Source organism: Stegastes partitus, unplaced genomic scaffold (genome assembly GCF_000690725.1).
Source record: "Stegastes partitus isolate 25-593 unplaced genomic scaffold, Stegastes_partitus-1.0.2 Scaffold535, whole genome shotgun sequence".
In the NCBI taxonomy this organism is placed as follows: domain Eukaryota; kingdom Metazoa; phylum Chordata; class Actinopteri; family Pomacentridae; genus Stegastes; species Stegastes partitus.
Genome location: NW_007578266.1, coordinates 6,191 through 66,659, shown reverse-complemented (window position 1 = coordinate 66,659; position 60,469 = coordinate 6,191). Strand labels below are relative to the sequence as shown.

The following is a 60,469-nucleotide window of genomic DNA, read 5'->3' as shown; positions in this document are numbered from 1 at the left end:
GACTGGTGACCTGTCCAGGGTGTCCCCTGCGTTCACTCTAAGATGGCTGAGATAGACTCCAGCCCCCCCGCGACCCTAATGAGGATTAAGTGGTGTATAGATAATGGATGGATTTATATAAGTCCCTGAACACCACAAAATTTCATTCGTGTTACCAATATTATAGCTTTTGTGCTCTTGCAGTCATCCATCCATCCATTATCTATACACCGCTTCATCCTGCAAACTCCACGCAGAAAGATCCTCGCGAACCGGCGACCTTCTTGCTGCGAGACAACAGTGCAAACTGTGCCGCCTTGCAGCCCTCTCTTGCAATTAATATTAATATTATTATTGTTATTATAATTATTAATTGTAATGTATTTAACATATTAGGTACAGTTTACCTATTTTCTTAGAGTCTTATAGTTATTAAATTTAGATATTTTTACTTAAAACATGGAGTGAAATCTACTCAAACACCCTGAGTGCAAAATGTTGCACCAATCATTGCTACAGATTTGTTTTAACAATGTTTTTATTGATCTCATTGGTTTCAACATTCTCTCTTTTGTGTTACACATCCGATTAGGTGCTGATGTAAAAGTTTGTCATGTCCAAGAAGTTCTGTTAAGTTTAGTTTTTGTCTTGTGTCAATGTGTCACGGTTTCCTGTTTTATTTGGACATTTAACTCTCCTCTCGTTTCAGGTAACTTGTTCCTTCCCCTTGTGTGTTTCCCACTGGTCTGATTGTTTCCCCCTGTTCCCCATTACCATGTGTGGGTATATAGTCTGCGTCTCCCTTTGTCCTGTGCCAGTTTGTCTTGTCTTTTGAAAGTCAGAGAACCTACGCCAGTCCAGTCCACGTTGTCTTATCAGAGTCAGGTTTTGTGTGCTTTTGATACTTTGCTTTGTGTTAACCACAGTCTTGCCTTTTGTTATTTTGGTACTCTGTAAGAGCGATTTTCATTTGAAACTTTGTCATTAAAAGATTATTTATTTGAACTTTGTCTCCTGAGTCGTGCATTTGGATTCACGTACTAGTTCGGTTGTGACATTAGGCTGCTAACAATGTTACTAATTAAATTATTATTGGAATTATTTCAGGGTTTTGTTTTGTTTTTTTGTTTTTTTTCCCACAATCTTCACTGATTGAAATATTAGTTGAACTGAGCATTTGGCAGCTCCCTTTGCCACTTGAGTCATCGTAGGTCCAATGAAGCCTGCAGCGAGATGTGGTGTTTTAGCTAATAAGCCAATTAAGAAAAAGTGGGCTTAATTATAGGGGTATTGCCTGCACTCATTGCTATGAGACACTTTACTAGCCACTCATTATACATATGATTTAGCTCTAAACTTCTTTTTTTTTTTTTTTTATTACCTCCACAGGTCATTAGATCTACACGACGCCATTCTTTGCTCATGCAAATGAGGTATCGCATTCAAGAAACTCCCCTGTTGAATAATTTCGTCCGTGCGGGTCTTTCAAGCTGAGATGAAACGCGTGAGTCAGTGGTGGATGCCATCCACAAGCTAATAACAGATTCATGAAAACACACTGGAATCTGTCATCCTTGTTTATGAGCCCGGCGGATTGTTTCTGCCCTTGAATGTGGTATTTATCTAAAAAATAAAAGTAGCTGCACAACTCACTGCGAGACCTCAGCTGTCACTTTATAAGCCTTAACCTCAGTCCAAACAATAACGCAGTAAATATTAAAAATACCTGTGTGTGTGTGTGTGTGTGTGTGTGTGTGTGTGTGTCTTGCAGCGTACACGTGTGTTGGTCCGGGCTCTTCAGTCACATTTTACACTCTTACATGTGCCTCTGACAGCCAGCCTCAGCAGATTTTTGTGTGTCTATGCAGCTGGGACTGAAGTCTGTCACTTCACTACGTGTGTGTGTGTGTGTGTGTGCGTTCATATTGAGACACACACACACACACACACACACACACACACACACACACACAATGAACATTTCATCACGGCAGGTTTCCATTAGAGCGCTCCGCATTTAACTCTGTTATCTGTCATCTGGAGTGACGCTGCTTTGACCTTGAGGATCTTACTAAGAATACAGTTCTCTACTGATCCTCTCGTCTCCTCCTCTCCATCCTTCCTTTTTTTTTTTTTAAACTCCCTGTCAATGAATTTTCCTTGTCCCTTCTTCCAGCTCAAAGGATGCAGCTTCAATAGGCTGATATTCTTACCCCTTTGCTAACTATGAATTTATTTCTCCTTTCGCCGTGGAGATGTCCTGATGTTTGGCCTGAAATAACCTGAGCTTTCAAAGGACTGTCACATTTAATCTAGAACAACAGCAGCTTCACATCCGGTCCTATGGCTTTTTTTTTTTTTTTTCTTTGACTGCGGCTCTTTGATATCAGCGGCAACTACTGAGCCAGTTTTGAATGATTTGGGAAAGACGACTCATTGGAGGATGATCCAATGTGAGTCAGCTGGTGCAGATGGTCTGAAGATAAAATCATAAAGTGTGCGATAAGTTCAGACTCCAGTCTTCCGATCCACGTGCTGCATGGAGCTGTTATGTTTGATATGTACAACTGGAAACCCAAAACGATGCTGTTATTTGTGCGTTGGCTGAGATAGAACTGTGTCCTCTCACCTCTAGTTCTATCTGTAGGCTCTACAGTCATATATGCCTCCCTGTTGAGGATCTCGGCCAAACTTTGACCTTTTTTGCCCCTTTTGGATTCTGGTGGAATTTGCAGGATCTTGTATTGCCAGAACTTCTATCTTAAAATGCCACAAATGTGTATATGTGCTTACACTGTAGTAAGGATGCTTTAATTAATCTAATATTAATCTCCGTCACGAATTTGGCTTCCCGCAATTAAATGAACATGATGGGCTGCAATACCGATGTTTAAAATGTCTCTCGTATTAAAATGCACCCCTGCAGTGACAGCTTGAGTTAAAAAAAAAAATTAAATCTGGATGTTGTGGCTACAGTCCAGAGGAGAAGGCTGAAATACAACAGAGCAGATGGACAACATGAAGAACAGATCTGTGGAGCAGGAGGTGAAGAGCTGGTCCTCTTGAAATAGGTCACCATCCACCATCATACGCAAGTTACGTGACGACTTGTGTCACAAACTGATTTGTTCAATCACCTGAAAAACACAAATTGCAGTAAAATAAAAAAAAAAAAACATATTAAATTCATTGAATAATTGTGATTTCAGTATTGATCATTGTGGCCATCATCATGCAGTCCTAGCTTGCATTACATATTGTTGTGATACATTTTAGCTTTGAGCTTCTCCATCACTTTTGCACCACTGATGCATTAGTTTGACTGTAAAATATTCTGCTCTGAGTTTTTTAGGCTTTAACTGATTTGGCCCCCGTAGGAGTTTTGTAAATACATTTGGGCGCATTTGTGCGTTCCCGTGTTAAAGACTAACTCCCACTTTGCATCTTGTGTGTATTAGTGCACACGCGCGTCTCTCAGTGTGCGTTTAGAAACACCAACATGCCGCCACATCACAGGCAGTCCCCCTTTTGTTGTGCTGAGATGCATCAAAGCATCTGCAGAATCACTTCAGGCTGTCTGTTGGCAATGCTCCCCTCGATCCAACATCACAACATTGGATTACGGGGGTATCTGTGTGTGTGTGTGTGTGTGTGTGTGTGTGTGTGTGTGTGTGTGTGTGTGTGTGTGTGAGTGCAAACACCTGTGTGTACCCCTAATCTCACACTTAAGGCTTATATGCTTGAGGTGAAGCTATGCATGTTAGAGAAACTGGGAAAACGGGGCAGTTTGTTTGGGATGTGAGAACATCTGTCAGAAATGTTTCCAGAAGAGGACACAGTGGTTTTGATGTGAAAACACGAGCTGCTCAGTTACAATGATGTCTTAAAATACAGCCTAACACCACTTTTCCTTAAGTGCATGTCAAGACAGGTGATTAAGCCACAGATTGTAATTACAGTGAATTAAATGTCATGAACTGAAGTGGGAAGAGAAAAACTACGAGAAGTGCGTTAACACCAATCAGCCAAAACATTAAAACCACTCGCCTGATCTTTTGTAGCTTCCCATCATGCTGCCAAAACAGCTCTGAATCATCTGAGCATTGACACAGGACTTCTGGAGTTGTCCTGTGGTGTCCAGGACAGGAACACTGGATCATTTGAGACCTGAAGGCTGCAGGTTGGGGACTCCGTGGATCGGGCTACTTCTGGTGAATCCCATGGATGTTCATTTGGAATGGAATCTGGGGGGTTTGTAGGTACGGTCAACTTCTTAAGCTGTTCCTGAACACTTTTCACACTCTTGTCCTGCTGCAGGAAAGCTGTCGTGATATGTTTGGTCTGCAACTAATATTTAGATAGGGTTTTTTATGTCAAAGTGAATCCACATGAATGCCAACACCATCATGAACATGTTTTGTTCATGGAGTTTTATTTTGTTTTGGGCTTTGTTCCTGTCGCTTACCCTCAAACCTATAAACAGTGTACAGGGTATCATCACAGTATGAAGCAAAAATTGTGGGCACGATTTTGAATGAAGGGCTGCAGGGTGGTGCAGTTGGTAGCACTGTTGCCTCGCAGCAAGAAGGTTGCCGTTTCGCGTCCCGGTGGGGGCACCGGAATCTTTCTGCGTGGAGTTTGCATGTTCTCCCCGTGCAGCGTGGGTTCTCTGCGGGTTCTCCGGCTTCCTCCCACACAGTCCAAAAACATGTTGAGGTTAATTGGTGATGCTAAATTGTCCGTAGGTGTGAATGTGAGTGTGCTTGGTTGTCTGTCTCTAAGTGTGGCCCTGTGATAGACTGGCGACCTGTCCAGGGTGTCCCCTGCCTTCGCCCTAAGTCAGCTGGGATAGGCTCCAGCCCCCCGCGACCCTAATGAGGATTAAGCGGTGTATAGATGATGGATGGATGAATTTTGAATGACTTTTATCTGATTAGGTCGAATGCACATGCAGGCAGTCCTGGCAGGTGTTGGCTCTTAACCAACACCTGCCCAAAATGTTCAAGTTGTCATCGTCACGCCAACATGCAGGTCAAACTGACAGAAAAACTCTTTTTATGGATTATATGGTTACAACTGACCATATAATGATTTACCCCTCAAACATAGCAAGGATATACACCGTTTTTATTGCTGTGGCTGATTGATGTGTAGTTGTTTGAATAGGATACTTTGTGATGATCATGATTACTTTTGCGTTTTGTGAATAACCACAGGAGCTAGCATGAAGCTACGTCAGTGCTTCCAGAAGGCTGATTAAATAAAAGACGGAAAAAGAAGCATGACGCTGGACAACAGGCATCACATTATGGGCTTCAGTAGAAGGCTGTTAGCATCTAAAGCGTTATCAGCCAATCATGTGCCTTCCTCACATGTACCCGGTGAGTCATCTCAAATGTATGCATGTTTCATATGTGGAAACCCTCTTCAGAGCCGCATCTGTGAAGTCGTCTAGTTTTTGCTATCTTTTTGCAGCGCTACACACCTGTGTCACCCTCCTGTTCAAAGCACATTTTAACCATGTATATGTGTGTGTGACGGCAGCTTGTGCATGTGTGTTTGGCTCTGTAGAGACGACGTGGATTGTTTTCTCTCATGTAGCCTGACAGCATTGTGAGCTTCTGTATCTGCAATTTCATTGTTCTTTAAAGATAATCAGCAACATGTGAGAGTAAGCACATGCTGTTATCTTCAATGTCATTAGCTTTTTCTAATATCACAAGCGGAAACAGAGAAACAGAAGCCAATCAAACAAAGACCTTTGTTCTGGTTTTCTTAAATCAAAGCTTCTGCTGTTGCTGTCTGACAGATCCAAAATGTCTGTGCATGATTATCCGGACATATAAACTCCTGACTACTAGACAGCCATGTGGTAATGTTCATCAAACATACTGTAAGTTTTCTAATCAGAGAATGAAAAAGAACTAAAAATGACTTTTCACAATACACATAGTTGTATTGTTGCATCACGTAAAACTACACAACATCGACGCTTTGTTGGGTTACTATGTATATGTCAGGGAATGGTGATTTTTGGCCCCTGTGTTTTTGTTCTCCCCAGCCCGAGTCCGGCTTCCAGAGGGATCCCGCATCCGCCGTCACCGGGCTCCAGTCCGGCCTCCGGAGGGATCCCGGAGCCCGGAGATGAAGGAGGCTGTTTGTTTTCCTCTTTCCTGACCCTCCTCCAGGCCCCTTCCACCCACCCGGCTCGTTTTGGACTTTTTTTTTTTGGATGCTTCGGACTTTGCTTCATCTAGGTCGCCAGGTGGCGGCCGTTGAGGAGGGGGTGATGTCAGGGAATGGTGATTTTTGGCCCCTGTGCTTTTGTTCTCCTCCAGGCGTCCACCAGAGGCCGTCCTGGAGGAACTCTCCATTGACTGATTCCCTGCAGGTGTGTGAGCTACACACCTGCGATTCATTTGGGTCGTCACCACATGTATAAGAGGAGCTTTCACCACTCACTCTTTGCCTGAGTGTTGCCCTACATGGCAACTTCTAGCCACCACCCGAGTGTTCCCTTCGTGTTCCTCCGAGCCTCCCTTCGTACATCCCTTCATGCATCCCTTCGTGCCTTTTTCCGAGTGTCAGCGAGACCGTCTTTCCTTCGTTAAGGATTCTTCCAGTGTTCCCGCTTCCCGTCTGTGTTTCCACCTGCACCAAACCCGAGTCTTCTCCGTGGCTTCCTGGACCACTACTCCCACCGGTAACACCCCCGCCTCGTTTTCTTTCTCATCTTTACTGTATCAATTTCTACAATAAACCTTATTTTTTAATTCCATCTCTCCTGACTGTCATTTCTGCATTTCTGTCAGCCAGCCTAGTTATCCTGTGACAGTATAGGCTTCGAATGTACAATATAAATTATTCTGCGTTGTCTTTTGGGCAAATTTGTACAAACATACTTATTTCTCTGCAGCCCATTAACTTACTGTCATCGTCCAAAACATGCAAATAACAAATAGTTTCCACTGTGTAGCTCAAGGTCTTTATTTGAAGAACGGGGCGGATAACACAACACAATTTGGTTGCTATTTAAAAATAAGTTATTCCAGGGCCAGACCCATATACAATGATGGATACTTTTAATATTAAAAGTAGCTAAAGTAGCTTTATGTACGGGAGAGCAGCATGTTATGAATTATGAGGCCAATGCGTCATTATTAAAAAAACTTGTGAATACTTTTTCACTGCCACTGAGTGATGAAGTGTTTCTCAGCTTTTTTTTTTTTCTTGACTGTTAATTATTCAAACATGGATGCAAAAAGCAATAAAGTTTTTACAAGTAAACAACTGTTTTGTGTGAATAAAACTTACAGTGTGATTGTAATGAGCTTGCACAAAGCAGCAGCAGGGAAGAAAAGTGTCTCAGGAGAGTTTTCAGGTGCCTATGAAGACAAAGAAATAGTTACAAAGGTTTGCTTGTGACTTTTCGCAAAGTTTCTGTAATACACAAATTTTTAAACCAGAACATGTGATCTTAACTGTTTAAAGAAAAGAAAAGTTTAAAGACACCTGTATCTGAGGGTCTTATCACGGATCTGTTGAAGCCACCACAAAGACATTTCATTATTACATTTCATAGTAAAGTTAAATTCATCACTAAGAAACAGAAGGAATATGGCACATGTATAAATCTGCAGCCAGTCCTCAAAAACTGAGTGGTTGTGCAAAATGAGACGAGTAAGAGAGGCCACCAAGAACCTATGACTCCTCTGAAGGAGCTACAAGCTTCAGCAGCAGAGATGGCAAACACTGTGCATACAACAGTTGATGTTCAACTTCTTCACCAGTCAAAGCTTTAAGGGAGAGTGGTCAGAAGAAAACCACTCGACTGGAGTTCTCCAGAAGGCATATGGGACATGTTAAGGTCAAGATTCTTTGGTCTGATGAGACCAAAATTGAGCTTTTTGGCCACCAGATGGTTGGTGGACACCAAACACTGCACATCACCACAAACACACCATCCCAGCTGTTAGGCATGGAGATGGCAGCATCATCATGTAGGGATATTTTTCAGCAGCAGGCCATGAAAGTGACGTGTCAGATTATTACTTTTTGCTTTTTTTTCTGATGAGCTTTGGGCATCAACACACCAAAAAGTTTCAGGTGAAAAAGATGCTGTTCCATCCACATTTATTACACTATCGTAATAAACAAAACATGTACAAGCATGGCTACCTTTCATTTCTTAATAAATACTCTTTTTAGAAAAAGAAATACTTACATTTTAGGTACAAAAAAAGTTTGCACATGACTTTTCCTAAAGTTTCTGCAGTCATTTACATGAGGTTGCTCAACACACATAATTTTACCAGAATATGTGAACGTAAAAGTTTACAATGTTTAGCCCAGAATTATCCTGCAATAACACAAGAGTAATAGTTTCAGTTTGATCCTTAGAGCAGCCAGAGTGTGTGAGCAAAGTCAGAAAGTCAACAATATTGCACTGTACAAACAATAAAACTTGAAGTAACAACTATTCCCCAGAGTGAACCACATAAATGAAACATAGCTGCAAAGGTTTGCAGTTGTAGCACTTAAAATGTCATTACGTTCTCACATTATGAGATTTTTAGTAACACCTGCAAATGGCTGACAAAATACAGCTCGATAATCTAAATGTAAAACCTTCTTTTATGTTGCATAGCAAGGTTGTCGGGTTGTCAAGAGGGAGGTCAAGATACAAGGAGGGCTTGATGCTTGAAGGGTAATTTACTGTTAATATTTACTGTTGATAGTTGTTATAATAACAAGTGTGTTGTTAGAACACTACACATCGCTGGATTTCACGCCTAAGTGACTGGTGCGCTTGTGCACGTTCCGGCCAGTTCCACCCTGTCGGAGCGCTCCGACGGGGTGGAAGTGGCCGGAATGCACATGACAGTTTAGAATAGCACTCACAGTTCTGTTTCCACCATCAGTGGCAGCGGTGGAGGTGGAGGAATGGCAGATATGCTCCATCGTTACCATCCGGTGGAAAGTCACCGGCAGCGAACACATCGTTGTGTCCTCTTCTATGCATGTGAGACACTTTTGGGCCACATGAAGTTCACACAGGAGATCACATACAAGTCGTATTTAATTGGAAATGTGAACGAACTCGCAAAAAATCGGATTTCACAAAAAAATCGGAAATGAGCATGAAGTCCTGCAGTGTGAACGTAGCCAATCTGTCGGATTGTTAAATCAGATAATACGCTGTCCATTTGTGACATAAAATGTCATGTCAGAGTCGGAATCCAAGGCTGTCAGTAGGTTAAAGCTATTTTCTAGGGGTTCCGTTCGTTTTTCCTAAAAATAGCAAGGTTTTCAGATTGTTAGGGGTCGGGTTATCGAGTCACGACTGTATATGATGATAAATTAAACAGATGTTTTTGTAGCAACGTGAAGGCTCCAAGGTTTTCTCAACACACTTCGGGACGGAATAAGTCAGTGTACATAAATCTGTATTACAATGCAAATATAGCAAAAACTCTACAAACAAATGTGTCTTATGATGAGTCTAAACGTTTATATTACAGCACTATAAAAACTCAAAGACGCAAAGCACTTGAATACAATTTCTTCTGGCGTAAGTACTGATACAGTACAGGACAGCCAAAAAACCAACAAAAATAATTTCAAAGTCCTTAAGAGGAAGGAATTTCATCCAACTGAATCATTTTTCAGGGATCCATAAAGCTGCAGGAGTTTCTCCTTTTTTTATATTACATGTGTGTTTATCTGTTAGAACAAATGCAGCGAAAAGTGGAGTGAAATTACAGAATGGCAAGTGTCAAAAATGACCACCAAAAAGTTTTTATAATGTAATTGTGAGTAGAGATGGAGAATTTACATGAAGCTGTGCAGCTCATGTAGTTAACATTCTGAAGACTGAATACCAAACCATTCACACACAAAACATACAAAAAGTAAAGACTTTCACAGTGTACATACTATAAATTAGAATCAAGTCCATTAAAAAAATAAATAAAACAACCCTTGGCTTCCCATAATATATTGAAAATGCCAAATTTTGACATCGTTTTTTGTGTTTTCTTTTAAATTGTGGCAAAGTCAACAGGACATATTAAAGCATTAAAAACTGACGAGTTGTTTATACTTCACACTTCTTCAGAAGAACTTTGGTTATGAATTAAATCATCAAGGATAATATTTAAATCAATAATTTTCTTCCTTAAATCATATCTTCATGAATCAAGCTTATTAACAAGCTTTCACATATTCAATCACAGTTTTAATATGTACCTCACATTTAGGATCACAACTATCTTTCTGCAAGAGAAAGCTGTTCAATATTTGTTTCTTGCAACTGTCTGGAAAGTTATTCCTTCCATTAAGTTAATGCCAGAGGAAGTTTTGTGCGCTGATGTTTTCCATACGTCCCTCAGGGTGATGTAACGTTACTGCACTGCAAGATCAAGGTTGCAGAAAAAAATCCCGATGCAACCTTTAAAATGATCATAATTTGCACACTATCAGCAAATACTTTGATTTGATGAATCATATTTTGGGTTCAAATTCACTTTGCACTTGATTTTTAATTAGCAGCACAAAGTAAATAAAGCAAATTCAAACATTTCATGCGTCTTGTTTTGGAGTTGTTTTCCAAATACCATCATGAAACTTTAAAAATGAGCACTATGCATAGCCCTTTTTCTCTGGAGTGAATCTACATTAGTTCCATAGTTTGCACACTTTATGCATGTAATGCCAGTTTCATTCATGTAGTAACACTTTCATGGCTATATAACCTGTGCAATAACCGCATATGTCTAGTAAACATGGAACTACATACACAGCAGCTGTCAACATTCAACATTAACCACCTCCAATTACACTTTTAACATTATAATCACGTAGCATCTCTGTTACGCCCTACAAACTATTATGTTTCAGGAAATCGTTGTCTTTCACCTTAACTTTGGTTATTGATTACCGATGCCCTTTTCATGTTGTGGTAAAATATTGATTACCTTCACTACAAAAGGCAGCTAAGAAGGTGTTTGCATCCTAATGAGAAAAACGTCAAATAAGGCCGTTGTTAGTTTCTGCGTTTGTACAAAAGAAAAGAAAGGCAAGAAGAGAGAAAGACACCAGCTAAAACCGCAAAAGTCCGCACGTCTCAACAAAATGTTCGCTTAAGAAGCAAGAACAGATATAGGACCTGCCTAATAAGTGCACAGAAATCAATATAGCAGTGTGTAACTAAAACAAACAAAGGTCAAAGTGCTTGAAGACTCGATATAGCAGTGCGTGAGAAGATACAGAGTGCTGTAATGAAATACCTCAGCAATCAATTTATGTCAGTGTGCATGCAGCTCCATGTTGGATATTAGTTTTCAGACTGCTATGGGCTATAGGCAGGAGTCCCAGTGTATGTGTGGGTCATAACTATCCAAGAAGTCTGTGGAAAAGACACTAGGGGGTGTTTGGGGTCCCAGAGGGGCCAGTGTGGGAGTTTCCTCCTCCTTCTGTCCTCCCACGGTAAGATCCAACCAGTCCATGTTGTCCAGCCCCTGCTCCGCCTCCGCCGTCACACTGAACGTATCCATGGGCGACGGCAGATGGTCCAGGATGCTGGATGTGCACAGCATTTGACTGTGGAGGTCATCGATCAAAGTGAGCAGCCCACCAGGCTCCACCCCCAGGAGAGGCTTTCCCGTGGTGCTTTCCAAGAAGTCCTCCAGACGTCCGTCCCTGGCTTGGACGAGACGTTGCTTCTCTGCCGTGGCGTCGGCCGGCAGCTCGGGCAGCGCGGAGGAGGCGGGTTGAGGAGTGTCATAGCTGGGGGGAGACAGCAACAGGTGGAGAGGTGAGGGAGGAGGGGAGAAGTCGAGACTGAGGTGGTCCAGAGAGGGGTCTGGTGCAGGGGTGAAGGTGGAGTGCATGTCTGAAAGCACAAAAAAGATCACTTTAAAAACACACACACACAAAGTAATCCTTGTGATTGAGACTTTGGAAAATCATTAAATTGCTGTTTAACAAGTGTTATCATAGAACAGAAAGTGAATCTCACCTCCTGTCTGCAAAATGATGTCAACGAAATCATCTTCATGCTCTGAATCCTGATGACAGAAAACAACACATCATCTTTCAAAACTGTAGGAGAGTTGATATATTTGCCCCTTGAACTTGTTTTTTTTTTTTTTTTGCTACCGTCACATTTTAACTCAACTTGGCCTCACTCTTCACGGCAATATAAAGTTCTGCAACTCTATGGAAACAGCACAACTACGACTACAAGTACAGAGAATTAAAACATAACTTTTGTACAGAGTTACACTGTTACACACCACTAAAAAACTGAAAAAACAAGTTGAAGTTCTTTATTTATTGTTCAGCATTTGTGACCACAGTACCAGGAAAACACTACCTGCAGTTCAGCCCAGCAGAGCCCAAAGATTCCTGACTTTTTTGCCACTTGTTGATTGCAGCTGAGTCCCTAACAGCTTATCAGTTGTGTGTTTTCTACTGAATCTGATTTGTGCATACATTTATTTTTCTTGGAAATTTTAGGCGAGACAGAATGAAGTGCTTTTAAATAAAACATCACATGTAGCTTATATTTGACCAAACTGTACATCACAAATGATTAGCTCAAGGACTTCAAGAATGCTAAAAAGCCTATTTTTTTTTTTTACAGTTTGCAGCTTTGATGAATGTTGTAAATTTGGTGATTTAAAAAAATCAAATAAAATAGCGTCCCTTTCAAATGAAAAGGGTTAACATAGGCTACTATATTAAAACCTAGGAAACAAACTCTTTTGGCTGTAAAAGAGATTGGATTATGAACATTTCATTTTTCTGCAGCTTCATGAAATAGTACGCAGACACGTGGGGCATCATACTTTATCATCGGGCGACGAGGCTGCCGTGGTAATAGGAGCCGGAGAATGGGGACTAAAAAAGACATCCAGACTTGGGCACACCTCCTGGAATGGGGAATGAATGGAGAAAACAGTTAGAGAGAAAGCTTTCAATCACTTTGCAAAGTCGAGATTACACCTGTTTGAGTACTTACGGTTTGAGAAAAAGGCGACGGGGCGTTTCTCCCCAAGGAAACAGCTTCCTGGTCCTTGAAGAAAGGCTGCAGACTGGGTGGTGCTGACAAACTCTGAGCTGCTCCCTGGTATGCTTTGTCTATTGATACCTTAAGTGCCCCATTCTGCATCTTCAATTCAATTTTTAAAAAAGTGGAAAAATATGGAATAATGTTCATTGCATATTGCACAGTTTGGATTGTAGAGCTCTGCATTGCACATATCTCCTACCAACAACATTCCTAAACTCCAGCCCGGTGTGATCTCTGCATTAAAAATGTCACAGGAGGCATAAAGATACGATATCAGCTCACGGAGCTCCATTAAATCTCGACATTTCGAGACAAGCTTTGCCCCTAAGACCAAACACTCAGACACACCTGCAGAGATTATTGTATATCTCAATTTGCAGAGATGCGATGGACTCTTTGTTCCTCGTTCGTTAGCACAATAAATCATAGTAATGGAGGATGTCGTCGGAGTAATTAGCAAAGCAATAATAATCAGCATCAGGCTAGTGTCAGACACTTATCAAAGGCTGCTGTCATTGTCTCAAACAGCACACATCATTAATTTTCACTGCGATTGGACTCGGCGGAGCAGCTCTCATGCTTCTCTCTTTCTCTTTCTGTGGCATTAACAGATCGTTCTGTTGCTGCACTGGGGACGGCCGCTCTGTGGTTTGCTCGAGAATAAAGCGCATGTCCCGGGTTCATTAAATGTATGAAAGAGATGCTATAAATATTTTAAAAATCGCTCCCCGCCTTGGCTCGACCTTGAATGTTCACTGGCTACATGTGCTTACAGTCTCATTTAGAATTTGTAAAGAGTCACTTCACCCACAGCAAATACGAGAAAAAAACATTAGGATGGGCTTTTTAAAAAAAAATGTATTTAAGAAATCTTGTCCTTGTAATGACAGATAATCCATTTACCTCACAGTTTTCTACCGCTGCACTAAACTACAAAAGAAATACTTTCTAAGCTCAAAATCCCAGTGGCACAACATCGATTTAAATGTTTTCAAGTGTTATCAATGCTGCCCCAACTGCTTTAAAACGGGCTGCAAAATCAGATCAGAAATGGATTCAAACCTCACCTTTGTGTTTTGTTGCTTTAAAAGTCCCACATGGTCGCTCTGTTTGGCTTTATTATTGGCCCAGGTCAGCTGAACAGGGTTGTGGAGTTTGGCTGGAGTCGACTGCAGTCGCTAGAGGAAGACGTAACAGTTAGTAACGTAGAGAGCCCAATACAGAGTCTGTGATTCAAGACATCCAAACTGTCAGGAGCATGAGCACACGTTGAAACAGGGATCTGGATATTGTTTAGAGGAACACAAACACTCACAGATGACACAGTGAAACGGAGTTTATATACCTGCAGCATAATGTGATTAGCTGCTTTTCCCTCACAGGCGTCAGTTTTTTGGTTTCCAGCGACGTGACTGGTCAGTGCAATCAGGAAGTGGTTGCCGTTGCTGTCAGTGACCAGCGTTGGAGCGGAGTCGCTTTTAAGCAGATCCACAGAGAAAGGTAGGGCTGAGCCTGGCTGTTGGTGGAGGTATGCTTGAGGCACCTGCAGAAAAACCCCAAAAACTTTTTAGGGATTTGTCAAGTTATCTGTACATTTCATGCCAGCATTGCAACAAATCCGCTTCCCTCATGATTTGTTAAATTCAGTGCTGTCCTGCTTTGCTTGTTGTGTGTGATTTATTCGAAAATGTGACCAGATGTGGAGACAGTTGCTGAACAAGAGAACTTCACTGGCACACTGAAGAAGCCTGACACTATGTGCTGTTGATAAAACCCATTCCTGACCTGTGGCCATTGCTGCTGCGTTTGCTGTTTCTGCTGCACGAGCACCTGCTGCTGCTTCACATGTATTTTGGTCTGTATCTGGATTTTCTGCAGTTGTTTCGTCTGCTGCTGCTGCTTCAACTGCTGCTGTAGCAGCGACTTTTGTTGCCTCAGCAGAATCTGCTCCTTCAGTTGCATCTGCTGCAGATATTTCGACTGCTGGTGATGTTGCGAATGAGCCGCTTGCTTCTGCTGCTGCAGTTTTTGACATTTCTTCTTTCTCTGCTGGCAAAGTTTCTGCAGGTTCTGCTGATTTTCCAGCAACTGATTGTGGTTCTGAAGTTTGTGCTGCTGCTTCTGAATGTTGTGCTGCTGCTGCAGCAGGAGCTTCTGTATGGCCTGTTGCTGATCCAGCTGCAGAGCAGTCTGCTGGAGACAAACATGCTCTTGTTTGTTCTGTGCGATCTTCTGCTCTGGCTTGAGCTGCAGCTGAATCTGCTCCTGCGACTCCTGAGTTTGGGTCAAAGGCTGCAGTAATCCATTAGTGTCTGGTGATTGGACAGTTGTCTCAGATGCAACTTCTTCTTCCTCCATGGCTTCCTGTTTGACAGTCACGACTGTAACATCCATCTCATGCAATGCCTGAGGGGGAAATGGAGGATGGCCGGTTGAAAGAGCAACACCGGGCTTATCAGGAGGTTCTTCTTTCACTCTTAGAAGAATCTGCGACTCTGGACTCTGACCTTCTCTGCTGCCGTGTTCCAGCTGCATCTTCAGCACCTCCACCAGCTTCTGCTTCTGCCTCAGCATCCTCCTCAGCTCCTCTATCTGCTGATCTTTCTCCTGCAGCATTCTGTCCTTGTCAACAGTCACTACTGGAGCCACGGTTGTGGTGGAAGGGGTGGCTGGAGAAACCGAGCACAGTTTCTGCAGCGAGGCAGACTTTAAGGAGAACTGACAAGGTGCTGGGGTGGAGCACCGGGTCTCCTCTTTAATGCTAGTGGGGAGCAGAGCAGCTGAAGATGGCTGAAGGCTCAGCTGGGTGAGAGGTGAACTCATCTAGAGAGAGACGGGAAAAAAAATAAGGATTTTTTTCAGACTGCTATCATGGGTGTGAATAAAATATGAATGCATTATTATCTATATTTATATGCATATATTTTACTCAACTTTAGTGCACTTGACTGGTTCTGATTAAATGCATTTACATACACCTTCATGCTTATGCAGACATTATAAAATGTTAATGTATGACTGATTAATATCATTATAATTGCTAATATTGATGTCTTTATTATTATGTTAATATTTTATGATGTAGAACTGCAACACTACTTATTTTCATACCATTATTATAAAATCCCATTTATTACTATATATGTGTGTGTGTGTGTGTGTATAAGAGGAAAGGTATCAATGTAAGAAGAGACACATTTCTTGTAACAAATATGTGTTGGAAATCAGGCAGCAGGATGGATTATTTATGAATGCAGTCCAGGTATCACAAAATTTATCGCTTTTATTTTTGAATGAAGCAGATATTTTTTTCCATTGATATATGATCCATTAGAAGATTTTCCCACTGGGTGACGTTCACATTCACACACAAAGACAAATCTTGTTCCCATTTGGATACTGGAAGAGAAATTGCGTTATCAAATTGGTTGAGAATGTTATAAATGTTTGATATGAACTTCTTTCAGACAGACAATTTTAACATTTTTTCAATTGGTTCGGAAAGGGATGCGGCATAACTACATTTCTTGAATTTTGATGAGATTTATTTTAATTGCAAATATTCCAGACACTGAGAGTTTGTAATGCTGAACTTCTGGACAAGAATGGAAGACAGATAAATACATTGTCTTGAATTACTTGGTGAAGGTGTGTCTTTGTCTTCCCACGAGTTAAAATATAAAGTTTAATTATTAATAGTAAAGTCTGGATTGTTCCAAATAGGTGAGCAGAGGGAAGGAGTCACAGAGGAGCTGGAAATGAGTAAGAATTTCCACCAGGATGTCCGAGTTGTTGAAATGGTGATGTTTAGAAAACACTGATGCTGCCTTAGGGTTGAACTGATAAATGGGAGATCTGGCAGTTTAATATCTTTGCATAATACTTGCTCTGTATCTAACCAAAGTGAGTCAGGTATCTAACCAAAGTAGCCACCTTTTGCTGTGATTACTGCTTTGCACACACTCTGCATTCTCTTGATGAGCTTCAAGAGGTAGTCACCTGAAATGGTTTTCACTTCACAGTTGTGCCCTGTCAGGTTGAATAAGAGGGATTTCCTGCCTTATAAATGGGGTTGGGACCATCAGTTGTGTTGTGCAGAAGTCAGGTGGATACACAGCTGATAGTCCTACTGAATAGACTGTTAGAATTTGTATTATGGCAAGAAAAAAGCAGCTATGTAAAGAAAAACGAGTGACCATCATTACTTTAAATTACTTTGAAGGTCATACAGTCTGAAAAATTGGGAAAACTTTGAAAGTGTCCCCAAGTGCAGTCGCAAAAACCATCAAGCAGCAGCTCAGATGAGAGACCATGTCAATGCCACACAGAGTTCTAGCAGCAGACACATCTCTAGAACAACTGTTAAGAGGAGACCGTGTGAATCAGGCCTTCATGGTAGAATAGCTGCTAGGAAACCACTGCTAAGGACAGGCAACAAGCAGAAGAGACTTGTTTGGGCTAAAGAACACAAGAAATGGACATTAGACCAGTGGAAATCTGTGCTTTGGTCTGATGAGTCTAAATTTGAGATCTTTGGTTCCAACCACCGTGTCTTTGTGCGACGCAGAAAAGGTGAACGGATGGACTCTACGTGCCTGGTTCCCACCGTGAAGCATGGAGGAGGAGGTGTGATGGTGTGGGGGTGCTTTGCTGCTGACACTGTTGGGGATTTATTGAAAACTGAAGGCATACTGAACCAGCATGGCGACCACAGCATCTTGCAGCGGCATGCTATTCCATCCGGTTCGCGTTTAGTTGGACAAAATCGCATTCGGACTTTATGTTGAAGTGAAAAATGAGCTCAAAGTGAGTAACATCACGACAAGAACAAAAAAACAAAAAAAAAAACACCCCCAGAACAAAAAAAAAAAAAAAAAAAAAAAAACACCCAGGAACTGCTTTGGGTTCTGAACAAATATTGGCTGTATGTTAATGGATATTACCAGCTGTTCAAATAGTATTTAGTAACATAATGAAGGCATCGGTACACCTTTATTAGTTAAGTATAAGGTGAGTCATGAGTAAGGAAAGTCCAGCACTATCACAAAGAATTTAGTTAAAATACACTTATTTACAACTTAAATATGTGTTGTAGTAAACTGCAATACAACTGTGTCAAGTAAATGAAGCACTGCTGCACATGGAGTGATGCTGAATATTAAAAAACAAAAAGATTCAGTGTACAAGAGCACATTAAAGTGTTTCAGCTGATCTTGACAGAACAACAAGTTCTGGCGTGAGGTGTCATCAATTAATCAAATGTGTAAGATGAAGGACATGTTTCATAAAATTCTGATTTGTCAATCACAGCACCAACAGCAACTGACCAGTTCCCCCAGGGGGTCGCTGCTGAAGCCGGTATCTTCTGGGCTGGTGGCGGCTGGTGAGCGGTCGCAGGGCGTGAGGGAGACGGGTGACAGGGCGAGAGTACCGCCACAGGTGGGGAGGTGCTGCTGTGGTGTCTCTGCATTGCTACCTGCATCTGTACAGGAAGGTTCAGAAAGGGCGTTAGGATATTAAGGTGACAGCACAAAAATCATACATTTATATACACATTTTTTTGTCCTTGAGGTATCCACAGAAAGTCATCTGAGCATATATATTCTTCATCTGATATTATCAGAGAAAACATCCTTGATACACACATATTTCTATCACTTCTTTTAATACTCAAGGCACAATCACCTGATTGGCTGCTCAGAGAAGACGTCGGATGCCACTGAAACCCCTGCTGTTGTGATGTGCTGTTATTTGCAGCATTTTCGGAGGCTCTTCCTGCTCCTTCAGCCCCTGGCCCTGCGGTACCCCCTGCTGTCGGAGAGGAGGTAGTGTCACCGCTTCCGTTCAGCTCCTGGTAGGTCCTCAGCCTCTCGATGAGGTCGTTTTTAGTGCCGGAGACGGGCAAGCTACGCAGCTTCAATTCAGACTTCAGTTCCACCACCTGACAGAAGACGGGGTAAAGGAGAAATTAGGATTCAAGCAAGACAGTGAGGAGGGAAAAAAGCAAAGATATGAGGACAAATATGAAACACAGAATGAAAGCGAATGCAAGAAGACAGAATAATCCATCACTGTCTCTATCTCTAACCACCCCGAGTCGGCAGGCCACTTGCCAGTGACAAAACTTTTGTTGACAGAGGATCTTTTAAATGCTTCAAGTCCTGTCCGCCAGCTACGCCATCGACTCGGCAGCTTGTACAGAGAACTATTGACCTGCACAGTATTGATTACACTAACCTTCATTTCATCCAGGTTTGGAGGCAGGGATGCTGGTTTGGCTCCATTTGAGGGAACGGAGCTGTGGTTGCGCTGGCTAGAAGGGAAGGCTGAAGGTGTGGCAGCAGGTCGAGGTGGGGAGGAGGTCGAGTTGGAGGAGGAAGGTGGCTGCTGATCTGTCTGAGGTCTGTTGGGTAGATAAGAGGATGTCAAGTTCCAAACACCACCTTATATAACTACCTCATCAGAACAGGAAGGAGCAGCTAATTTCCTGGTTGACTCAGGGTGCATGCATGCAGACAAACTTCCCACTCACTTGGGTGGTGCGGGCAGGATGGCGTGATAGTTGTAGTGCTGCTGCTGCTGACTGAGGATCTGCAGCTGCAGGTAAAGCTGCTGCTGGTGGAGGATCTTGGCATACGATGAATCCAGATGGGGGGGAGGCTCTTTATCTCCCTTCTGGTCAGGAGGGATGTACTGATGGTACTTTAACTTTTTTATCTAGAAGGCAACACATTACCAACAGAACAATTTGCCATTACGTTGCTGCTTCTATGACAGATGTTTGTGTCCTCTTAGATTTGCTGCTTCATCAAGTGCTTTAAACTCTACCTTTGGCTTGCTGTCCTTGGTTTTCTTGTGTCTCTGGGCAGCGTGGTCAGACTTCGGTTTAGGCTGCGATTATGAAGAGAAAAATGATGTTGATTAGTGTAACCGTAAACACACCGTATACAGCAATATATCAGATTCTTAATTTGATATCACAACAAAAAGGAACTCTATACTTGTATCGATTTGTCTGGCTACCTGAGGGCAGGACAAGCTATACACACAGTATACAGCATGCCATGTTTCCCTGTTATAAATCTGTTCAAGCACATGCGTTGACAGCTGCATTGTGTAACACATTCATTCAAAGTTGCATTTTGGGAGTAGAAATTTGTTTTTACCATCTCCTATCTTTATTGTTTAATGGGTTAATAAGATGTTTATAATATCAAACTAATGCTTGAAGGAGCTTTAAAGGTTCCATATAGTGAGAAACTATTTTTTTTTTTTTGAATTTCTTCAAAATTTGGACTGACTTATATTAATTTACTAGGTGGTGTAGGGTAGGAAATAAGTTAGACTTATCTCCACACTAAAGCAAATGATTGCATGAATTAAAATTATTAAAGGCAACCTTTAAATTATTCATCTTCCGATATAATTTCAAAGTCAGTACAATAATTCTAATAAACTGTTTACTCTTGGTGATCAATCAAGAGTGTTTTATAATGTCAAGGAATTAACTTTGAGCTTAGGTAACTATACAGATCAGATACGTAAAGTAACTGAAAGTCAGCTATAGATAACACAAGAAACAACTGCATACGCACAAAACATTTATTATGAACTAAACCAAACAAATAACAACAACAAACATAAAACACAAAAAACCAAAACCAAACCAAAAACAAATCCAACTGACTGAATGATTGATATTGTTGTATATAATATATGTCAGACAGGACTCTTTGTCAGATTTGAACCATTTATTTCTTTATACAGAACGTATATTTAGTTTGACGGTGACTCTGCTCAAGTGATACTCTGGAACAATCTGAGCAAGCATGACACAGACATTCCCTGAGATCACTAGATCCCCCGGCAGAGCCAAATGACTGAACAACTGCAAGACAGTATGAAATAGACAATGTTCATATGCCAGTTATGATGAGGAGGAGGATGGGGGGGAGGAGGAGAATGTTGCTTTACAAGGTAACGGCAGCGCGAGTGGCAGCGACTAGGCAGCAATGTGACGAGCACGGGCTAGAATGAATGAATGAATGAGCCTGTTTAAAAGGCGTGTCAATAAGCTGAGTAGGCGCGTGATTGGGCAGAGTAGAACCCGTGATTACCTGACTCCAGCCTGTCTGAACTATCGCGCGGGTTCTTTTTAAAAAAAAATAAAAAAAAAAAAAAAGTGAGCTTTTACAAGATTGAATTTCCCTTCTGGGATAAATAAAGTATTTTTCATTTTCATTTCATTTCAAATGTGGATCAGGAGTGTGGCCTGGAGACTTAAAAGTCTTTCAACGAAGCAGCACGTTTAATCTGTTAAATTTGGAATGTTTGTTTGAAGGCCAATTATAATTTTGAAGCACCCGTTTAGAGATAGAAGCTCGATACTTGCAGTTTCCTCAGCGGGTGCAGCGACGTCTGGTGTTAGGAGAGACGTGGCCTTCAGCTTGGATCAGCATGTTGCAGTTGAAGTTGGCAACATGGAGGACCAAAGTGAGAAGTTCTGTGGTCGGTAGAAAATTCACTGTCTTTCAGGTGAAAGGTTATTTTATAGTAACTTAACTGACCAATCACAAAGAAGTCCCCTCCCAAAGGGGATGTTAGATATGATGCCACTGGGGGTCACATGGTCAGGAGTTTTGTTCCAAAATTAACAGTGTTACTGTAGAACTACATGTACTTGTAATTATACAGAGTTAAACCTGTTGAAAATAAATATCTCGCATTTAGAGGATCACAAAGAGTCTAAACATGAGATATTTATCTCTCACAATTACAAAGATAATACAGGACTAGGATATATGATTAAGCTTGTGGGGTGTTCATCAGGATATTATATACTTTCACATTTAACAAAACTTAAACTAACATAGGATAGTAAAGGCACATTAAGATCCACTTGTGCTTTCTTCACCATTGTCTATGTTTTTTTTTTGTTTTTTTTTAACATTTTATTTATGATTTTTCAGATATCATATACATCAATCATATTATCTGTTCTTGAATTAACCATAGAAAACCATTCCAACAAGAAAGTACCAAAGACAAACCAAACTCAAAGTCAACCTGACAGACTGATCACAGACAACAGGTGATGAGAAAGGAAAAAAAAAAAAAAAGAGGACAAGCGCACCTAACAGTTCTTACTAGAGGGCTGACAAAAAGCAGGGGTAAACATCTAGAGTTCCAGTTCCAGACCAGGTAAATTGTTCACACAAGTTATCAGACGAGTCCAGGTTTTGTAGAATTTGTTGATGGAGCTGTTGCGGGTACATCTGATTTTTTTCCAGTTTGACATTCTGCATAACATCTCTAATCCAGTGGTGGTGTGATGGAGGAGTAGCAGCTTTCCACTAAAAGACAATCAAGCATCTAGCTAATAAGGAGGAAAGAGCAATGCCATTCTGTAAATAAGCAGAGGGAGCAGAACCTGTAGTATCAGATAACCAACCAAAAACAGCCACTAAGGGAGAAGGTGAAATATTATAAGCATAAGCGTTAGAGATGACTTCAAAAAAGGAAGACCAGAAAGGAACACGTTTTGGACAAGACCAGAACATATGATAGGTGGTAGCTGGCTTCTGTTTGCATCTGTCGCATAGTGGATCTATGGCTGGAAATATTCTAGCTAATTTAGCTTTTGAAAAGTGCAACCTGTGTAACACTTTAAACTGTATTAAAGTATGTCTGGAACATATGGAGGAAGAGTGGACTCTAGTAAGAGCTATATCCCATTCTTCGTCAGACAGCTGGGCCCCCAAAATCATTTTCCCACTGTGAAATAGAGAGATTGCAGCTATCCATGATATGGGAATAAATAAATGATGTTCTACTCTTTTCCATCATATTGACCTTTAATATGGAGTCCAAACAGGAAGGAGAGGGGAGTGTAGAGAAATTAGCAATCCTTCTATGAGTAAAATCTCTAATTTCCAAGTATCGTAAAAAATGATTCTTGGTCAGACCAAATTTTTTGGATACTTGCTCAAAGCTGGCAAAGGTATCATTAACATACAGGTCCTCAATACTATGGATGCCCTTGTCATGCCAAATGTTGAAGCCATTGTCCATTAGGAATGGTTGAAAAAGATGATTGAGCATTATTGGTGAGTGAATAGAGATACTCTGAATACCCAGACATCTTTTAAACTGATTTATGACACGTTGTGATTGAGTTACAATTATGTTATCCTTGATATTATTAACTAGCGATGGTAAGGATGCGCAGAGTAAGGCAGGGAGTGAGTGTGGGCTGCTTGTAACCATTAAATCTGAAGCCATGCAGGGATCCTACCATTCCAATCTTTTAACCACAGAGAGATGGCACTGAGGTTCGCTGCCCAATAGTATGCGCACAAATTTGGAAGTGAAAGCCCAGCTGCACGTTTTGGGCAATCCATAAATTCTTTTCTTATGCGAGCTGATTTATTATTCCATATAAAGGACGAGATCACCTGATTAAATGCCTTGAAGAAAGACAGGAATGTAAACTGGCAATGCTTGAAATAAAAATTGAAATAAAAATATTCATCTTTACATAATTTGTTCTCCCGATCAGAGACAGTGGCAAAATAGACCATCTTTTAATATGGTGTTTGCACTGTTCTAACAGAGGAGTGAGGTTACATTTAAACAAACTGTAGTAGGATTTGGTAACTTTTACACCCAGATATGTAAAGGACTCGGCGGACAACTTAAAAGGCAGATTAGGATATTCGCTGACATTGCAACTAATGGGGAAGTATTCACTTTTAGCAAAATTTAATTTGTACCTGGATATGTTCCCAAATTCTCGCAAGACTGTAATAATTTCAGGGGTAGTTGTGATAGGGTTGGTGACATATAGTAATAAGTCATCTGCATATAGCGAGATGGTGTGAGTTAAGCCACCACGTAGGATACCTTGTGTATTATTATTGCATCTGAGAGCTATGGCAAGAGGCTCTATAGCTAAAACAAAAAGCAAAGGACTCACTGGATCCCCTTGTTTCGTCTCTCTGTGAAGAGGAAAACACTCAGATGAGATACCGTTAATATAAACTGAAGCAGATGGATTAGTGTAAATGAGCTTGATAAGGTGAGTGAAGTTGGGGCCAAAACGAAACCTGCCAAGTGTATAAAAAAGATAGTCCCACTCAACCTGATCGAACGCCTTTTCGGCGTCAAGTGATATTACTGCTTCTGGGGATGGAGTGCTAGACTTGGTATAGATGATATTAAACAATCGTCTCAGGTTGAAATAGGATTATCTACCCAGTCTGGTCCTCTGAAATGATATGAGGAAGAATTGTTTCGAGCCGTAGTGCAATGGCCTTTGAAAACACTTTGCCATCACAATTTGTCAAGCTGATTGGTCTGTAAGATGAGCAATCTTGAGGGTTCTTATTCTTCTTTAATAACAGTGTAATAGATGCCTGGCGGAGCGTAGAGGGAAGGATGTTATTTTCTAATGATTCTGCATAGACTGAGAGTAGAAGAGGTGCAAGTTTATCTTTAATTTTTTTATAAAAATCAGTTGGAAACCCGTCTGGGCCAGGGGATGTGGCTATGGATGTGGTGATCTTGTGCTGGAGTGGTCGCACGTGGCTGACGAGGATGAGGTCGATTTGCAGTGGTGCCAGTCTGTTGGAAACGAACTCTTAAACGGCCTATGGTCTGATAATGGACATTGAGCCGTGCAGCTACTGCTCTGGTGGACATCCCTGCATCCAACATGCCAATGGCACGCTCCCACATAACTTGCGACATATGAGGCATTATGACTTGTGACAAAATTTGACATTTTGGGGTGGCCTTTTATTGTCCCCAGTCCAAGGATTGTCCAGCTGTTGCTCATTTTGTCTGATCACCCACTGGACATGCCCCACCCATGCACTGAGTAAAAAAACAACTCACTGAGTAATGCTCACTGACAGCAAGTTGGATTAAAAATTATACACAAATCAAGGGAAATATTACTTTTGTACAATAAAATGTCAGCAAATGCTCATTTACAGCTCAAGTGCGCCCCACCATTGTCTATGTTGATTGCATTCCTTTTAGGTCCAGAGCAGAGAAAGGATGGGCAGTAGAGCAATAAAAATCACCTAGATGTCTGTCTTCCATACAGCCATTTGGCTAGCTAAGACAGATCAGGCTCTTTGGGTTTCGGGGGTTGACACCCGAAGTGGGTGAATGTTTTCCAGAGTGTCTCTTATCTGCCCTTTGAAGGTCTGGTGGTGTGAGAATTTGATTTACAACTTCCTGGGCTCTGGCTCAAAATTGTCAGGCAAGGATGTCAGGCAAGGCTCCGGGCTGTCTGATCAATCGATTTACTACTTCTTGTGACGTGAGCTAGGAAGTTCTGTTTCCCTTTGGCATCTGTGTCTGTTCATACCCTACAGTAGAAACTGGGGAATCGATAGTTGTTGAGCTGGACATTTGCATAACCCTGCCCCATCACTGCCCACTGCTTCCAGAACCATCTTTGCAGTGTTTTGAGCAAAAAAACAAAATATGACAAGACACAATCTGGGAAAATGTGGGGAGACTTTCATTAATTTGTGGGACCTTTAACCCGTTACAGGACACTCATTGAAATATTTGGAAATCTAAAATTTCAACTCTGGAGCGTTATTGGTGGACATAAGAGGATTTGTTTTTCTTTTTAGACTTTTTAAAAAGAAGTTTCACATTTAGGCTGCAAATCAAAGTCAGAGCAGTTACCATATACAATTCCTCTTGTAAAATACATAATATCAGGATTTTTTTTTTTTTTTAATTACACATATAAAGATGAAGGAACATTTATTGCCAAATCACCAGTCAGACTTACAGAACTTCTCACACTTGTGTCAAAAATTCCTTTTGGTTCCTTGTTGTTTGTTCGGGGGCCCCATTGCTTGTGTTGTGATGTAGCCTGACCTTCGTTGATTGGCTGGATCAAGTCATGTGATTCTTCCCACTGCCATTTTTAAGCCCTGCAGAAGTTACCATATAGGGTTCCTTGCCCGATAAAGGATTAAATCAAAGCACAGACAGACTGTCGTCTGTGAACACTAATGAATCCAAGGACATGTTTTTTTTTCCCCCAGTTGAGACAAACATTTATTGACAGGACGTCACTTACCTTGATGTGAGAGTTGGCACCAGCTCTCTGGACCGATGACACCACCGTCCCATCCACAGTATTGGAGGAACTGGAGACGGGTGGAAGTGGAGGAGCCGTGGAAGGGACCTGATGATAACACGAAAACTATGAGTGACCAATGATGGCAAAACTATCATCTTACAACTTTGGCACTGTACCATTTTACAACTGGAAATGACTAAACCGTGTGTGTGACACATTCACTTTGAGCTCCAAGTTTACAATCCTGCATCCATTCTGCACAACACTTTACTCGCACTGTGTAACCGTCTCTCCAGTGATTATACCTGTGTTGGAGATGGGATGCTGCCTCGAGCCAGTGCCTCCAGTGGAGACGGCACAGTTCCCAGGCCTAGAGGACACTCCTGGCTGACTGGCTGTCCTGGTGACAGACTGTCATTACTATCCTCATCGCATGACGAGTTCTCTCCTGAGGCTTTCGGAAACTGCGTCTCTGCAAGGGAGAGGAGGGATTATGGAGATAGTAAATGGTATCTAGATACATAAAACAAACATCAGCACAAGCTACTGCATCTCCCTCCTTCCTCGAGTGTGTGTTCCTATCTTTCTTGTGTACAAAGCCATATAACAAGCTTTTATCACTTTGCCTTTAGAAGTGTTGAGCGAATGGACTCCTTAAAATCAAAACCTGCGGCTCCTGTTAATGTACTAACACCCTGTGAATGTCCTCAGTCTGCCAAATTATCACCAATACTTCCTCTACAAGTATCAGTTCCCTGCATGTGTGTTAATGCCGAAATAAAAACACGTACTCAAGAGATTCTCCTTTAGAACAATGTAGGTTTACCTGCTGCAGAACAACCTAAACACTTGTCCTCCCTGCAGTCACATCTTATCCATCTTGCCAGCTTGAAACGATATCTTCAGCTTCGTCTATGGCGTGGCCACGATGACTCAAGCTTTATCTGCTTTCATTCGTCTAAGTTCATTTGCAGCACAGCCAAGTGAGGCAGGTCACCTCATTCAGACGGGTTTTCATGTGACAGATGGCACCTCTCTGCAGATGACGTTACACTGAGAATTTTTGGCGGATCGTTTGTGTAATTTATGCAATGAATGCATTAACTGTTTTGTGATGGGGGCCCTTCTGTGTATGCCTGCTATTAATAATATCCTCCTTTACAAAATGTTTTACAGGCGAGAAATTAATGTAGCTGAATAAAAACTGACAGAGAAATCAGGTACGGGAATGTAAAGGCCAGCTGCACAGAAACTTGCCACAGGAGAAATGTTACCATATTAGCCAGCATTAGAGGGGTTGAGACATCCCATAGTACAGCAATGAATCCAAGCCATGATTCTCCAGCTAATTTTACCCCCTCAGGCATATCATATAATCACTTTATTATTATGCAGACTTATGAGTCTTCGCTGGGATTTAAAGAATAAAAGTATCTGCGATGATCCCCTGGACGGGTGTGGAGCCTTTTTTTTTTAATTTATTTTTTCAATAAAAGCTGTTATTTAATTACCGCTATTTGCTGCAGCAGAAAGCCACGTAGAGGACACTGCTGGCCGTTTTAATTTATCATCAGCAGGCGTTGATGAAAAGACGACATGGGGCTGATTTAATAGCCTCTGATCCAATAATTTGATGACTTACCTACCGGTGTGCTGTGTTTTGTACGTTGATACCTTCGCATGTCAACTCCGTGTAACACTTAAAGCGGTGATAATGCATTTGTGTTTATTGTGTAGCACTTGACAGAGATGAATAATCTGCTGACACCGTACGTTATTGAATCTCAGCATTCTTCCCACAGCACATCAATCAAGCAGCTGGACCCACCACCTCTGATCTCATTCTCTGTCAGTGCCAGCAAAGGTATAAATACATTAAAAAAAAAAAAAAAAAAATATAAATACATTAAAAAAAAAAAAAAAAGAAAGTTGTTTGTGTTCAACATGCAAATCACATTAAGAGAGCATGGAGCTTTATTTGTTTTATCATTTATGTTGGCATACAGAATTCTGGAGTTGATGGTTGACAACAACTGAGAAAAATGTCATTAATGTAACGCCAGTTGTTTGATTAGCACGTGATTCTGCTAGTAGCTGCTTTTATTTAAGGACGCTGCGGCTACTTAAAGCTGACAGCGGAAAGAGAAGCGATGTCTTCACTTCCCATCTGTCAAGCAGGAATGAGAGGGCATGCATGATTTACTGCATCCCACTTTAACCTTTCTAAACCCACAGAAGTGGCCGTTTGAAGTATGAATACTCAGGTGGGGGAGTCTGCGTGTCACACGGTTCTTTGCGGACATATTGGAAATAAATGCTCGCCTTTGTTTTAACTGTCTTCTGCCCGATGTGTGTGTGTGTGTGTGTGTGTGTGTGTGTGTGTGTGTGTGTGTGTTGCAAACAGCTGAGTGGCAGGATCAGTCTGCTCATGATAGCTGGAGGAGGAGGCCAGGAGGGACGTCCTGTCAGGAGCCTCAGAGTGTGGGTGTGTTGTGATAGAGCACGCTTTTAATTTTACACTACACCTCCCACCTCTGCAGGATATATAACACATTTACATATTTACAATTGTATGCCTTTTGATTTGCAACCACTAGGGGGCAGAAACAACAAATGAAGTCATACATAAAGTTTAGAGGGACTGCAAGGTGGACAGGTGGTTAGCACCATTGCCTCACAGCAAGAAGGTCGCCGGTTCGCGTCCCGGTAAGGACATCCGGGATCTATCTGTGTGGAGTTTGTATGTTGTCCCTGTGCAGCGTGGGTTCTCTCCAGGTTCTCCGGCTTCCTCCCACAAGGTCCAAAAACATGTTGAGGTTAATTGGTGATTCTAAATTGTCCGTAGGTGTGAATGTGAGCATGCATGTTTGTCTGTCTCTAAGTGTAGCCCTGTGATAGACTGGTGACCTGTCCAGGGTGTCGGCTGGAATAGGCTCCAGGCCCCCCCCCCCGCGACCCCAGTGAAGATTAAGATTAAGCGGTGTATTGAGAATGGATGAAGTTTAGAACGTTTCTATAGACAGAAGTAGAAATTTATAATATGAGTGAAATTTAAAAAGTGAAAAGAAGTTTATACAATAACATGACGAGAGTCTCAAACCAGCCGCCATTGGTGCATCTATATTCTTACAGTCCTTCTGCTTGTTCTCATCACATTGTTAATGTAGTTCAAGACGAAGGAGCCTGTGTTCATTCATAAATAATTCAATGCTTAAATTATCCAAGCTGATGTTTTGCTTCACTAGATAGAAGAAAGAGATATTCAGCATAGCAAAGTTGAAAATGCCCCCAAAAAATAGTTCCTTTGTCCAGTCTGTGTATTCGATTTTTCTTTTTTAATATGAGGACCGCCATCTAAAACCTGGCTTACCTATCATGGCCTGTTTAATGCTGGAGTGAACTGGCAGGATGTTCTTGTGGATCAGCTCCATGGGACCCGGTCGGTGGGCAATCTTATCGTTCAAATCATCGGCGAGGCGAGCTCTCTTTAGCTGCAGCTGCTTGGCCTGAAGCGATGGCTCTGCTAACGTCTCTGGATAAAAAAAAAAAACAAGGAAAATTCTTTACAAGAGCACAGGAAACCTTTAAGTCACCTATTAGACTGGCCTCAGCTCCAGACAGGCAGGGGACGCTATGTGGTACTTACCCTCCAAGATGTGCATCCTGATCAGTTCGGTTTTCTCTGGCCGACTCCTGATCTTCCTCTTGAGGTAGTCCTCAGTCTGAAGAGAGACAGAAGGTCACACAGTGGCTCCAAACGCTTTGTTGTTGTTTGTTTTTGTCAGGACAGTGTCTTCGAGCAGGGATGCTGATGAAGCCGATTTTTCCATTTTTAGATTAATTTTATGTTTCCCAATTATTGTAGCTATTCACTAATGGGGAACTCATTTTAGCTTCACTTTAACTATTCCCAATATACGGACACAGATGTTATATAAGATATACTATTAGATTATAAATATCACACATTAAATCCAAATAACAATTTGTAAAACTTTCTCATAGGGGATCCAGGGAATCCTTGGATTTGTTGAATCATAATTTTTTCTCTAAATTAATCAGGCTAATCTCAATAATTATTAATGCTGTAGGGTTTTAACTCTAATATTTGTATTAGTTTGGTTAAGTTCTGTAATTCATAATGCTGTAGGTTCTATATTGTTACATTAGATAGATTATTCTCCATAATAAATAACACTGTAGGGTTTCCGCCTTTTAATATGTTTTATATAATTTTGAAAGGGTTTGAAACCCCCAATATGCAAGTTACTCAGCTAAACTGACACTCTAGATTCTTTACCACAATATTTAAACTTGTTTCATAATACCAATCATAATCTTTTTTACTCAAAAGCAATGTTGTCTTAAAGTTGTTAAATAAAAAAAACTGTGACTTGACTCCACAATCTCTTCATGCATCCCTTCACAACTTTAGATAACAAGTCTCCATAGGAATCATTGATTTACTTAGTGGACAGTTTTACGTCGCACCTTACAGTCCAATAACAGCATTCATTTTCTATGCTGATGACATTATCTCTTTTGTTTGTTTTTTGTTGTTGTTCTTTTTCAGCTTTTCTGTACAAGATTATAATTCTGTAATGATGTTGGACGATACAAAGCCTCTCAACCCAAAGGATTTAAGTCTCACCCGAGCTCGTTCCAAGCTCCGCCTCTGTTCCTGGAAGGTGGCCGAACTTTTCAGCGCTTGATGGATAAAGAGAGAGAGGAGAGTAAAGATGGAAGAAAAAAGAAACAACAGTGAGGGTATTCATACTACTGAGGACAGCAAATAAGCTTTGAATGGTTTCTACGGTTCACTTTCAGCTCAGCATAAACAGATTTATTGCTCAAAATGATTATTGCTCTTCTATAGCCAGAGCTTTTCCTGCGTACCATACCAGTGCAGTGAATGCTTACTTCCACTGTGCACTGATAGCCTAAGTAGTGGTCAGAGACACTGCTTCTGCAAAAACCACAAAGGTAAAGGAGAAATGTGAACAGATAAAGTCTGAGGGTTTCAGTCCAATGAGCAGTGCAGTTCCTCAAACACATTCAGAGATTATTTCTTCCTAATTATGCAAATACCTGAGGATTAGTGGTTCTGGAAACCTTGAAACCCAACAGGTAGTTATGATACCAAAATGCTTAGTTAAATGCAACAGGATTTATAGCTTTGCTTCTAAACAATTATGGCTGAAACAGAGAAGAAGATTAAATCTCATACAGTGTAAAAATGTTATATTATCTATCAGAAGCAGATTATTTTATAGAAGTGGACCCAAAGGAAGTGAACATGGACAAGTTGTACATGATGGAAAACAGCCTCTGTAAGGAGCCTCCATGCAAGTATAGGTGGACATTTAAGAAATAATTTTGACAAATGAATTACAAAACCTGCATCGTATGAACATTATTAAATAATTATTAATTTTACTTCAAGACACAAAGATCAGTAAATCCAGAAAAAATGTGGAGAACATCTTTCTGAAAACCATCAAAGGCTTCAATGAAAGCGGCTCTCATGAGGCTCAACGCAGGCAAAGAAGACCAAGAGTCCCCTCAGCTACAGAGAACAAGTTCATTAGAGTTACCAGCGGAAGAAATCCCCAATTAGCACCACTTCAAGCCAACATCAATGCTTCAAGTAGAAGACATTGCTGCAAAGAAACCATTGCCAAGGGAGCCCAACGGAAACAGCAGAACCGCTTGTGCCAAGAAACACAAGGGATGGACGTTAAAACAGGGGAAATCTGGGCTTTGGCCTACAACTTTTGATTTTTAGTCACAGCCACCAAGTCGTGAAGCAGGTGAACAGATGATAGCTGCACGTGTGGTTCCCACTATGGAGCGTGAAGGAGGAGCTGCGATATGTGACTGTGCGCGATTTATTCAATTTTCATGGCAACACTCAACCAGCGTGGCTACCACAATATTCTGCAGTGACACATCGTCCCATCTGGTTTGAGCTCAGTGGGACCATGTTTTTTTTTCCAACAGGACAATGAGCCAAAATTCTTAAACCCAACTGAGATGGACAAGTTGGATGATGGAGTGAGGGAAAAGCAGCCAATGATTGCTCAGCATATGCAAGAATTTAGTCAAGACTGTTGGAAAAGCTTTGGGTGGCGATTTCATGCAGCTGGTTGGAGAATGAAGCAAAGAAGAGGCTGCTTCTGCTAGTTTTTGCTATGACTGCAGGATGCGCCCACTGTTACAATATCGTGACATGTTTGGCATTGTTGTAGCTCTCTGCCAGCCCACGAGAAGAGAGGTGAACCAGTGACGGGGTTAATGTGTGTTTATGCATCCAAACTGGGCAGGCAGTGTATGATTCATAGCCCTCTGCACGGACTATTACTCAACTTTAGCGCAACAGAATTGTAGTTTTTGTGTCTGAAACTTACAGAAGTTTTCAGTGCGTACTCGTGTTTGGTGACGATGGCTGCAGCACAGGTCTGATCAGTAAAGATGCCAGGTCTGCACTTTAATTCCATAATTTTAAATCCAATGCACTGGTGCTGACACAACAGAAAATGCGTTTGCTGTCCTACTTCTGTCTCACTGAACTGTACACACACACACACACACACACACACACACACACACAGTGGTATGACTGGATTAGCAACCCCCGGGCACCACTGCTGGTACCTGCTCAAGCCTCAGTTCACGTCACTGAGCACTGTCACACTGCTGGTACACACTCCCTACTGCACACCCCGGGGACATCGGCTCTCTCAGACCTCTCACCCACCCACAAGGGTGTTATGTGGCCTCCTGAAGGGTGCACAAACCTGCCTGTCAGTCAGCCACATTGGAAATGAGCGGCAGGAATGGAGGGAAGGGACAGACGGACGGATGGATGAGCACCAAGTGGGCGATAAAAGCGAAAGGGAGGGAAATAGATTGGAAGAAGATGGAGGATCGTAAAAACGGATGGAGGGAGGATGAGATAAATGGGGAGAGGCAAGCTGGAAGAAAAATGGGACAACAGACCGAAGGGTGAATGAAGAGGAAATAGAGAGTGGTGGGATGAGGTCAGAGAGAAAAGACCCCATTTTGTGCATGAGCGGCTTCTCGCCACCCTGCTAAAGCTAACCAACAGTCCCGCTCTTTAAACTCTGGGAACATTGAGCAGCCTCATTTTCTCTGGCGGTGGTGGTCTTTTTATGTTGCTGACTCGTGCTTTGTTTTTCCAGCGTGTTAACTGAAAAGCTTCTCGGTATTTTGCTTTAGTGTCCTACAGGTCAGCTGTTTAACCCTCATCTTACCAACATATTTAACACACAAGGACTACTGACTGGGCTCGCTGGGAATCCCTGCAAGCATAAACTACAGTTGACTTAACTATTTCATCTTGTCATATTGCGTATTTAAGGTCTTACTTATTAGTTTGACATTTGTTTAATTGTTAAGCGCTTTATGACTTGTTTTTTTTTGTTTTTTTTGAAGTGCTATACAAATAATAATTTGGTAAAAATTTGGTAATAATAAATTGTTGTTGTTGTAGCAGCAGTAATAGTTGTTGTAGCACTCGTTCCATCCATCCATCCATTATCTATACACCACTTAATCCTCACGAGGGTCGTGGGGGGGCTGGAGTCTATCCCAGCTGACTTAGGGCGAAGGCAGGGGACACCCTGGACAGGTCGCCAGTCCATCGCAGGGCCACACTCAGAGACAGACAACCAAGCACACTCACATTCCTCACATTCACACCAACGGACAATTTAGAATCACGATTAACCTCAACATGTTTTTGGACCTTGTGGGAGGAAGCCGGAGAACCCGGAGAGAACCCACGCTGCACATGCAAACTCCACGATTCAATCCAAAGATTCTGGTGCCCCCACCGGGACGCGAACCGGCAACCTTCTTGCTGCGAGGCAACAATGCTACCAACTGCGCCACCCTGCAGCGTAGTGCTAGTTGCTTCTTTTAATTTTTATCTATTTATATTATTGTTGTTTTGTCTTTTTTATATTTATATTGATATTCTTTATTATGTATATGGGAGTGTGCAAATCAGACAGTTTCATTACACAGTGTTAAACCGTTGTGCTGCGCATATGACAACAAATGTCTATCTAAATTAAAAATAGACACTTTTTAAAAATAAAAAGTACAGCTTTTATCTCAAGCACTGTCCACAGTATACATGAAAGTTTATTTCCCATTCTTTGCTTCCAGTATAATTTTGTTTTCAGTAACGTCAGAAAACATTTGAGTTATATTCATGGAGTGAAACCAACCACAGTGAGTGTTTGGATAACTCTTGCCAATCAGACTGTATGTCAAAAGTAATGAAACATTTCAGCATAAAAGCATGTATTGTATTTCTGACTTTAAAGTTTGATCCTATCACCTTGGGAAAAGTTGTAGTTAGAGTTGTCTGAACCCTAATGCCACCCAGGACCCCAAAATATACGTTTAAAAAGTCCAAAATACAACAGAAACTGAAAACAATGTGAAGCTATTAGGAACAAATGTACAAAGTAGTGAAAAACTGGAATGAGAGAATAAACAACCTGTGAGATAGGACATGAAGTGTAGCTCTGAGGTCTGCAGTTACTCCAGTTGGCAGGATTAAAGTTAAACTGTCTGACATATTTGTAAACTCCACAAAATACATAGACCACAAGTTAGATGCACCATATCTGGCCCGTAAGTGTAAATCTGGTACTTGCATGAATGCAGAGTTTTATATTTAGTAGATATTATCGAATTCACATACGCTTCACTTAAAATAATCAAAAGAGTTCCACTGGTGGGTTAGCTCGGACTCATTCTACTCTTTATATTTCTCTCACCAAAGCATCTTTTAAAAAGGCTTCAGCAGTGCTTTAACTTAGATAACGCGCTCTCTTAAATGGTGTAAAAGTGTCAGACATTGTGCTTGTTATACGCCACGTCAAAATAACCCGAGTACGTGCCACCGCCTCAAGCACACGGAAGATTATAGAAACACAGCATTAAGGGTTCTTATTATGAATGGTTATTGTGAAGGAACAAAACACAAAACAGGTGAAGTAAATGAAGAAACAGTCACAATAAAGTCAAAGTACCTTTAGGCTCACATTACCTAGAAAAAATCCTGTTTGAAAGCGTTCAATGAGATGCTTGAGGAAAAAAAGAAAAAAAAAGAAAATAGACGGGATCTTGAAAGATGCTTTGATGTGGGATAAAGCCAGAGATAGCGAGACACGGAGACGGATGGACGGAGAGGAACAACATCTTTGAGGTCAAGTGGCTGTTTGTGAGACTAACACACCCCTGAACTGGAGAGGAGCTCTTCCTCTGAAGTCTAATCTGCTGTTTTTCTGAAGGAGATGAACAGAATGCGGATGGCTGAGGAGGATGAAGGAGGAATGAAGTGAACAAAGGAGAGTAAAGATGCAGAAAATGAGGGATGGGAAGAGAAGTGACAGCAAAAGAGACGAGAAGCAGAAATAAAGAGGTAAACTGTAGAGATGTTGTCCTCCAAAAGCACCAGATATCCTGATCGCTGCCCTTTAACTGAGTGTTGTCGCTGCTCTCTGTCTTCACGACAGGCTGAATGGACAATTATGATGAAGGTCATCTCTATTATGAAAATGTTGCGATTCTAGCTCGAGCCTAAACTTAGTCAAGTGGCTTCAAAGATGATTGTCAATGACACTCATACCAAAGGGTCCTGCAACTGCAATATAGCGTTTATGTGACTTTCAGCTTTGACAGAATTCATTCTCTTTACACCCAGGCTCATGCAATCCAGCCCCAGAAAGCTGCAGGAGTTGCGACACTGGGTCAAAACATGCACCTAATGAAGCAACAAGCCTTTGGTTAAGAAGCTGTCAGAATAATTCTATGTTTTGATCCAATGATCTTTGTGAAAAGTCTATGAGTTACTGCTGTAAATATCCATTACTTCTACTGAACTTTGTGAGTGTGAGATAAAGACAAGATGTTCTTAGCGGGCAGTCAAAACACCATGAGAACTTATTGCGCCCATTTGCGGGAGGTTGTTTTCTGTTTTCTGTTCACTGTATGTAAGAGCCAGTGCTTCACGCTTTTAGTCCGTCACTTGTTCAGAATCTGTACTGTGCATGTTGGCTCCCTGCTGCAAGTAAAAGTTTGCTTTGACTTGAGAGACGACCGTGTGCTGATTCGGAGCAGTTAGGACTCCATTGCAGAATTTTCTTAACATTTTTGGTCCTTTGAGCCGGATCCCAAAATCCTTCCTCAAGGCAGGTTTGGGGCTGAAACCGTGCACGTGGGAGTCCAGGACTCCTGAAAGAAAGACCTCCGTCTTGAATGAGACGTGAAAAGAGGCCAGCCACCACTGTACAGAAGAGGGTGATGGGATTTAAGGAACAAAGAAAAGAGTCGTCACAAGTCAAAGATAGGTCTAGTTCTGTTTTCTTAACAGGAGCCTAGAAAGGCTCGGGCTGTCATTCCCTCGATGTCTGGTGCCAGCTAGTGGCAGCTGGATCCTTTTTTCCCCTCCCTCTCTCTGGCTCTCTCTCTTTCTCTCTCAGGTGGGCCTCAGCACGGCTGGCGGCGGAGCATGCGGACAGGTGTACCAGGTGACCAGATTGGCGCTGCGGGATTGGTCCGTTCCAGCTGCAACCTTTCCATCAGTCAGGATTTCAGCAGCGGTTGGACCATGCTCAGACGCCAGACCGTCGTACCACGCAGTCAGTCTTAGTTTTTGCACTCGTCTAGCCGCTTACTACTCAACTGGTATCTAACTCCTGTTTTTCCTCTGGATCCAGCTGGATCTGCTGCCAACCGCACCACACCTGTCTGCCTTCACTCATGGTTCAGCTGCCCTCCGGGTCCCTCCGCCACCAGCTGTTGCTCTCCCGCACTCTCTCCGTATTGAGCCAGTTTTAAGCCTGTTTACCTCCGTCAGTAGTTTTTGCATTTATCGTAAATCTAGTGTGTTTCTTAGCTCGTCGTAGATCCGTTGTGGTTTCTGTGCCTCGTCAGTGTGCTCCTTATTAGCTCTGTTGTTCCAGCCTGCCAGCAAGTTCCTGTTTGCTGTCCGTTATTAGCCTTTTTCTGTTTAGCCAGTCCCAGTGGTGGCTGGTGAAAGTTTTTGGTGAGGGACGCCATCTGCAAATGACCTTTTGTTTTAAATTAGAATATGAGTAACTTCGGGCACAAACATTTACAGGAATGCAAACTGTCTACCTTTGGAGGATATTCTAATCATAATATAATTTAACGTTATCAAGAATTACCAGAGGTAAACTTCAAACCATTCATCAAACTTTCATCATCAATATTTACAGGATCTGTACAAACTCAAAACACACAACATAAATAATGAAAAAAAAAAACACTATTCAGGGCTCCAGACTGACTCTTTCACCGGTAGCACCAGTACGATCCACTTCCTCATTTTGTCCCACCTCCCACCTGGTCAAAGGTAAAACATATGAGTTGCTGAACATTTTCTTATCGATAGACGATTTACTGATGCTCCCTGAACGCCCCACACAGCAGGCTGTGGTAGCTGCTGTTTCGTTAATCATCAATGTGAAGAAAATGAGCTAAATGTGAGAAAAGTGAGCTAAATATTCAAAATATATCAGCGAGAAAAGTGTGACTGATTTTTTACATTCGGCACCTCATAGAGGAGGGGAAAGGCCGTGGACCGTGTCAGAAAGCGCGGTCCTAAGAACGTCGAAAGACAGTTTTGATGTCCAACCACAGAAGACAAAAGCAAACAAAGACAAAATTAACTGGCTTACAGCAAAAGTGGGAGGGTCCGGAACGCACCGAGCTGCCTCCCATGAGAAAGACTGCAGCTGCCAATCAGAGCCCGGGCCAAGGTCACATGATCATGAAAAGTTTTTCGAGCGACATACACACTCAAGAAGTGTAAAATTAGTAAACACACAGTAAAGACTTATATTAAATCTGTTAATAATACAAGTATTGTTAATATATCAAGAAAATATGAATGTTATTCATTTTAATATTATTTTGTTATAATTAATTACAATTTAATTTTACGTTTGAGAACTCCTTTTTATCTGGATATTCGTAGTGGGAGGGCGGCGCCCTTGCGCCCTGTATTAACCAGCCGCCACTGGCCAGTCCATTATCTCAACACTTTAGCCTGAGCTTCTTTTGTTAGTGTTTTGTTACCAATCAGTGTTCTCAGCATTGTCGTCGGAGCCCCTTTTGTTAACGTTTGGTTTATCTGCCTGTTAGTTACTTAACACTTAGTTGAGCAGTTCGATTATTCTATCAGTTTTCTTCCTAGCCAAATATTACCTGGTCCTGGTTGAGCCTTTTTGATATTGTGTTGTTTTGATTCTCATTTTTGTAAAATAAACTACTAAAGCTGATTCAGTTTGCTGTGTCTCTGCCCTGCCCGTAACACGGGCTAACTCCCAGCCAGTTGCTACAGAGAGGCAGAGCAGGAAAAAAAAGTCAAGACAGATAAGAGGCGTGATAACACTAACTCTGGTCACACTCTGATCACAGCGAGGCCACAGCTCAGCCTCGTTCACTCAAACACCTACAAGTCGTAGCTGCTCTCGACACAGACAATGAAAACCTCAACAGAACCATTTGTCCTCTCATTTTTTTTTTAACAGCAAATTTGATTTTGTGTCGTCCCACGTCAGAGTGGCTCCGACTGTTAATGAAGCCTGCACTGAAAGATAAGAACTGGTTGTTGTAATATAGCAGCTACAGGGACCTACAGTGAGGGGAAATGTGTGCAATTGTGTTGCAGAATACACACACCTGCAAAAGTATGGTGAATGCATGAAAAAAAAAGTCTGCGTAAATAGTTTTCAGGCTGCCAATTCAAGCATTTACCACATGCAACAATAGGAAGCAGATAAGACACGCAGCACAGAACACTTCCTGTTTGACAACACGTGGGTGAAGTGAAAATGAATGAGCTGTGAGAATATATTATGAGATAAACTGTCAAAGAAAGCAAAGCAGAAACCAAAAATTTGTGGAAGTTGACTAAGTCCTAAGCAGAAAATAATGGGGCTCTAATACTGATCTGTAGATGAGGTATATTATTGTCCGGTACCACAAGCAGCACTTTAAAAAGATCCAACCGGAACCATCTGACGAGTTCGAGCCCGACAGCAGAAGAGGAAATCTCTCAATCAGATAAAAAGCAGTTAACGGATGTTCGTGATGTCAGTTACATGACCTTGATTCCCTTCTGAAGACCGAAACTGCCGTCTGTCAGGAGACGATGGCAGCGGCTTAACCGTGTTTCAAATCACTACAGAAACTCTTGTGGTGCAAAGTAAAAGAAAAAAAAGGGCTCTAAATCTAAAACAATATGACAGGTTCTCACAGTGTAGACTGGAATGAAAAACCTCGACGTGAAGTCAGTCATGTGAAATGAACAGACAGTTGCCAGTTTGGCTTTAGGGTCACCTAACTGCAGCTAATGCAGTTGCTGTTGTGTCATTATGAAAGCTGATGAATTGTCTTCTTTCTCTGTGGTTTATGGTGTTAGATGATTTGTATTTTGTCTGGTTTTTTTTTACTCGTGCACTGCAGTAAACTCTTTTTTTGCATGTTTTCTGCTTGTGCTGTCACGGATTATTGTGGCCAAAATCATCTATATATCAAAAGAGAATTTAAATAATAACAGAATCTGCAACTAAAACTATACTGAATGTTGTTCTTAGATAGTTACTGTTGTATGCTAACTATCATATTATTAACATTATTTCAATACTTAACTTATTAAATAGCCAGATTTTTTTTTTTAATACTGATATATCAGCAAAAAGAAAAAACACGATTGTGTGCTGTTGTACTTGATTAGTTGATAAAAAGAAACAGGCTATCTAAATAGACCACCTGAAACAGGCATTAATTTTACTATTTAATGGTATTTTTCAGACAGAACTGAAAAATAATCACAACTGGCAACTACATCAGGCTGAAAAATCGACTTTTTAAATGTTCACATAATTTGAAAAGAACATTGGTAACTTCAATCTTAAATCATTTACTGTGAACTAAGTTGGAGTTGTTGTGATGTTTACCAGCAGGCCGCTAACACTCTACGTTTTAGCTTTAAGTTCATTTTTACAAGAACAATGAATGAATGAATGAATGAATGTCTGTGAAGATTCTCAGTCATCCAGGTCGTGGTTATTCTTGTAGTTTAATCGTAGCAGCTGGACTTGCTTGAGTTTCTTGAAGACATTTCACCTCTCATCCAAGAGGCTTCATCACCTCTGACTGACTAGTTGGGAGTTCTTATTTCCTTAAGGAGCTAACATTTCGAAAGTCAACTGTTAATGAAGGGTGACAGGTGAAACGTCTTCAAGAAACTCAAGAGAGTCCAGTTGCTAAACTACGAGAAGAATGAATGGGCTTTACTAACTGATATACACTAAAATGTGATTTGAATATGTCACATCAGCTACGTGTTACCGCTCAAACCGAATGCTTTTATGTAAAATATTGTACTTACGGGGCATGATTCCTTGGCTGACCAGTTCTTCTCTGGTCCTTCTCTGCTGCAACTTCAGCTGAAGAACTGAAGACAGAAAAAAAGAGGACGCAGCAGAATGAATCGAGAACGTCATCAAACAGGCTACGCATCGCTTCCACCTGAGTTCTCAGACACAGAAAGCCACAACGGCGGTGACTTTACTCACAGCTCAGAGGCACAGCTTGAAAAAACATCAGATTAAAAAAAAGGCCTATGAATAAATTATGGAAGCAATAAATGTCAGTAATAATGGTGCAGCCGCTACATCTAAGGTGTTCTTTTGAGAGGTTTTTATCAACCCTGTTACCTGCTAATGAAATTTGTGGTCCTCTGTTGCAGGATGCACAAAGGTTATGTCACACACTGTACAGGGAAATCAAACGCACACATGAACACACGGCAGTTTCCTGTTTCAAGTTTTTGATTAAATAGCAGCACACACACTCATGACATTTGATCAGCACAAAGAGGAGGAAGGAGAAAAAAAGACATAAAGATTTCAAAATGGATATTTAAAGAGCAACCCTGATGTTTATTACTTAAAAAAGTGCATTTCTTATTCTATCAAATAACTTTAAAAAGTTATTAAACCTGTCCTGAACCAGCCTCACTGAGAAAATCTGATATTTTCTCATATCTGCAAAAACATTTTTTTGGTGCTGGGTTGAACTTCCAAGATGATATGAAAATAGGAATTGGCAGGAAATGATTTTCTGCTCATCAGAAGGCGAAGCTCCTTCCTCAGTGCTGCAGGAATGCGGCTGCACTGCTGCACTGTGGGTTACGACCAGTAATAAGACTGAGCTTAAAGCAGAACCCAATGACCTTGACTACAGGAGAGTATAAAATGAATCTTGCATGCACACATTGAACATGGACCTTCTTTTACTTTGTAATATTTCATCCCTAATTTCCAAAACATGCACACCATCAAGTGGATAAATGTATCTCTTTACTGTAAAACCTCTAAAAGTCATTTCTTCTGATGAGAGGTCCGAAAGGACGAATTCATAAAGTCAAAATTTACTGCTGTGCCTTCTGAGCTGAAGTTGATCGCCCCAATGACATTCAAACTGTCGCTCATCTTTCCCCAGCGGAGCAGAGCGTTCTTTCGCTGCAGGTCGAGACCCCACGTGGGGTCACTTGATCAGGAGCCGAGTTCACAAAGTCAAGCGGAACGAACTCATCACTTGATCTGTACAGGAACTACAACTAAAAAAAGAGACAGATAAGTTATCAAAAAAAAGGTAGATGCGATAGGATTGCATTAGTTAATATGTAATAAATAGTTCTACATGTACACTTTTGTATTAATTTTAAAAAACACGTTTACCAACTAGTGAAGTTGCAGAATATATCCATGTCAGTCCACTTGACCTTTGCCTTTTGGAATCACTTTATCATTTTATCCTATTTTGTAATATCTGGTGCTAATTCTTGAGTTATTGGCAAATGCTTCTCTGTGAAGTTACAGCAATCCTAGCACCAGCATTTAATTAGTTAATCTCTGAATGTTTGTGCAAAATTTGAAAAAACTCACCTAAATTTGTTCCTGAGGTATCACATTTAAAAGATTGGAACAAATGGAAAACCGAAAAACATAATGATCTGACAACTCAATTAACAGCAGGTTCTATATAGGAGAGTTTGGGCATAAATGTAGCATTCATGTAGCGGCAAATAATTGTTTGCTATGTATGATAAAGTGGAGTAATGTCATCTTTAGCAAAACACCACACAGTCTGTTTTGGTTGCTGCATGCATTTTAGTGCATGTGAGTCCACTCCTTCCAACCCTTCCTGCATTTGTAAACAGAATGAAAGTGACTCCAACGCCACATTGCAAAAGTTGCCCAAAAAACCAAAGAATTTTAAAAAGTAAATAAATAAAATTGGATATTATTTGTCTCATTTATGTACATGTGATGATTCCAGCTCAGTGCAAGTCTCCACTGCTGCTCTCTGTTTCACCACATACGTCGCCTCTTATGTGTATGGTGGTGAAACAGACACACATCAAGCGGAGCAGGTCGAGTGAAGATAACATTACTTGAGTTTACGACAAGCCGTTACCGCCATTAAATATAGTTTACAAAAGCTTGTGTGGGGAGGTTCTGGCTGTATTTTTTAAATTGTCTCTTTTTCGGTTTGTTTTGGTCTGAGAACCAGTTCTGAATGTCACATACAACACTTTTAAAAGGAGCACAAAAATATGAACTAGACCTGATGTTTAGATGCTTACAGGTCAGTTATTTTTACACTAAATCTGTAGACAATTTTAATTGCTGCCTCATAGGATAAAGGAAAGCTGATGGCCTAGAGAGTGACAGAGCTGAAATCCTATTAAACTGATTAAATGCATTGCCATACTGTACTTTATATGATGAGACTGAACATGTTCTGGACTTCAAATCTGGTCTAAGCTTGAATCCAAGTCTCTACATTTTTCCATCCTCTGGTCCACTTCCCTGATTCTCTTTCCATCCCTTCACAAACCCACATCATCCCTCATCAACCATCACACGACTGTCCTCTTTTCTTTTGGTTTCCTGAAACAGTCTAGCTCTGATGTTCATTTCTTCCTCTTTGTTTTGCCTCTAAAGTCTCAGTTACTCAGACCTTGTCATGCATATGCACCATTTCCCCCCCTTGTCTTCATGCATATCAAGTCTACATACATGTTGTTCTGTATAGCATAGCATAGCATAGCATAGTATAGTATAGTATAGTATAGTATAGTATAGTATAGCATTCAGATGTTTGAGCATTGCCATCATTTTTAGTCCTCTAATTTTGAACTAACGAGAACGCACACTGCCGCTTGTGGCCTGCTAAGAGCCGAATATGCAGACAGTCCCTCTGTGTGTCCTACAGAAGCCCGAGATAGAAAAAAAAAACATTCGTATTCCTTTGATTTCTGCGATGAGGAAGCTGATGCAGAATGGTGCAGTTGCTCCCCTTGGCAGTGGGAAAGATTTAACTGGCTCCTGCAGGCAAACACGGGCAGACTAACAAAACAAACATTAACACAGATACTCATTGCAAGCACACATAACGTTTGCACATAGCAGTGCACGGTAGAGCAAGCGCATTTTAATACCTCCACTGCACGCACACACACACACACACACACACACACACACACAGAAACGCACTCGAAACAGTTGTTCTCGAGGCAGATGATTTGTGCCGAGAGATGACAGGAAAGTGATGCAACGTGCTGATACAGGATCTATTCTGGGAAAGTGTGCTTATTGTTCAAATGCCACAACACCGCAGCAAGTCTACCTTTACTCTACAGTTTGTGCAGACTTAGAGCAATCCTAGTGAGCTCACAGCCTACAATGTACAGGCAACATTCAAGAGGAGACTGGAACTGAGAGTACACATGGAAACAAGACCTTTCTAGAGGGTATGTAAGCTCTGAAATAGGCTAAAGCCAATTCGTCATCTAGTAAAAGAAGTTAGGTACTTGGCATTCTGACATGTGGGCTCTGAAGCAAATTGTAATGTGTTTTTTTTTTTTCAGGGAAAAAAAAAATTACAGAGAAATGTAGCTATTTTGTGTGACAGCAGTCTAATCATCTGCTGTCCAATCACTGACTAACAACTACAGGTAAGTTAAGGTTTGGATGTCTACATGTGCTTCAGTGATGTCCACAGGATCGTTTAAAAAAAAAATTTTTTTTTTTTTGATTTATTTAGAGCCATTTTTTCACTTTTAAACCAATAATCCAGCAACAACAGAATCAATTAAACTGCTTCTTTTGTACCTATAAAAATACAATCCAATTACCCCAAAGCTAGACGCATTTCACACAGTGGTAAAATATTTACACTTATACAATGGTTAAAGATTACAAACTTGTAAAAAAAAAAGCAAAAAAAATCCTTATAACTAGCCCATCCACATTTGGTTATGTCAATTCTGGATGCTGCATGTTCCCCAAGACACAGTACGTTCCCCAAACACCAGGGATAGTCCTCAACCTGAAAACCTTTTCTGTTGAGAAACAGTTTGAGTCAGATTGAAACGCAACACCAGGACGAACTACGTCTACATGAATCATCAGTTGATGGAAATGCTGACTTTGAGCCTGATGTGCAGCAGGATGTACACGTCCAACAAGTGTATATCTGAGATGCATTTTAAGTTAAGGTTTAAAATGATTCAGCTTTTTTTTTTTTTTTTTTGGACCCACTCGTGACACTAACATGAGCCGAGTACAGCTGACTAAGAAATTCTGACGAGTTTGAAAAGTTGTGCGAAAGTAAGGACGCACAGTTTTGAACGAGTTTCAAATATTAAATCTTCCACCATTATCATTGTAAAATGTAAATATGAGGCTAGATTTATCAGTCGTAATTACTACTTTACAGGCAGGTAAAATGGTATGTTTTTTTTTAGCTTTTTGTGAATTGAGTCATAATGTGTAGTTGTTCTACTACAGGGTGGTGTCTTTTAAGGGTTTTTATTGTGAAACGACTGGTACATATGTAGCAATTCATCTAATCCCTAATCGTTTTTATTCAAAGGAGACAACAAAAGCAGCACTGATTGTCTTAGTTCAGGGTTTCCACACCCCTGGGTGCCAACTGATGCAGTCTTTACATATGGACAGTGGATGGACGCTCAGCTCCATTCGTGCTCCTGTGGATATTTCTAAAATTTTGGTTGTTTCTTTGCATTTTTTATTGGATACAGCAACATGTTATAGCAGCAGTTATGCATTAGTGATTCCTACTGAGCTGCACCAAGTGCTATAGCCAGATTTTTTTTACCTTCTCATCCCAAACACAGTGGACGGACATGCAGCACAAGATTTCTGGAGAATTTTGACTGTGTCCAAGTATTGTTGACGGAAAGTAGATGCAAATCAAACCTGTTCCAAAGTCACCAACTGCTTTAATTACTACTGTTTTAATGGAATATAAAGGTGTGAATAACTCAAACAGCCTCTCCTAAAAACAAGCATTTGCTGTGAGCACAACCTGTTTTCCAGGCTCACATGCAGTCAGCATACCATCCGCAGACCATAGTGGACTTAAGCAGATCAAGAAATTTATGTAGAACAGACCCTTGTTGACACGTGGATGCAGAAAGCATGAATTACTCTGACTTTTACTCCCATTTCCTCCACTGGGAGACACATGAGGACACAAGACAAATTCAGTTGCATGTATAAAAACACTGCTTAAAATACATTTCAATTTCTATTGACCAGAATTTGTTAAGTGTCTTCTCTATGATACTGTTTTTAAAATTCACACAAATTCATCATGTGTTTCTATATTGCAGTTTGTTTTTTCCTCCAGCGCTTGTGTTTGAACTCTTTTTCGTCCTGTTGTGCTGCTACTGTACTTTGAGCTTCTCTCTTTCGGCCACTAACCTATAATCACCCTCAGTCTCCCCCCTTCTCACCCGCTCACTTTTCTATTTGCGTCCATGCCGTAACCGCACGGAACCCAATCCCTCTGGACAGCCGGATGAAATAAAAGGAACATTGCTGTAAGCTGGCAACACACACACATGCAGAAAGGGCAGTTTAAAGAGTGCACTCACTTTGTAGGATAAAGAAGAAGGCAGAAAAAAGAAGATGAATGAATGAATCGATAGATCAACAGATTATAGTTGTCGCTATAGCAGGTTCTTTCATGTTTCTCACTAGTTGTAATGAGTTATATGAATTTATCATAACAGCTTTCCAAGTATAAAAGCAGTTTTTGAAATCTTTTAATGGGACTTTTAGAGGCTGGCTCAATCAGAGCACATTAGATTCTCTGCAAGTCACTTTCCTAAATCGGTCCAAACTCCCGTCTGTGCAGCTGCTTCGGTTCTCGGTCCGTGTCGCTAAACAGTCAACAGGTTGCTGAGTTCATGTACTCAAGGTTGTGTGTGCCATGCCCAGGCTGGCGGAGTCCCAACTGTAACCCAGCCGCCTGTCGAGCATTTGATCCACTTAACACTTCAGCTCAGAAAACACACTTTGAGGAAAGGCCTGTACATTTAAAACAGTAAGTACAGCTTTTAATATGCAGATGCTTTTTAGAAATCAACAAATATTAAGTGTACATTTTTTTCTGCATGTTTCCGTTAACAGAACTATCAATGTAGTCGAAGCATTAAATCCAACAAGCTAAATCACATGAGTGTATACATGCTCGTGCATGCTGGAAGCATGACAAACAACAGGTATCCCACCTTGTCTCAGACTCTGGCAGGCCTGGCGTTCTAACTCAAAGCGTATGGCCCTCTCATCCATGCTGCTGCTGATTGGTTGAGGCTTGAAAGGGGCAGGGTCGATGCGGACGCACGGCAGGTGCTCCAGCATGGCGAACGCGATCAAAAATCTAAAAACTACGCTGAAATAATCATCCGCGAAAGAATAACAGCGAGAACAAGAAGCCGGCGGTTGGCGTCAGCTTAGCACAGGTGCTGAATTTCTGCAGCTGTCACAAGTTTGTACATCCACATAACAGAGACGAGCAGTCCTCTTACTGAGCTGCGGGATGCTGCTGTGAGTGAAAAGCTTAAAAGTAAAGTTGTGTCAGAAATCAAAGATGTTCAAAAGAGATTTGTCCTCATCTTTCCACCCACTTCTTTTGAAAAATTCCTTGATTGGATTCAGTTTCGAAAACAACACAAACTGTCAGCTACCGCGCGGCTTTAGAAGAGCTTCCCCTGTATTTGCAGTTGCCACAGGACTGACTGTGAGCCTTCATGTGTGTCAAATGACGACGAATCTGTGATCGAGCAGTCTGTCACAGCTGCTGGTGTACTCAGACACTGGGCTGTTGACAGACACAAACAGGCACACATGAGCGCACACATACACACTCACCAAATTCCTCTCACTTAGCACTTCTGATCTGAGCTCGGTGTGGTGTCAGTGATATGCACCTGTGTGAGCACCTCTCCACCGATGTAGCCTTCGGGCGGAAAAATCATTACACACAAACACAGAGACACCTGCTGTCGCTCTGCCTGCACGCCATCGCTGCTGACCGCTTCCCTCTTTTCTTTTTGGTCGTCTTTCTGGCAAACTGTCTGACCTTTAGGTTCTTCCTTGCTGGCTAACCATGTCTGACGAGTCCATAACATTGGATTGGATCGTTATCAGGCTTCTGCAGAGCTTGATGATGAGCTGATCATTTGAATCAGGTGTGTTGGAAGAGAGAAATATCTAAAACATGCAGGATTGTGGCCCTCGAGGACCAGGATTGGACACCCTGGATTTAACCTCTTCTATCCTGGAGGCCCATGAACAGGGATCAGGCTGGATCTGGTGAAACTTCTGGATTGTAGATACTGTGACTAAAATGAATTCAGCATTGTTGTGCTTCGTTACAGGTGCAATTGATAAGTTTTAGGTTCAATAACATCAGTGTCACTGACTGTAGGTCTGCCACTGACAACTTATTTTCTATTGATTAATCCATTCACTATTTTGCTAATTAGTTAATTCACCTTAATGAGCCATTTTCTTCCAAAAAGCAAAATGACCATTTCATTTGTATTCATTGTATTTTGACAAACTGTATGTCATTTTATGATGCAGCACAGTCTAAAATATAAACCAGGGTTTACATTTTAAAGTGCAAAACTGTAGAATTAAATAGGAAACTACAAGAGGATAACAATAAACTTTTAAAAGATTTCAAAAGAAACCCAAGTTTCTATTAAACTGGTTGGTGTTGAGTCAATTTCACTCATAATATATCCCCCGGTTTACAAAAAACACCACGTGGACATGTTATCAAGATGAAAAGAAATGGATTTTCACTGGAAAGGAAGAATAACTTTAAAGCCTGCTACCAGGATAGTGAAATTACATATTTGTTGTGGAAAATGTTTCATTGATTTTGTGTTATAGGAAAAAACAGCATCTAGCAAACATTAGAAAACCGCAAGTCTCCTATATCCTGGCTTTGACATTGAGTCATGGTGCACTCTTGAAAAGCACAAGCTATAGCCGCAGATGTAGTCCAATAGCTGATGTGTTCTCTTTCAGCGGGTCAATAAAGTATATACACCTGCCTGCGAGCGTTTAAGCTGCCGTTATCGCTTCTCTCCAGCGCCACCGTCTCCTCCTCCCTGGCTACATGTCAGTATAAAACACCTGTTCCCTTCTGCCAACAGATTCATTCATCTCCATTATTAAGGCTCTGTCCCGAGTGACATCACTTAATATGACATGACATTAAAAGGTGAGAAAGGGCCTTTCAAGGTGAAAAAACTAAGCACTCCCTTCCCTCATCTGTCAGCTAGCATAACAGGTATCCGATGGCACTTGTCATTATTACATTAGATTGATGAAAAAAAAATGTTTTATCAGCAGCAGTGCTTCAAAAACAAAGAGCAAAGCACGATAAACTGTGCTTTTGTAAATGATTTGATTATCACAGGCGACATCGTGTTAAATATGCAGCACGGTGTGTGTGTGTGTGTGTGTGTGTGTGTGTGTGTGCGTTCTTGTTACAGAGAGTGTTAATATGCAAGAAGTGTTGTCCCCCAGGCAACGAACTCCTCAGACTGACAAGAGAAGGAGAAAACGAATCAGGACTCTTATCCGCCATAACTTCAGATAAGGCCCCCCCGACCAAAATGGTGGCAGGGATAATCCCGCTTTGCTGCGAGTGCTGTTGCGTGCACATGCGTAGGTGTGCGAGATTGTCGAGCGCATATACGGCTCTGTTCATTACTAATATATGTGTATAATTTATGTAACAGCAAAGGCTTAAACTAAAAAAAAACAAGCGTCCGCAGTCTGGATGAAGCGTGCGTCTTCGGATCAGCTCTAAATGCTGAGATAAAAGCCAGTGGAGCAGACTTTTTTTCTCTCTCTCTCTCTCTCTTTCCCACACACACAGAGATCCATCCTGCTGTTTCTGTGGAGGCAGATGCTAATCTGTTTATTAATAAACAGAAGCAGAGCAGTGCATTACAGAGGTGGCATTTTCGACCAATAGAACTACACATCAGTCAAGGTCACTGTTTTTGAGAGGTATCTCTGCTCAAATCAGTACTTTAACAAAAATCTTAACTAACTCAACGAACAAGCATCTGACTAATTCATGTGGTCTTCATGTCTCATTAGCCATCCTGGAGCTATTATAGGAGATATCTCTCTGCAGCACTGCTACAAACTGCAAGAATGACCTTCAAAGCTAAAACTTACAGCATTTACTTCCTCGCACTGGTCCTTTACCACCGAGGAAAATTCAATTCGAAATCTCAAAGCTCACCTAAAAGCTATGCTCACCATTAAAAGTGCAATTTACCGACAGCAGTCAAGATGTCAAGCGATTACAGATTTTTATTTATTTTTTAATTAATTTGGAATCATGTATCATGTAAATCCAACATACACTTTTTTAGCCAGTTTTCGTTCTCCTTCAACAACTGAGGGAAATAATTGGCTCTTTAGCGGCTAAATGCTCCGCTACATTTACCAGTTAGTTTCTTATTGCATCTGTCAGGCAGTTTGGTTTTTGAGCAGCTACGTAGTGAGGTTTTTAGAGCCTTTTTTTTTTTTTTGAAAACAGCTGCCAGCTCTGGCCCAAATAGAAAACAAAAAAAAAACAATGCTGTGAGAGTTGTGAAAGTTAATCGAAGTTTTGGACCTCGCAACCAAATAATGAGGTGAAAATGAAATTTTGTGAGGGCGATGGGAGCTGCAGAGTTATGTTATGATTCTCTATAGGTTCATTGCTGTGAGTGATCATAGTCATATTGTCACGTTGTTTTCATATTGTCCGACAATTATGGCTGCTTTTCTTAGCAAGAAAAGTTTAGAGTTTATTGGGCTAGTCCCACGCAATTAAAACAAATTACTTTGTTGTTCCTGAATGCTAAACATTAAGACTAACAGTGTTCAGTTTTCACGAGCAAAAAAATCTATAATTTACTCCAACACACTAAAATTAGTGTTGGCTGGAAAATACTATTAATATAATTGTAACAGAAACATGTCTCTGTATAACACAAAACAACTTAACAGAACCACAAACCACATCATCTGAACCTTCATGAGGAGAAAATTAATTGCAGGACTCTATTATATTGCATTTAATTTTAGATAAGTGCAGTGAAAAACCTGTCAACGGGCGAAAAAAACCACATAAATGTAAGTAGTTGCAAGATACTTCGGCCAAAAATTTCACAAAAAATGTCAGTTTCTTGGTGTCAGTGATCCTGACTTCAACTTATCAGACACTGCCTCTTTGTCAGGACCCTTGATGTGACATTAAGTGTCATCTTTCAATGCTCTGGATCGTCCAATAGACCTATAAAAATCTGCAAACGTCAGAAATAGACACCATGAGTCCGTCGCCAGAGTTTCTCAGCTGGTGTTGTCACTGTTCCTTCTTGTGCAAGTGACAAGCAGTTTGCCTCCTAAAACGTGCTCAGTGTTGTAAAAGGGTGTATTTTAAGCCTAATCTTTTCCTAAACTTAAGCGTTTAACGTGAGCGAAAACAAGACTTAAGTCACAAGATGAAGCAAAAGTAAATGACAAAGTGCCAGTTTGACACGGGACACAAACCACAGTCTTAAAGATGAAAGTTAAGGCGAGAGACACCAATACCAAAGGACACCTTGTGCAGATCTCTCAGACACCAGTGGCATTGACAAAAGTAGTATGCACTATGACACACTGGGAATGAGAATAGCTTGTCAGGGGATCACCAGGGTCAGTGCTAGACGTCACCTGTTAACATGAATGTCTGTTCTTGTTCCATTCCTGTTCACACTGTACACAGCAGACTTTAATTACAGATCTGAGTCCGGCTGCATTCAGAAATACTCTGGTGATGCGGCTATTGTGGAGTGTTTCAAGAATGGGCTTAAAGGTGAGAAGGTCTTCAGTAACTGGACGGCCACGAATTGCCTTTGACTGAACATCTCCAAGACCAAGGAGATGTTTGTGGACTTTCACAGGTCTAAGCCTCCGCTCCAGCCTGTCAACATCAGATCGGAAGACAATGAAGAAGTGCAAACCTACAAATACTTGCACCTTGACAACAAATAGGATTGGTCCATAAACACAAATGCCCTGTACCGGAAGGTGCAGAACCAGCTGTTCTTCCTCATGAGTTTAAGATCCTCAGACATTCAATGTTCTACCAGTCAGTGGTGGCCAGTGTTATTTTCTACACTGTGATTTGTTGGGACTGAGAGGAACAGTAAGCGGCTGGACAAACTGCTGAAGAATCCTGGTTCTGTGCTCAGTAGGACCTCAGACTCTCTATCATTCATCTATCTATAGTAAACTCTGTGCCAATCTATATGGTGGCTACTGTGAAGAAAAAATGACTCCGCTCTCTGTAGTTAAGCCTCTGAAGGTGATACTAACCTTTTATGCCCTAAACTTTTCCTGACCTCCCCAAATGGATATCGTATGATGTCAGTCTAAAAAACCTGTAACAGATATACACCAGTCTACAAATCTTCTTCTATAGGATCTTGACCCCATGTGGATGTATTGTAGGAGGACAGACAGGCACTCCTCCCAAGGTCAGATTGCACTAGGCACCAAGCTATCGTCTTGTTTCCCCTTCCATCCATAAATCTAGATATGGTTTCCCACCAAAGGACGGTATAAGGTCTAAGGTACGGGAGAATTCTCAGAATTGATGCTGGCATTGCTTGCATGAACTGCTTCTCTGTTGGTGTGACTTCTCCTGATCAGTAAATCTCATTTTCACAAGTCATCTGAGTCTCCATTGTGTCAGTGTATCTCTCTGTGTCGGCCTCCTCATCCTCTCTCGATTTTGCTGAAGTTCCACAACAGCTGTCGGGTAAAAACTCTGACCCCACAGATCGGCAAAAGGTTACTGGTTTAGGATTCATCCTCTGGAGACCCCAAATGTCTGCACAAATCCAATAACAGTCCACTGATTGGTTGTTGAGACATCCGAGTCTGGACCAACCCAAACAGTTAAAATTCAAAAGAGGCTTAACCCTTTGCTTGACCTCGTAGCCTAACAGCATGCCTGGCTGTTCGTGTCTCGCTGTCACCGTGTCTCTCTGGAGGTGAACATGAATCTATTAAAAGAATCCCTCCGTCGCATCACTGAGAGGAAATTATAAGTCTCGAGGTCAGGAGGCATCGCCAAAAGCAGCCGCTATAAACTAATGTGCCTTTGTGTGTGTGTGTGTGTGTGTGTGTGTGTGTGTGTGTTCATTAATAACCCGACTCAGTATTTCAGAGGGAACCTGAGCGACCCTTTGCTCAATAATACAGGAAATTAAAGCGGGACGCTCAGGCGACGGTACACAGAGGAATAGTCAAACATGCTTTAAGGCATTTGGGCTGGTCCCACTGGAGAAGATGGGTTTGAAAATGATCTAATAGGGTTTTCATAATATGAATAAAACTGTCACACTTAACTTTTTTAAATGGGTAAAGTGTTAAATGATATGTTATTGTTAGATAAAAAAGAAGATCCTGTACATCAGCTTCCTCTTCAGTTTCATGACCTGTGCTCTTTCTAAACGAAATGTAAACAAGTATCGAGTGAACTCTTCTTCTATAGCTGCTCTTCTTCCCCCCTGGTAGTGTAGTCACGGTATTATGATCCACTGTGCAACAATTATATCTATCTTCTTAATTCTGCTTTCCACATGAAGCCTCTATTATCTCCCTTAGAAAGTTACTGAGCAATTATTTTTTTAATTAGCTGCTGACTCACTGATATCCATTTTTGGCCCACTTTTCTAACCCGACTCTATCTGTATCCGTCTTTCTCTCCCTTCAGGCCACTGAGAAATAATTCGCTCCAAAATAAAAAGAAAAAAACCCCAAAATATATATATATACAGTTATTAACTATTGATTCACATGCCAGTCAAACTGAAGGAAAAAAAAGACAGAATGAGTTAGGTTCATCTCAGTTTTCCAGCAAACTATTTAAAATAATGGGATCCTTTTTTTGACAGCTCCAAATGATGCATTCAATTTTGTGGTCGGGAAATTGCACTTTGGCTCCAAATATTCAGAGTTTTTTCATATTTTATTTAGCAGTGAGTTGTTTGTGAGCACATTTTTGTTGTTGTTGTTGGCTCCAAAACCCTCACCTGTAGCCTATAGTGTTATATGGATCGACTAAACGTTCCTTTTACCCTGTACTGTATTTAACTTGTTTTATTCCTCCTTAATATATCTGTCTCTTTCTTGCCCCCACAGCAGATTACCCCTCTTTTCCTCAGCCAATACTCCCCCTCCAACCGCCTATCCCTCCTCCACCTGACTCTTCCTCTGATATTACATCTCTCTTTACTCTTAACTTCTGTACTCTGTGTCACAGGTTTAAATAGCAGGACCAGCTGGCCACATCGCTATATCCAGAAGGTCTTTATCTGTACACACTGGGGCTAAGGTTGCACACACACATCGCCACATACAGAAGGGTCATTCAGGGCTTTAATAAACTAAACCTGACGTGGACTTAAATGTAAGTTTTACTCTGTTCATGAACCAAACACTGCAGATTCAGACTCTGTCTTGCAGACATGCTGGTTGTATTAACTCGTAGTGGCCAGACGGTGGAGACAGGTGCCGCTTTAAAAATGGTTCCAGGGTGTATTCCTGTCTAACTGATGCAGTCATTTTCCCACATGCTTTGGATTACTGTGTGAGCTGTAGCAGATAATACTAATGCTGTACTTCAGAAACAAAAAAACAAAGTAAGAGAGGAAAAAAGTTTATCTTTTTTAGCAGAAAATGATTTAGACTTAAGGCATCGGGTCATTTTCATCTGGATCGTCCACGCAGTTTACTTTAATGCTCATGCACAAAATTTCTCCTGAAAGTAAGAAGGTACTTGCATCTTACTAACTTAAAGCCACCTAATGTGGAGTTGTTTTTTTTTACTTCTGAGTATCAATAAATAATTAGAATCTGGATATGAGGGGTTTAATTTCTCCACAAATACACACAGAAAGAAAAGCTGCATCAGTCAGATGTTCAAATAATGTAACGGTTTGATATCTATGTTAAATCGGTCTTAAACTTTACTTGTGCACAGACGCAAATATTCACAACATTTTCTGAAAAACACAACTTCTGTTTTTGCTTATGCTCATGTTGTCTAAAAAAATAAAAGCAGGAATCTTTGCAAATATTGATTAATGCCTTCAGTTAGAGTCGTCCACAAATAAACTGTGAAAAATTAACCAACATGTGCAGTATTACTCCTGTACTCTATATAAAACATACAATACCTACTTAGGGTATTTATTATTTTCATATTTTTATACAGAGTGCTTTTTATCATGTATATTTATTCTTTTCTTACTTTTATTCTTTACCTTCTTTTATTTATTTACTTTTTTAAACAAAGCTGACTTTGTGTTTTGTTTTTTTTTTTTACAAAGAATTCCAATGTACCTGTACTGTAATGTACCTGTGCAAATGCCAATAAGTTCTATAGAAAAAGTACCAAAAAAAGCACAGCAACAATAGCCATCCATTTAGGGTGTCAACATTTACGCAGACTTAAAACAATCTGGTAGTGACATATGCAACAACTGTACAAATTAGGTTAATATACAAATCACTACAAAATGATTACACCTATGTGCAACATTCCTTAAATGGCAAATAATTTAAAATTGTATCACCTCTCAGTCGTTGCATTATCTCTATGTTGACCAGAAGAGGAAAATTACTCAAAAACAGACCAAAGAACTATATTGAAAATACAGGCCCCAAGTAGAAACTCGGCAAAAGTGAATACTTCTGTGATCATGGCAACAAAACTGAATACACTTGGGATTTACAATCAGCCTGCCTGCATGAACATGGTTGTAAAATGACCTGTGAACACCAGAACCTTCTCAGTTTTGGACCTACGAGTTGTGTGTTCCTGCATGTTTGCATTGTGGTTCCACATGGAAAAGAATTTCCAGAAGAAATGAAAAATCTGATTCTAAGACTTCACAAGGATGGAAAAGATTGGTGACTAACTAAAAATCAGTCGAAACACAGTCCAAACAGAAATTAGGGGGCAAACAAGCCATGGTACTAATATTGAGAGCTATAAAGATATGACACCACAGTTACTTGCACAATCTCACGCTGCAAAACCGACAGATGAGTGCTGCAGACTTAGCACAAAGGTTAGAAATGAAGAAAATAGGTTCTGTGATTGCTCAGAGTGTGTGAATGAATTGCATAACGACAACCTCTATAGTTAGCACCCAAGAAGAAACTCTTGCTCTTTGGCACAAAACTGAAAGATCAGACTTTGCTAAATTTCAGAGAAAGATGCATCCATCCATTTTCTATACACCGCTTAATCCTCACTAGGGTCATGGGGGGCTGGAGTCTATCCCAGCTGACTTAGGGTGAAGGCAGGGGACACCCTGGACAGGTCACCAGTCCATCGCAGGACTCGTCTTGCTTTGTTTTTTTGGTTTTTGTCTCATTTTTGTACTATGAGTGTTGGTGAATAAACACCTGGTTGGTTTGCACCTTATCTTGCCTCAACTCTCCTGCTTCATCCAACCACAAAACGGTCGTCCTAACAGTGCTGATGCAACTTTAATGCTGTAATGATTATTCAATTGGCTGTCGACTATTAAATTAATCTCCAACTATTTTGATTTTCAATGAAATACATTTTTTTAAGAAAAAAAAGTCTAAATTCTCTTTTTCCAGCTTCTTAAATGTGATTTTTTCCTAGTTTTTCACCTTTCTATGACAGGAAAGTGCGAATGCGACTCTCCGTCGCTCTGAGTTGATTGAAACACTGTTAGACTTATGTTAAAATGATTAAAGCGAGCATAAGGGAGAATGATCACTTCTAGTCTTGGAGGTGGAGCTATGTGACAAATCCTATCAAAGTTTACGGGAGCAGTTTAGGGTTCAGTGTCCTGCTCGAGAACACTTTATATCCAAGAAGAAGCTGAGGCCCACACCCTTACTACCTGTTGCCTCTTAGGTTTTCTGTTATCACACGGCAGAGGCTCTTCGTTTCTAACCCACAACCTTGGATTAAATTGACTAACATGACTGGTCGAAAACCGAATTAAGCAGCACCAGCTGGAGTCGCTGATGCAAATGTCACAAGGTGACGAGCATAGTGGCTGTGTCCGAAATCACTCCCTATGCCCTGTATAGTGCACTATATAGGGTGCACGCCATTTTGTAGGGGTGTCCGAATGTTAAGTTACAAATGTTACACCCTATATAGTGCACTCAAAATATCCCACAATGCACCGTGAAAAGTAGTGTACAGCTGATGGTCACTAACCGAGCAATATGGACCGTCATGCATTGCGCGAAAGTAAATGGAAATGGAGATGAACGAGAGCGCGGAAAAATTCCCATTTGTTTTGTTAAATTTATTTTTCCCGGACAGTGAACGTCGCTAAAATTGCGGCGCTCGGTTGTGATTTGGACATACAACACTACTTTATTTAAATTGCTTTTAGTTACTGGATCCTGAAGAAACGCTCTCTCATCTGGTATGTACAGCAAAATGACAATAAACTTGATTTAATTTGATTTCTTAGCTACGCAATAAACTGTTAATTTGATGTGTTTGTACTACGCTTGTAGCTGTCGCTGTTTGTGAGTCCTTAGGTTGCCATGACGACACTGGAGTTGGTCATTTTACAATCAACTAAATTTTATTTTGGAAAGCAGTACTATAATATTTGTTCTGTTGTACTTTTGGTCATTTTGTTCTGATAAAAAGTATTTTTAGTCTAGTTTTTTGTTTGATTTATTTGTTCTGATAAATAAAGTTGTATTGCAAAGTGCAGCGCGGGAGAGAGAGAGAGAGAGAGTGATCGGGCGGGTTAAGCGGCCAATTTTACATCCCGTCTCCTTTTATTTATTCCTGTTGGTCATCCAGGCGAACCCGGCAATTATTAACTTTAATAACTATTCAGAGAAGTGTATAATTGTTTAGACAGAAGCGAGAGACAATGTATTTGTTTTATTGTAAATGTGATATTGTCATGTTGCGTTCTAGTCTTAATCTTTTGTCTGTTTTTTAAGACTTTTGTAATAAAGGATTCTTTTTATACCATAAATCCTCCCGTGGTATTGTCTGGTGTGTTGCTCCTCAACAGAAAGCGGCAGTATTGCACCCAGTCTCAGTCACCCCCACCACTCGGTGACACAAACTCTAAACTTCAGTGAGTTGGTTGAAAACTTGAGTACAATCTCTGTTCAGGTTGGACTTAGTGAATGGTCACCTGCAGAATGCACATTTAGAGTGAGAGGAAAGTGACAACGTCTTTGACTTGATCTCACACTCAATCCTGTCACTCTGAAAAACTGCTCATTAACAAAATTCCATGAGTGACCCAGTCAAAACAGAAGTACAGTGCTTAGATTTATTGGACCACCACCAAGCTTTATTCCACAGATGCCCTACTTGGACGAGGAAACATGGGGCTGATTCGTCATCTATTTGACAAGACATGTATAAAGTTGCCTTTATTACACACAAAACTATCTAAGATTCATCCTGAACATAGACACAGAATTCTCACATTCAGAACTTGTTCCTGACTTATTCTGGAGAGTTTGGGTATTCATCAGCAACAGGGCTTTAAAATGTAGCAAAATTCAAGTTTAAATGATCCTCAGGTGGATTAACATAAATGTGGCCACTGCTGCTGTATTTCTGATTCCACAGCAGCTGACCACACCAACACAGAGACGGATTCATCACAAAGTCCTGCCAGTCAGGCTGCGTACTTAGATAATCTGCTGCAGAGTCACTGAGCAGGAAGACATGAGGAGGTGATCTCGACTTAATTTAGCACTAAAACATCCCGGCATGTTTGTGTTGGAATGTAAACTACTGCACACACCGAGCAGACAACAGTTGTCACTGTATCAACTCGGAAACGGAAAGCTTGACGTCGCTTTCTGCAGCGAAGCAAATGCTCAAGAGCCTGAAAGCAGCGAATGACAAAGACATGAAGACGTTACCGTGCAAACAAGCATTCGTGGATTTCCATCTCACTGCATCCACAAAAAAACAAAACATTTAAACAGGCAACATGACCTGAGAATTGAAAACAGCTGCTGTCATCTAATGCATCATGTCACAGTGGATGCTGATTGTGCTGAGGCCTGATCTAAAGTGTGGTAAACTATTCAAAGCAGTTGTCTGGCATTTTAAGAAAACAAGCTTTGAGTGTTCTGGCTGAGAGGAAGACACTCGTGGAAGATACAGCTACTCTGACTTTAGAGATCACTTATCACATTTTATCCAAGCATAAGATCAACAACTTGCAGTTTCACATGCTCTCAGTTCTTTTCAGTGTAGAAATGTGCTGCCTCTTTGGTTTGAGGAAGAGAAGGAGGGAGAAAGGCCGACTCCAGCAGCTTGGCTCTCTCCCTGCTCTCAGCTGGTGTAACAGGTTGCAGTGGTTCAGTCAATGCACTGTGGCCTTATAAACAGACAGCAGCTGGGTCCTTCCTGCGTCTGCACAACTTTCCCCTAAGTGCTCTGATGTCCTCCTATGCGCTCTAAATTCACAGAGCTCAGGTGGAGTTGAAAATGTAAGTTGCGCCCAGTCAGTTTGGCCTGAATAAAAAGTCAAGAACATTTAAAAATAAAAATTCTGTCTGTGTAGTTGAACTTTGCAGAAGCCTGCAGCTGAGTTTAGCAGTGCTGCATGCTCAGAGTGTACGAACATCAATAATATGATGATTAGTTTGCTTTGTTTGGGCCTTATGGTGTGTAAAAGGCTTCTTTAAAAGATCTGACATTAAAAGCAGGTGAGCAGATATGCAAGAAACACAAAGATTGGCTTCACATTGACAATATTTACAACACAAAGATTCTTTTAAGCAAAAACTGAAACTACATGTGCTTCTCTGTTGGATTTTATCTAAATCTATTGGGTGCACTTTTATTCCAATGCCTGAAATAATATTTTTCAACTCGTTTATTTTCTTTTGCCAATATATGCACATCTTTTCTTCCCACCTAATTGCAGAGAAGATCAAGCCTCTCCTGTAGTGGAATTAACATATAATTCTGTCTACTTTTATTGTGAAGTCCCACTGACATGCAGACATAAAATACAATATTTATTAAATGCACATGTACACTGGGCCACATAAACATGCTTTTATTCACATTGAGTGCATGGATCATGTCTTTTTACATCACATTTTTAAGCAAAACTACAAGTCTGTCAACTCTGACTTTAGGACCTTTGTAATTTTTTTTTTTTTAAAATCTTGTATCAGCTGATGTTGATATCATCATGAATTTTTAGCATTTGTGAACCAAAACTATATATATGAAAAAAATTTAAATAAATAAAGATAAATATTTATTTATTCATTCATTCAGTCATTTATTTTAATGGGTGCAATGTCAGTCAAAATTTGATTTCCATTAATAATGAACTGCAGAGTAACTTTTACATTTGGTTAAATGAAACCAAACTTTTCCTCCACATGAGGCACAATGCTGTCAAAAGTGAGTGTTAAAGATGGTTAGACGGTCTGCTTGTGATCAGCATCTTTGCATCAGCAGCTCTGTGATAAACACACACCTTGGCACTTGCTCTGTTCCTGTTCAGTTCGGAGAGGCTGTGCGACACATTGTGAAGCCAACCAGGATGAGAATAGTATAATATCCCGTTGTAACTTTCAATTATAACTCTGGATGTTGACCAAATCAGGAAGCAAAGTGGGATACAATTGTTTTGAAAGGAAGGTGGCTTCACCATCATTAGCATTTTAAATCACACAAAGTCCACACTGACTGGTCGGTCACACACTCCTGATGTGGAGTTAAATATTTCCCACTGATGAGAGAAACTGCAAGGTGGAGCAGTA

At 40.9% G+C, this 60,469-nt stretch overlaps 1 protein-coding gene across 1 annotated transcript; it reads right to left on the bottom strand.

Moving 5' to 3' along the window:
- Nucleotides 1-9,408: 9,408 nt before the first annotated feature.
- LOC103361810 (MKL/myocardin-like protein 1) lies at nucleotides 9,409-47,337 on the bottom strand. Its single transcript, XM_008288000.1, has 19 exons — nucleotides 46,849-47,337; nucleotides 40,627-40,692; nucleotides 30,817-30,872; nucleotides 29,812-29,887; nucleotides 29,536-29,697; nucleotides 26,471-26,637; nucleotides 26,163-26,270; nucleotides 19,883-19,945; nucleotides 19,587-19,771; nucleotides 19,292-19,457; nucleotides 18,740-18,995; nucleotides 18,382-18,536; nucleotides 14,840-15,877; nucleotides 14,400-14,597; nucleotides 14,122-14,232; nucleotides 13,004-13,153; nucleotides 12,831-12,914; nucleotides 11,999-12,047; nucleotides 9,409-11,872 (listed from the first exon to the last, which is right to left on the bottom strand). Exons 1-19 carry the CDS (start codon nucleotides 46,976-46,978, stop codon nucleotides 11,337-11,339), a joined length of 3,756 nt encoding a protein of 1,251 aa, XP_008286222.1. The 5' UTR covers nucleotides 46,979-47,337; the 3' UTR covers nucleotides 9,409-11,336.
- Between the last annotated feature and the right edge of the window lie 13,132 nt (nucleotides 47,338-60,469).

Bases quoted from the DNA above. Each gene is read 5' to 3' on its own strand.
- LOC103361810 (XM_008288000.1), bottom strand. From the start codon at position 46,978: ATGCTGGAGCACCTGCCGTGCGTCCGCATCGACCCTGCCCCTTTCAAG. The intron at 30,873-40,626 runs GTAAGTACAATA...TTATCCATCAAG, and splicing joins CAGCCAAGGAATCATGCCCC to CGCTGAAAAGTTCGGCCACC. The intron at 11,873-11,998 runs GTGAGATTCACT...TTGTGCTTTCAG, and splicing joins CATCATTTTGCAGACAGGAG to ACATGCACTCCACCTTCACC.